The sequence below is a fragment of the Hordeum vulgare genome, chromosome 7H, assembly GCF_904849725.1.
Source record: "Hordeum vulgare subsp. vulgare chromosome 7H, MorexV3_pseudomolecules_assembly, whole genome shotgun sequence".
Taxonomy (NCBI): Eukaryota; Viridiplantae; Streptophyta; class Magnoliopsida; order Poales; family Poaceae; genus Hordeum; species Hordeum vulgare.
The window spans coordinates 192,152,238-192,224,326 of NC_058524.1; the positions used below are offsets into that span (position 1 = coordinate 192,152,238).

The window sequence follows — 72,089 nt, forward strand, 5'->3', positions numbered from 1 at the left end:
GGACAAATTCAAAGTGGTGAAAATATTCGCCAAGGTGGAGTTTGTTATAGTTGTGTCGAATATTGATGTACGAGTTAGGTTACATATGGACTTGGTGTTGTAGTGTGGGTAGGATACATGTAGTGTCGTAGTCGGACACGTCGTACCCTTGGCCTCTTATATATGAGGAGGCACCCCACGTTGTAACCCAAGACGACTAGATAGCGACAGGCTCGCAAGGGGGAGCCGGCGGCTTGTGCCGGCGCCCGGGTGGCCCATGTTGCGGTATCTCAGGGAGGAGCGTCCGTAGTCATTGCCCCGGGGAGTAGGCGAGTTCGCCGAACCTCGTTAACAAATCTCGGTGTCGTCATCGTGCTGTGATTGCTTGTTCCTTGATGGATCGACCGCGTACCTCGGATTTATTGTAACAGTTTGCCATGCCTGTCCATCACCATGGCCTTGAATATGGCCCTGACACTAGTTACGGGTTCTCTGCAATACAGGTGGATAGAGACATACTTGCCATTGTTGGCTTCCACCCACCCACGCGGGTAGCAATATATCTTCCAGTCGTGTCCGCCGGCGGAGATGTAGTCGGAGCAGATGGCCTTGCCGACGGCCAAGTGCTTGTTTTGCTCGTAGTCTACTATGAACTCAAGCGATGCAGAATCCACCACGGTGGTTCGCGCCTCCAGACCAGTTGCGCGACCTCGCTTGCTCACTGAATAATACCTCCGTCCCAAAATAAGTGTCTTAAGCTTAGTACAATTTTGTACTAGCTCTAGTACAAAGTTAAAACAGTTATTTTGGGACGGAGGGAGTAGTTAGAAATCAAGTCAGATTTCCTAGAAGTATAATTCAGGTAAGCTCGGCATCAATTTGGGACAAACAACGAAAGGAAAGACGTAAGACTGATGAACACAAGAGCGAACTCACTTGGGCTTGCCCCTGCCTACTAGTGACGTCCGTAGCTCGAGGCGAGGCGATTCCGGCCGGTGTCCTCCCAGCGACAACCCTCGGTCCTCCCTTGGCGGGCGCCCTCCACAACCCTCCTTTGGCCTCGCCTTACGGCACCAGATCGCCTCGCTACGTGCGATGCACGCGCCGCCGCTGAGATCGTTCTCTACTTTCTCTACTCTTTTTTTTTCTCGAATACACTTTCTCTAGGGTTCGCCGCGCTGTCGCACGCAAAGTCGAGGCGGCCAGCGTCCGAGCGCCTCTTGGATGATTGGATCTAGAATGGGAAAACACGACCTCGCTTTTGCCGTTTGATTGAACGGTTTGGTCCGTGATTTAGGTGGGCTAGCCCACGTAGCGTGGGTGGCTCCAAAGTTCCTTTTTCTCAAAAAAGCCTTCAAAGTTAGTGGACTGTCCTCCGTCCCTATGTGCGTCATACACGACGAGGAAAACTTCATATTTTTATCTTAAAAAAAAGCAAAGTTCATATTTTGCCTAAAAAAGAGAGGCAAAGTTCATATATTTCTTATCATAGAGTCAAAAAAAAATCTCATCAACCCATCACGAAAATGCTCAACATCGCAACAAAAAAACGTCTCTAACCCATATGCATGGCCTAAGACAACTATTTTTGCACTGTATACACACATTAGTCCACGTCATCTATTTATCAAAAAAGTTTTTTGCCCTATTTTTAATATATATAAAGAAATACGGCCGAATTGATCCAAGGCGACGAGAAGACCCTCTAACAAAGCATCTTAAAATAAAGCAATAGTACATATATAATCATACCCTAACACAAGGCGACCTAGACTACAAACAAGAAACTGGGCCACACATCTTTGTAAGAGCATGGTTAATAGTATAGCCAAGTGCTGGCTATAAGCAGTCTTTGTCACGTTCAAGATACGACCCTATCATCAATTTGGCACGAAGGCCTCGTCAGGAATAGAAGCGCATCTCGTCGTGTCGCAAGAATGGATATCGTTACAAGTACATGTACTGAAAAGAAGAGATATATATAGAATTGGCTTACACTCGCCACAAACTACATCAGAGTCACATCAGTACATTACATAATCATCAAGAGTAAGAGCAGGGTCCGACTACGGACGAAAACAAACGACAAAAGAAGAATGACATCCATCCTTGCTATCCCAGGCTGCCGGCCTGGAACCCATCCTAGATCGATGATGAAGAAGAAGAAGCAACTCCAAATGAACAATCAACGCGCTCGCGTCAAGTAATCTTTACCTGTACCTGCAGCTGGTGTTGTAGTAATCTGTGAGCCACAGGGGACTCAGCAATCTCATTTCCAAAGGTATCAAGACTAGCAAAGCTTAATGGGTGAGGTATGGTTACGTGGTGAGGTTGCAGCAACGACTAAGCATGTATATGGTGGCTAAACTTACGAGTACAAGAATAAGAGGGGGAAGATCTACGCATAACGGACGTGAACTACTGATGATCAAATGAATGACCCTGAACACCTACCTACGTCAGACATAACTCCACCGTGTCCTCGATCGGAGAAGGAACTCACGAAAGAGACAGTCACGGTCAGGCACACAGTTGGCAAGTTTTAATTAAGTTAACTTCAAGTTATCTAGAACCAGTGTAAAACAAAGTTTCCACGTTGCCACATAACCGCGGGCACGACTTTTCGAAAAGATTTAACCCTGCACGGGTGCTCCAACTAGTCCATCACAAATTACCACAAGCCGCATAGAAATCCTCAATCACGAAGCTCGCGATCTCGTCGGATTCCCTAGTGGAAAACCTCAACTCTGAGATTACCCAAAGCATCATTGGAATCCCGATGCACAAGATATCTCGTCAAAGGTAAAACTAATCCAGCAAGGCCGCCCAGCGTGTCGACGATCCCGATAGGAGCCGCGTATCTCGTTCTCAGGACACGACGGATAAGATACGCGTACGAGTGCCAAACCTCGAGTTTCCTCGCGGTGGCCCCGCACAGTGCTCTGTTTTGGACCAACACTCATGAGGAGCACTGGCCCGGGGGTTGATTAAATTATCCTCGGGGTCCGGAGAGTCCCTATGCAAGTTTATTAGGTGATTAGGCAAATGTAGTACCAATGTTGGGCCTTGCCAGACCAGCTTTAATCTAAAACGAATTATCAAGGGGGTCCCCATAACAACCCCGATCGTGTTAGGAGCGCTCAATTATGGAACATAACGCCGGTAGCCGGTAACTAAGGGGGCAAAGGTGGAACAGAACACCAGGCTAGAAAGGCCGAGCCTTCCACCTTTTACCAAGTATATAGTGTTGGGGAATGTCGCATGGGAAACAAAAAATTTCCTACGCGCACGAAGACCTATCATAGTGATGTCCATCTACGAGAGGGGATTTCCGATCTACGTACCCTTGTAGATCGCACAACAGAAGCGTTAGTGAACGCGGTTGATGTAGTGGTACGTCCTCACGTCCCTCGATCCGCCCCGCGAACCGTCCCATGAACCGTCCCGCGATCCGTCCCACGATCTAGTGCCGAACGGACAACACCTCCACTTCAGCACACGTACAGCTCGACGATGATCTCGGCCTTCTTGATCCAGCAAGAGAGATGGAGAGGTAGATGAGTTCTCCGGCAGCGTGACGGCGCTCCGGAGGTTGGTGGTGATCTAATCTCAGCAGGGCTCCGCCCGAGCTCCGCAGAAACGCGATCTAGAGGTAAAACCGTGGAGGTATGTGGTCGGGCTGCCTTGAAAAAGTTGTCTCAAATCAGCCCTAAAACTCCACTATATATAGGAGGGAGGGAGGGGAGGAGGCAGCCTCAAAACCTAAAGGTTTGGCCAAAATTGGAGGTGGAGGAGTCCTACTCCAATCCTACTTGGAGTAGGATTCCACCTTCCCACTTGGAAACTCTTTCCACCTTGTGTTTTTTCCTTCTCAAACCTTATGGGCCTTAGTGGGAACTTATTCCAGCCCACTAGGGGCTAGTTTATCTCTTCCCATAGCCCATGAGACCCCTTGGGGCGTGATACCCCTCCTGATGGTCCCCCAGCACCCCTCCCGGCACTCCTAGTACACTACCGGTGAGCCCGAAACTTTTCCGGTAATGCACGAAAACCTTCCGGTAACCAAATGAGGTCATCCTATATATCAATCTTCGTTTCCGGACCATTCTGGAAACCCTCATGACGTCCGTGATCTCATCCGGGACTCTGAACAACATTTGGTAACCAACAATATAACTCAAATACGCATAAAACAACGTCGAACCTTAAGTGTGCAGACCCTGCGGGTTCGAGAACTATGTAGACATGACCCGAGAGACTCCTCGGTCAATATCCAATAGCGGGACCTGGATGCCCATATTGGATCCTACATATTCTACGAAGATATTATCGTTTGAACCTCAGTGCCAAGGATTCATATAATCCCGTATGTCATTCCCTTTGTCCTTCGGTATGTTACTTGCCTGAGATTCGATCGTCAGTATCCGCATACCTATTTCAATCTCATTTACCGGCAAGTCTCTTTACTCGTTTCGTAATACAAGATCCCATAACTTACACTAAGTCACATTGCTTGCAAGGCTTGTGTGTGATGTTGTATTACCGAGTGGGCCGCGACATACCTCTCCGTCATACGGAGTGACAAATCCCAGTCTTGATCCATACTAACTCAACGAACACCTTCGGAGATACCTGTAGAGCATCTTTATAGTCACCCAGTTACGTTGCGACGTTTGATACACACAAAGCATTCCTCCGGTGTCAGTGAGTTATATGATCTCATGGTCATAGGAACAAATACTTGACACGCAGAAAACAGTAGCAACAAAATGACACGATCAACATGCTACGTCTATTAATTTGGGTCTAGTCCATCACATGATTCTCCTAATGATGTGATCCCGTTATCAAGTAACAACACTTTCCTATGGCCAGGAAACCTTGACCATCTTTGATCAATGAGCTAGTCAACTAGAGGCTTACTGGGGATAGTGTTTTGTCTATGTATCCACACACATATTGTGTTTCCAATCAATACAATTATAGCATGGATAATAAACGATTATCATGAACAAAGAAATATAATAATAACTAATTATTATTGCCTCTAGGGCATATTTCCAACAGTCTGCCACTTGCACTAGAGTCAATAATCTAGTTCACATCACCATGTGATTTCAACGAATCCAACACCCATATAGTTCTGGGGTCTGATCACGTCTTGCTCGTGAGAGAGGTTTTAGTTGACGGTTCTGAAACTTTCAGATCCGTGCGTTCTTTACAAATCTTTATGTCATCTTATAGATGCTGCTACTACGTGCTATTCGGAAATGCTCCAAATATCTACTCTACTATACGAATCTGTTTCACTACTCATAGTTATTCGGTTTAGTGTCAAAGCTTGCATCGACGTAACCCTTTACGACGAACTCTTTAACCACCTCCATAATCGAGAAAAATTCCTTAGTCTATTTAGTTACTAAGGATAACTTTGACCGCTGATCAGTGATTCAATCCTGGATCACTCTGTGTACCTCTTAACAGACTTGCTGCAAGGCACACATCAGGTGCGGTACTCAGCATGGCATACTTTAGAGTCTACGGCTAAGGCATAGAAGACGACCTTCGTCTATTCTCTTTATTCTGCCGTGGTCGGGTTTTGAGTCTTACTCAAATTCACACCCTACAACGCAACCAAGAACTCCTTCTTTGCTGATCTATTTTGAACTCCTTCAAAAACTCGTCAAGGCATGCATCTTGTTGAAACTTCCATTAAGCGCTTTTGATCTATCTCCATAGATCTTTGATGCTCAACGTTCAAGTAGCGCAATCCAGGTATTCCTTTGAAAACTCCTTTCAAACAACCTTGTATGCTTTACAGAAATTCTACATTACTTCTGATCCACAATATGTCAACCACATATACTTATCAGAAATTATATAGTGCTCCCACTCACTTCTTTGGAAATACAAGTTTCTCATAAACCTTGTACAAACCCAAAATCTTTGATCATCTCATCAAAGTGTATATTCCAACTCCGAGATGCTTGCACCAGTCCATTGAAGGATCGCTGGAGCTTGCATACTTGCTAGTATCCTTAGGATCGACAAAACCTCCTGGTTGTATCACATACAATGTTTGCTCAAGGAAACCGTCGAGGAAACAATGTTTTGACATCCTATGTGCAATATTTCATAAATAATTCAACAACTACTAACATAATTCTAACAGACTTTTAGCATCGCTACGAGTGAGAAATTCTCATCATAGTCAACTGTTTGATCTTGTCGGAAACATCTTTGCGACAAGTCAAGATTTTCTTAATGGTGACTTATCACCATCGTCGTCTGTCTTCCTTTTAAAGATCCATCTTTACTCAATAGTCCTATGACCATCAAGTAGTTCTTCCAAAGTCTACACTTTGTTTTCATACATGGATCCTCTCTCGGATTTCATGGCTTCCAGCCATTTGTCGGAATCTGGACCCACCATTGCTTTCTCCATAACTCGTAGGTTCACTGTTGCTCAACAACATGACCTCCAAGACAGGGTTACCGTACCACTCTGCAGTAGTACGCGACCTTGTCAACCTACGAGGCTTGTAGTAACTTGATCCGATGCTCGATGATCACCATCATCAGCTTTCACTTCAATTGGTGTAGGCGCCACAGGAACAACTTCCTGTGCCCTGCTACACACTGGTCGAAGTGATGGTTCAATAACCTCATCAAGTTCTACCACCCTCCCACTCAATTCTTTCGAGAGAAACCTTTCCTCGAGAAAGGATCCGTTTCTAGAAACAAATACTTTGTTTTTGGATCTGAGATAGGAGATGTACCCAACTGTTTTGGATATCCTATGAAGATGCATTTATCCGCTTTGGGCTCGAGCTTATCAGACTGAAACTTTTTCACATAAGTGTCGAAGCCCCAAACTTTCAAGAAACGACAGTTTAGATTTCTCTAAATCTCAGTCTATACTGTGTCATCTCAACGGAAATACGCGGTGCCCTATTTAAAGTGAATGCGGTTGTCTCTAATGCATAACCCATAAACGATAGTGGTAATTTGATAAGAGACATCATAGCATGCACCATACCAAATAGTGCGTGGCTATGACGTTCAGACACATCATCACACTATGATGTTCCAGGTGGCATGAACTGCGAAACAATTTCCACATTGTCTTAACTGCATACCAAAACTCGTAACTCAGATATTCATTTCTATGATCATATCGTAGACAGTTTATCCTCTTGTTACGACGAACTTCACTCCGAAACAGAATTGAACTTTTCAATATTTCAGACTTGTGATTCATTAAGTAAATACTCTTGTATCAGCTCAAATCGTCATTGAAATAAGAACATAATGATATCCACTGCGTGCCTCAGCACCCATTGGACTGCATACATCAAAATGTATCACTTCCAATAAGTTACTATCTTGTTTCATCTCAATGAAAACAAGGCCTTGCTCATGTGGTATGATTTGCATGTCACTAGTGATTCAAAATCAAGTGAGTATAAAGATCCATCAGCATGGAGCCTCTTCATGCAATTTATACCAACATGACTCAAGCGGCAGTGCCACAAGTAAGTGGTACTATCATCATTACCTCGTATCTTTTGGCACCAATATCATGAACATGTGTAACACTACGATCGAGATTCAATAAACCATTGAAGGTGATTATTCAAGCAAATAGAGTAACCATTATTCTCTTTAAATGAATAATCGTATTGCAATAAACACGATCCAATCATGTTCATGCTTAACGCAAGCACCAAATAACAATTATTTAGGTTTAACACCAATCCCGATGGTAGAGGGAGCGTGCGACGTTTTGATCATATCAATCTTGGAAACACTTCCAACACGTATCGTCACCTCGCCTTTAGCTAGTCTCCGTTTATGCCGTAGCTATCATTTCGTGTTACTAATCACTTAGCAACCGAACCGGTATCCAATACCCTCATGCTACTAGGAGTACTAGTAAAGTACACATCATGTATATCAAATATACTTCTTTCGACTTTAGCCAGCCTTCTTATCTACCAAGTATCTAGAGTTGCTCCGCCTCAGTGACTGTTCCCCTCATTACAGAAGCACTTAGTCTCAGGTTTGGGTTTAATCTTGGGTCTCTTCATTAGTGCAACAACTGTTTTGCCGTTTCACGAAGTATCCCTTCTAGCCCTTGCCTTTATTGAAAATTAGTGGTTTCACAAACCATCAACTATTGATGCTCCTTCTTGATTTCTACTTTCGCAGTGTCAAACATCGCGAATCGCTCAAGGATCATTGTATCTATCCTTGATATGTTATAGTTCATCACGAAGCTCTCACAGCTTGGTGGCAGTGACTTTGGAGAACCATCACTATCTCATCTGGAAGATTAACTCCCACTTGATTCAAGCGATTGTCATACTCAGACAATCTGAGCACACGCTCAACGATTGAGCTTTTCTCCTTTACTTTGTGGACAAAGAATCTTGTCGGAGGTCTCGTACCTCTTTAACAAGGGCACAAGCATGAAATCACAATTTCATCTCTTTAGAACATCACTTATGTTCCGTGACGTTTCAAAACGTCTTCGGCGCCTTGCTTCTAAGCCATTAAGTATTTTGCACTAAACTATCGTGTAGTCATCAGAAACGTGTATGTCGGATGTTCACAGCATCCATAGACGACGCTCGAGGTGCAGCACACCGAGTGGTGCATTAAGGACATAAGCCTTTTGCGCAGCAACGAGGACAATCCTCTACAAAGTTTGCTACTATCAACTTTCAACTAAATTTTCTCTAGGGACATATAAAAACAGTAGAGCTGTAGAGCAAGCTACATCGTAATTCGCAAAGACCATTAGACTATGTTCATGACAATTAGTTCAATTAATCATATTACTTAAGAACTCCCACTCAAAAAGTACATCTCTCTAGTCATTTGAGTGGTACATGATCCAAATCCACTATCTCAAGTCCGATCATCACGTGAGTCGAGAATAGTTTCAGTGGTAAGCATCTCTATGCTAATCATATCAACTATATGATTCATGCTCGACCTTTCGGTCTCATGTGTTCCGAGGCCATGTCTTCACATGCTAGGCTCGTCAAGCTTAACCCGAGTGTTCCGCGTGTGCAACTGTTTTGCACCCGTTGTATGTGAACGTTGAGTCTATCACACCCGATCATCACGTGGTGTCTCGAAACGAAGAACTGTCGCAACGGTGCACAGTCGGGGAGAACATAATTTCGTCTTGAAATTTTAGTGAGAGATCACCTCATAATGTTACCGTCGTTCTTAAGCAAAATAAGGTGCATAAAAGGATTAACATCAGATGCAATTCATAAGTGACATGATATGGCCATCATCACGTGCTCCTTGATCTCCATCACCAAAGCACCGACACGATCTTCTTGTCACCGGCGCCACACCATGATCTCCATCAATGTGTCGCCATTGGGGTTGTCGTGCTACTCATGCTATTACTACTAAAGCTACATCCTAGCAAAATAGTAAACGCATATGCAAGCACAAACGTTAGTTTAAAGACAACCCTATGGCTCCTGCCGGTTGCCGTACCATCGACGTGCAAGTCGATATTATCTATTACAACATGATCATCTCATACATCCAATATATCACATCACATCGTTGGCCATATCACATCACAAGCATACCCTGCAAAAACAAGTTAGACGTCCTCTAATTTTGTTGTTGCATGTTTTACGTGGTGACCATGGGTATCTAGTAGGATCGCATCTTACTTACGCAAACACCACAACGGAGATATATGAATTGCTATTTAACCTTATACAAGGACCTCCTCGGTCAAATCCGATTCAACTAAAGTTGGAGAAACCGACACTTGCCAGTCCTCTTTGAGCAACGGGGTTACTCGTAGCGATTAAACCAGTCTCTCGTAAGCGTACGAGTAATGTCGGTCCAAGCCGCTTCAATCCAACAATACCGCGGAATCAAGAAAAGACTAAGAAGGGAAGCAAAACGCACATCACCGCCCACAAAAACTTTTGTGTTCTACTCGAGAAGACATCTACGCATGAACCTAGCTCATGATGCCACTGTTGGGGAACGTCGCATGGGAAACAAAAATTTTCCTACGCGCACGAAGACCTATCATGGTGATGTCCATCTACGAGAGGGGATTTCCGATCTACGTACCCTTGTAGATCGCACAGCAGAAGCGTTAGTGGGCGCGGTTGATGTAGTGTAACATCCTCACGTCCCTCGATCCGCCCCGCGAACCGTCCCACGAACCGTCCCGCGATCCGTCCCACGATCTAGTGCCGAACGGACGGCACCTCCGCGTTCAACACACGTACAGCTCGACGATGATCTCGGCCTTCTTGATCCAGCAAGAGAGACGGAGAGGTAGATGAGTTCTCTGGCAGCGTGACGGCGCTCCGGAGGTTGGTGGTGATCTAATCTCAGCAGGGCTCCGCCCGAGCTCCGCAGAAACGCGATCTAGAGGTAAAACCGTGGAGGTATGTGGTCGGGCTGCCTTGAAAAAGTTGTCTCAAATCAGCCCTAAAACTCAACTATATATATAAGGGAGGGAGGGGAGGAGCTAGCCTCAAAACCTAAAGGTTTGGCCGAAATTGGAGGTGGAGGAGTCCTACTCCAATCCTACTTGGAGTAGGATTCCACCTTCCCACTTGGAAACTCTTTCCACCTTGTGTTTTTTCCTTCTCAAACCTTATGGGCCTTAGTGGGAACTTATTCCAGCCCACTAGGGGCTAGTTTATCTCTTCCCATAGCCCATGAGACCCCTTGGGGCGTGATACCCCTCCTGATGGTCCCCCGGCACCCCTCCCGACACTCCTAGTACACTACCGATGAGCCCGAAACTTTTCTGGTAACCAAATGAGGTCATCCTATATATCAATCTTCGTTTCCGGACCATTCCGGAAACCCTCATGACGTTCGTGATCTCATCCGGGACTCCGAACAACATTCGGTAACCAACCATATAACTCAAATACACATAAAACAACGTCGAACCTTAAGTGTGCAGACCCTGCGGGTTCGAGAACTATGTAGACATGACCCGAGAGACTCCCCGGTCAATATCCAATAACGGGACCTGGATGCCCATATTGGATCCTACATATTCTACAAAGATCTTATCGTTTGAACCTCAGTGCCAAGGATTCATATAATCCCGTATGTCATTCCCTTTGTCCTTCGGTATGTTACTTGCCTGAGATTCGATCGTCAGTATCCGCATACCTATTTCAATCTCGTTTACCGGCAAGTCTCTTTACTCGTTCCGTAATACAAGATCCCGCAACTTACACTAAGTCATATTGCTTGCAAGGCTTGCGTGTGATGTTGTATTACCAAGTGGGCCCCGAGATACCTCTCCGTCATACGGAGTGACAAATCCCAGTCTTGATCCATACTAACTCAACGAACACCTTCGGAGATACCTATAGAGCATCTTTATAGTCACCCAGTTACGTTGCGACGTTTGATACACACAAAGCATTCCTCCGGTGTCAGTGAGTTATATGATCTCATGGTCATAGGAACAAATACTTGACACGCAGAAAATAGTAGCAACAAAATGACACGATCAACATGCTATGTCTATTAGTTTGGGTCTAGTCCATCACATGATTCTCCTAATGATGTGATCCTGTTATCAAGTAACAACACTTGCCTATGGCCAGGAAACCTTGACCATCTTTGATCAACGAGCTAGTCAACTAGAGGCTTACTAGGGATAGTGTTTTGTCTATGTATCCACACAAGTATTGTGTTTCCAATCAATACAATTATAGCATGGATAATAAACGATTATCATGAACAAAGAAATATAATAATAACTAATTATTATTGCTTCTAGGGCATATTTCCAACATATAGGTGCATTAAATTAAATAGCATTTAAATATGGTGATATAACAAGGAACCCATGCTTTCACATGGAAGCAACTGCACCTGCAACTAGCAACGCTAACACAGGGTTAAGCAAGCAGTAACATAGCCAATCAGTGGCTTGCTAGGTTGAACAGGTTGAAGGTTTCATGGCATTGTTGAGAGGCTGATATTTAACATGTGGTAGGCAACGAGACATAAACGATAGAAGCGATAAACTAGCATGGCAATGATAGTAATGGTATATGGGGAAATGGTCATCTTGCCTGAGATCCCGCTTGGAAGAAGAATGCCTCCGAGAAGTCGGCAAACCCACGTAGTCGAACGGGTCCTCACATTCCGACACGCTTGCGGAACTCTATCGAGACGGAGCAAACCGGAAACAAGCATCAACACAGATATTCACCACACGATGCAGAACATGATGCACAACCTACTATGATGCATGATCAGGCCAACATGCAAGGGATGGCATGGCAATTCACCTCACGCAAACACTACACATTAAATGAAGCTCGATATGCAACGGGTTACATATCGACGAAACTCCACGATTAATTATTTAATTCACTCCCGATGATTTACACGACAATATTAAATGTTTTTAACATGGCAAGGGTGTAGCGATGATCCTACATGTCCTGGTCGGTTATCACGCGGAGCATAGAATGGAGCTACGGCACGAGAGACATGCAACACAAGATCATATGCCATGAATGTGTCATGCATGCGAGTTTCAACACGGGCAAGAAGGGAAAGAAACAGGTGTCGCCACGGCGAGCGAAAGGGGAACTATGTCGACAAGACGGAGACGAAGCCACGGCAATGTACCTATCCCGATAACTCGTCGAGATATCGTGCCAACGTACTGGGAACGCGTGCGGGAATTAAGTAAATATGGGGTGAACCCGTATCTCGGGTTCCCATGTGTCGGGCACAACATAGAGGGACAGCGTGCAACGGGCAACATATACATGCGCAAACATACGGTGCAACATACATACAACTCATACATCACATTCGTTACACGACACGTCTCATCGGTATACCTTCGACGCGTGCGAATCGGAGCGGTTCGGTTCGGTGAAGGGGAACAACGGTCGTCGTGGAAGTAGTCGTACACGGTCTCGTCGATGGTAGTCGTACACAGTTCTTCTCATCGGCACACGGTCTTCGGCGTCGGTAGTCGAACACGTTCCGGGGGTCGTCGAGGACATCGTGGTACTCGCCGATCTTGTCAGTTCCACGGCGGCGGGGATGGTGCACGCGGCGACGCAGGCGGCAGCACGAGCAAAAGCGAGCGGAGGCCACGGCTACAAGCGGCAGCAACTAATAGCAAGCTACGACATCTAGCGCTAGCAGCATGTGACAGCCCGATGCCGATGTTCCAGAAGATTCCCTTTCCTTTCCGTTTTTGTCGTGTGTCTGTTTTATTTTGTCGCATCATCATCGCATCATGCGCATCATCAGCATTGCATCGGCATCCTGTTGCCGCCAGTTTTCAAAACTTGCATCCGTTGTTAGTTGCCGGTTCGCGTCCTCGTCCATTCTGAGCCCGACCGCACTCGCACGCGGCACTGTCGAAACCCCGTTTTAAAAGCGTGTATAAAACTTCCTCTGATCGGGTTGAGATTTGACGTGCGGTTTTATTTATATATAGATAGGCCGCCTGTCGAATTTCGTCGCGATCGGAGTTCGTCTAGTACCCGAAGGGTCGACCGTAGCGGCACCGTCCTCGATTATTCGTCGGACGTCTGTCGGTGTTTTAAAAATTCGTGCCGCGCCGCCCGTTCTTCCTCTCGTCTCCGGTGAACCACCCTACACGGCCGCGTACCCATACCCGCGTTCGGAATCGTCCGAATCCGACCACGCGGTTGGATCCGGAGCGCGATTCCGGTTAACCGAGCCCCCCATTTGTCTATAAATAGACCCTCCTATTATTTTGGGACAGCCTACCACCATCTACCTCGGGATCCGCACCAAACCCTATCCCCCACTCTCTCTCCCCTGTCTCCCATCTCCAGCCACCGGGCCCGCCCGAGCCCGCGCGCGGCCCGCCCGACCCCATCTCGGCCCAAGTCTGCCGCGCCTCCTCTGCTCCCAGCGTGCTCGCCCCGTGCGCCGCCGTCCTCTGTCGCTAGCAGCCGGCCGGAGGTTCCCCGAGCCGCCGGAGCCCCGCGAGGACCTCGCCCGCCGCCGCCATCGCCCTACGTCGCCTCCCGCCGCCGCCTGTGACCTGCAGCCGCCGGCCTGTGTCAGATCCGCGCCGGCCGCCGTCGGCTGCCCAGGTTCCGCCACGCCTCAAGGCCATACCGGCCGGATCCGGCCAGATCCGGTTCGGGACACCTCTTCCCTCGCCCCGGCGTCCTCTTGCACGCCGCCCCGCTTGAAGCCGCCGCCGGCCAGCCGCCAAGACCTTGTGCTCGTGCTCGAGCACGGGAGGAAGGAGGCGCTCGCTCCCAGCTCCTGTCGCCCGTCCTGGGCCGGCCTCCCGACCGCGGCCTGCTCCAGCGCGCCCCAGGCCCACCCTCGCTTGGCTCCTGGGCCTCGCCAGCCGAGCTGGCCCAGGCCAACGCCTCCAGCGGTCAGCACCGTGCCAGGCCGGGCTCCCACGTGGGCCGCCTCCTCCTCGCCTCCCTCTCCAGCGCCATGGCCCAGCAGCAACCGCCTCCACCCCGAGGCCCATCCCCCTCTCCAGGCCGGCCTGCTAGGCCGAGGTAAATCCTCCCCCACTGCCCTCCTATTCCACGCCTAGGCGGCATGCAGCTAAGTTGCGCCCCAGCTCGGCCCGTTAGATATTTAGGTTTTTTTCTTTTTTCGGATTAGTTAATTTCAGGATTTAGCTAATTATTTAAACCCCCGTAACTTTTTAACCGTAATTCGGATCGAGTCGTGTAATATATGGTTTTGTGGTAGTTTCGTGCATAGAATACGTATTTGAAACATGCATATTTGTTTGACATAGTTTAACGTGCCAAACGCCTAGTTTTGCGTGTTGTTTCAATAGGATAGATGCCGTATTTATTTTTCGCGCTAGACCATATTGCCCATGTGCCTTAGATAAAATGCCTATGTTTTAGGGACTATTTATCCGTGTATTTTAGAGCGGTCAATCGTATTTTTCCGTGTAGGGTTTTGCCGGTAGTTTATTTTCCCGTATCTAGGTGTTTATCTCGCATTAATGTGTGGCATTATTTTGTGTTGCGAACCCCACATATTTTATATGTTTCCGGGGTAGAAAAATCCCATGGATTTTTCTGTGCAATTAGTTTTAGTTTTTGAGTAAGTTAGTTCGCGAAAGATTTTGCCGTGATGCTCTTTTGTTTAATTCGTAGGATTTATTCCGTGCTCCGTTTGATTAAGTTGTCAACTAGGGAGTTGATCTTGGATGTTTTGTTTAGCCCCTGGTATTTTTGGTTGCAATAGAAATGCATGTTTAGGTGTTGTTTTCTTGATCTCAAGTTGCTAGAAATAGTGCTGTTTTAGAGGAGCTGAAATATTTCTAAGTCTGGAATCTGTTATTATTTTGTTGCTGTCTTGTCTTGCTTGCATCTTGTGATCTGTAGCTCTTTTGAGGTTAGTCCAATGGAGTTAGTTGTACCCCTTATGTTTCTCTAGCATGCTGAGAAGTTTCGTGCCATTTGGAGTCCTGTAGCTATATGTTTTGCTGCTGTCAATATTGCTTCAGGCTGAAAACTGCACTTTCATGAGGTGTTATTTTCACTAAGTCTGAAATAGTGCGTGAGATGCCATTTTGTGTCTTCTTTTCCTAGTGCTCCTTGCTGCCATGATAGTTGTTGTTAGTTGTTTGTAGTAGTGCGTCTTGCCCTCTTTCATGCCATGCCTTGCTTGAGTTTATCGGAGTTGTGTAGCCGAAGTTGTGAGGCGTAGAAAATGCTATGTGGCTGATTTTGACAGATTGTAGTGATTTCTTGTTTTGCTCGTAGTTTTCGAACCGTAGCTCCGTTTTGATCGTGTCCTACATGAAACTTGCTTAGAATCTTGTGTAGTTTCATTTTCTCTTGCTGGTTGTTTGTTTTGAAGTGCTCGTAGCCGTCGTTGCACACATATTGCATTCATGTCATCATATCTTGCGGTGCTTGTATCTTTTGAACCGTAGCTCCGTTGGAGATGTTCTTTATGTGTAGATTGCTTGCCTTTACACGTAGAATCACGTGAAACTATTTGTTTTGCTGTTTAACAACTAATTAAAGGTTTTAATTCAGATCTGGATAGAGTTGTAAATTAACATGTGAGGTCGTTTCGGAGGTGCTATATGTCATTTCCGACCTCACTTAAAATGCCTAGATAGGTAGTTTAATTTCCGCTCCACCTCTTGCATGTTTAGCCACATTAATATTGCCGTGTAAATAACTGGGAGTGAACTAAATAATTCATATGTGGAGTTTCATCAATATGCAACTCGTGCATATTGAACTTCACTTAATGTGTAGTGTTTGATTGTGTGATTTGCCATGCCGTGACTTGCATGTATTCAGTAGCTCATGCATCATATGTGTTGTGCATCGTGTGGTGAATTCCGTGTGATGATTTGTGTTTCCGGTTTGCTTCGCCTCGATAGAGCTCCGCACGCGTGCCGGATTGTGAGGACCCGTTCGACTACGTCGGTTCGTCTGCTTCACGGAGGCATTCTTCTTCCAAGCAGGATCTCAGGCAAGATGATCATTTCCCTAGATACCATTACTATCATTGCCATGCTAGTTTTATCGCTTCTATCGATTATGTCTCGTTGCCTACCACATGTTAAATATCAGCCTCTCAACAATGCCATGAAACCTTCAACCTGTTCAACCTAGCAAACCACTGATTGGCTATGTTACTGCTTGCGTAACCCTGTTGATAGCGTTGCTAGTTGCAGGTGCAGTTGCTTCCATGTGATAACATGGGTTCCTTGTTATATCACCATATTAATGCTATTTAATTTAATGCACCTATATACTTGGTAGAAGGTGGAAGGCTCGGCCTTTCTAGCCTGGTGTTTTGTTCCACCTTTGCCCCCTTTAGTTACCGGCTACCGGTGTTATGTTCCATAAATGAGCGCTCCTAACACGATCGGGGTTGTTATGGGGACCCCCTTGATAATTCGTTTTAGATTAAAGCTGGTCTGGCATGGCCCAACATTGGTACTACATTTGCCTAATCACCTAATAAAATTGCATAGGGACCCGCCGGCACCCGCGGACTATTTTAATCAACCCCCGGGCCAGTGCTCCTCATGAGTGTTGGTCCAAAACAGAGCAGCTTATTAACGCTACCCGGGGCAACTCGGCGTTTGGCGTGGTAACCATCACTCATCCGTCGTGTCCTGAGAACGAGGTACGCGACTCCTATCGGGATCGTCGACACGTCGGGCGGCCTTGCTGGATTAGTTTTACCTTTGACGAGATATCTTGTGCATCGGGATTCCGGTGATGCTTTGGGTAATCTCAGAGTTGAGGTTTTCCACTAGGGAATCCGACGAGATCGCGAGCTTCGTGATTGAGGATTTCTATGCTGCTTGTGGTAATTTGTGATGGACTAGTTGGAGCACCCCTGCAGGGTTAAATCTTTCGGAAAGCCGTGCCCGCGGTTATGTGGCAACGTGGAAACTTTGTTTAACACTGGTTCTAGATAACTTGAAGTTAACTTAATTAAAACTTGCCAACTGTGTGCGTAACCGTGACTGTCTCTTTCGTGAGTTCCTTCTCCGATCGAGGACACGGTGAGGTTATGTCTGACGTAGGTAGGTGTTTAGGATCATTCATTTGATCATCAGTAGGTACGTCCGTTATGCGTAGATCATCCCCCTCTTTATTCTTGTACTCGTAAGTTTAGCCACCAAATATATGCTTAGCCGCTGCTGCAACCTCACCACTTAACCATACCTCACCCATTAAGCTTTGCTAGTCTTGATACCTTTGGAAATGAGATTGCTGAGTAACGTGTGGCTCACAGATTACTACAACACCAGTTGCAGGTACAGGTAAAGGTTACGTGACGCGAGCGCGTTGATTGTTCATTTGGAGTTGCTTCTTCTTCTTCTTCTTCTTCATCTATCTAGGATGGGTTCCAGGCCGGCAGCCTGGGATAGCAGGGATGGACGTCGTTCTTCTTTTTTCGTTTGTTTTCCTCCATAGTCGGACCCTGCTCTTACTCTTGATTCATATGTAATGTACTGATGTGACTCTGATGTAGCTTGTGGCGAGCGTAAGCTAACTCTATTTATATGTCTCTCCTTTTCAGTACATGTACTTGTAACGATATCCATTCTTGCGACACGACGAGATGCGCTTCTATCCCTGACGAGGCCCTCATGCCAAATTGAGGATAGGGTCGCATCTTGGACGTGACAAGTTGGTATCAGAGCAGTACCTGTTGGAATTATGCCCTAGAGGCAATAATAAATGTATAGTTATTATTATAATTCCTGTATCAAGATAATAGTTTATTATCCATGCTATAATTGTATTGAATGAAGACTCATTTACATGTGTGGATACATAGACAAAACACCGTCCCTAGCATGCCTCTAGTTGGCTAGCCAGTTGATCGATGATAGTCAGTGTCTTCTGATTATGAACAAGGTGTTGTTGCTTGATAACTGGATCACGTCATTGGGAGAATCACGTGATGGACTAGACCCAAACTAATAGACGTAGCATGTTGATCGTGTCATTTTGTTGCTACTGTTTTCTGCGTGTCAAGTATTTATTCCTATGACCATGAGATCATATAACTCACTGACACCGGAGGAATGCTTTGTGTGTATCAAACGTCGCAACGTAACTGGGTGACTATAAAGATGCTCTACAGGTATCTCCGAAGGTGTTAGTTGACCTAGTATGGATCAAGACTGGGATTTGTCACTCCGTGTGACGGAGAGGTATCTCGGGGCCCACTCGGTAATACAACATCACACACAAGCCTTGCAAGCAATGTAACTTAGTGTAAGTTGCGGGATCTTGTATTACGGAACGAGTAAAGAGACTTGCCGGTAAACGAGGTTGAAATAGGTATACGGATACTGACGATCGAATCTCGGGCAAGTAACATACCGAAGGACAAAGGGAATGACATACGGGATTATACGAATCCTTGGCACTGAGGTTCAAACGATAAGATCTTCGTAGAATATGTAGGATCCAATATGGGCATCCAGGTCCCGCTGTTGGATATTGACCGAGGAGTCTCTCGGGTCATGTCTACATAGTTCTCGAACCCGCAGGGTCTGCACACTTAAGGTTCGACGTTGTTTTATGCGTATTTGAGTTATATGGTTGGTTACCGAATGTTGTTCGGAGTCCCGGATGAGATCACGGACGTCACGAGGGTTTCCGGAATGGTCCGGAAACGAAGATTGATATATAGGATGACCTCATTTGATTACCGGAAGGTTTTTCGGAGTTACCGGGAATGTACCGGGAATGACGAATGGGTTCCGGGAGTTCACCGGAGGGGGGCAACCCACTCCGGGGAAGCCCATAGGCATTTGGGGGGGTCACACCAGCCCTTAGTGGGCTGGTGGGACAGCCCACCAATCCCCTATGCGCCAAGATAGAAAAATCAAAGGAAAGGAAAAAAAAAGGAAGAAGTGGGAAAGGGGAAGGACTCCCTCCCACCAAACCAACTAGGACTCGGTTTGGGGGGGGGGAGAGTCCTCCCCCCTGGCTCGGCCGACCCCTTGGGGATCCCTTGGACCCCAAGGCAAGGTCCCCCTCCCTCCTCCTATATATATGGGGCTTTTAGGGCAGATTTGAGACGACTTTCTCACGGCTGCCCGACCACATACCTCCATAGTTTTTCCTCTAGATCGTGTTTCTGCGGAGCTCGGGCGGAGCCCTGCTGAGACAAGATCATCACCAACCTCCGGAGCGCCGTCACGCTGCCGGAGAACTCTTCTACCTCTCCGTCTCTCTTGCTGGATCAAGAAGGCCGAGATCATCGTCGAGCTGTACGTGTGCTGAACGCGGAGGTGCCGTCCGTTCGGTACTAGATCGTGGGACTGATCGCGGGATTGTTCGCGGGGCGGATCGAGGGATGTGAGGACGTTCCACTACATCAAACCGCGTTCTCTAACGCTTCTGTTGTACGATCTACAAGGGTACGTAGATCACTCATCCCCTCTCGTAGATGGACATCACCATGATAGGTCTTCGTGCGCGTAGGAAAATTTTTGTTTCCCATGCGACGTTCCCCAACAGTGGCATCATGAGCTAGGTTCATGCGTAGATGTCTTCTCGAGTAGAACACAAAAGTTTTTGTGGGCGGTGATGAGCGTTTTGCTGCCCTCAGTCTTTTCTTGATTCCGCGGTATTGTTGGATTGAAGCGGCTTGGACCAACATTACTCGTACGCTTACGAGAGACTGGTTTCATCGTTACGAGTAACCCCCTTTGCTCAAAGATGACTGGCAAGTGACGGTTTCTCCAACTTTAGTTGAATCGGATTTGACCGAGGAGGTCCTTGGATGAGGTTAAATAGCAACTCATATATCTCCGTTGTGGTGTTTGCGTAAGTAAGATGCGATCCTACTAGATACCCTTGGTCACCACGTAAAACATGCAACAACAAAATTAGAGGACGTCTAACTTGTTTTTGCAGGGTATGATTGTGATGTGATATGGCCAATGATGTGATGTGATATATTGGATGTATGAGATGATCATGTTGTAATAGAAATATCGACTTGCACGTCGATGGTACGGCAACCGGCAGGAGCCATAGGGTTGTCTTTATACTAACATATTTGTGCTTGCAGATGCGTTTACTATTTTACTAGGATGTAGCTTTAGTAGTAATAGCATAAGTAGCACGACAACCCCGATGGCAACACGTTGATGGATGATCATGGTGTGGCGCCGGTGACAAGAAGATCGTGCCGGTGCTTTGGTGATGGAGATCAAGAAGCACGTGATGATGGCCATATCATGTCACTTATGAATTGCATGTGATGTTAATACTTTTATGCACCTTATTTTGCTTAGAACGACGGTAGCATTATGAGGTGATCTCTCACTAAAATTTCAAAACGAAATTGTGTTCTCCCCGGCTGTGCACCGTTGCTACAGTTCGTCGTTTCGAGACACCACGTGATGATCGGGTGTGATAGACTCAACGTTCACATACAACGGGTGCAAAACAGTTGCGCACGCGGAACACTCGGGTTAAGCTTGACGAGCCTAGCATGTGCAGACATGGCCTCGGAACACATGAGACCGAAAGGTCAATCATGAATCATATAGTTGATATGATTAGCATAGGGATGCTTACCACTGAAACTACTCTCGACTCACGTGATGATCGGACTTGGGATAGTGTAAGTGGATCATGAACCACTCAAATGACTAGAGATATGTACTTTTTGAGTGGGAGTTTAGCATATAATTTGATTAAGTTGAACTCTAATTATCTTGAACATAGTCTAAGTCCACTTGGAATATATTTGTGTTGTAGATCATGGCTCACGCAAGTGTCATCCTGAATTTTAATACGTTCCTAGAGAAAGCTAAGTTGAAAGATGATGGAAGCAACTTTGTAGACTGGGCTCGTAATCTTAAGCTAATCTTACAAGCTGGGAAGAAGGATTATGTCCTTAATGCTGCGCTAGGAGATGAACCACCCGCTACGGCTGATCAGGATGTTAAGAACGCTTGGTTAGCGCGTAAGGAGGACTACTCAATAGTTCAATGTGCGGTCTTGTATGGCTTAGAACCGGGACTTCAACGTCGCTTTGAGCATCATGGAGCATTTGAGATGTTCCAGGAGTTGAAGTTTATCTTTCAGAAGAACGCCCGGATCGAGAGGTATGAGACCTCTGATAAATTCTATGCTTGCAAGATGGAGGAAAACTCGTCTGTCAGTGAACATGTGCTCAAAATGTCTGGGTACTCAAACCGTCTAGCTGAACTGGGGATTGAACTCCCGCAAGAAGCTATCACTGACAGAATCCTTCAATCACTGCCACCAAGCTATAAAGGCTTTGTGTTGAACTACAACATGCAAGGGATGAACAAGTCTCCCGGCGAGTTGTTTGCGATGCTGAAAGTCGCAGAGTCTGAACTCCGTAAAGAACATCAAGTGTTGATGGTGAGCAAGACCACTAGTTTCAAGAGAAACGGCAAAGGCAAGAAGGGCAATTCGAAGAAGAGCGGCAAGCCTGTTGCCAATCCGCCGAAGAAACCCAAGGCTGGACCTAAGCCTGAAACGGAGTGCTTCTATTGCAAGGGTATGGGTCACTGGAAGCGCAATTGCCCCAAGTATCTGGCAGATAAGAAGGCGGGCAAAGAAAAATCAGGTATATTTGATATACATGTTATTGATGTGTACTTAACCGGCTCTCGTAGTAGTGCCTGGGTATTTGATACCGGTTCTGTTGCTCACATTTGCAACTCGAAGCAGGAACTGCGGAATAGACGAAGGCTGGCGAAAGACGAAGTGACGATGCGCGTAGGAAACGGTTCCAAGGTTGATGCAATCGCCATCGGCACAGTGTCACTTCAGCTACCATCGGGATTAGTGATGAACTTAAATCATTGTTATTTAGTGCCTGCGTTGAGCATGAACATTATATCTGGATCTTGTTTATTGCGAGACGGTTACTCTTTTAAGTCTGAGAATAATGGTTGTTCTATTTCTATGAGTAACATCTTTTATGGTCATGCACCGAATGTGAGAGGATTGTTCATATTGAATCTTGATAGCGATACGCATATACATAACATTGAGACCAAAAGAGTTAGAGTAAACAATGATAGCACCATATTTTTATGGCACTGCCGTTTGGGTCATATTGGTGTAAAGCGCATGAAGAAACTCCATGCTGATGGACTTTTGGAGTCACTTGACTTTGATTCACTTGACACGTGCGAACCATGCCTCATGGGCAAGATGACTAAGACTCCGTTCTCCGGAACAATGGAGCGTGCAAGTGACTTGTTGGAAATCATACATACCGATGTGTGTGGTCCAATGAGCGTGGAGGCACGCGGCGGATATCGTTATTTCCTCACCTTCACTGACGATTTAAGTAGATATGGTTATGTCTACTTAATGAAGCACAAGTCTGAAACGTTTGAAAAGTTCAAGCAATTTCAGAGTGAAGTAGAAAATCATCGTAACAAGAAGATCAAGTTCCTACGGTCTGATCGTGGGGGTGAATATCTGAGTTTTGAGTTTGGTACTCACTTAAGACAATGTGGAATTGTTTCGCAGTTGACACCGCCTGGAACACCACTGCGTAATGGTGTGTCCGAACGTCGTAATCGTACTTTCTTAGAGATGGTGCGATCTATGATGTCTCTTACTGATTTGCCGTTATCATTTTGGGGTTATGCATTAGAAACAGCTGCATTCACTTTAAATAGGGCACCATCAAAATCCGTTGAGACGACACCATACGAACTGTGGTATGGCAAAAGAGCAAAGTTGTCGTTTCTTACAGTTTGGGGATGTGATGCTTATGTCAAAAAGCTTCAGCCTGAAAAGCTGGAACCCAAAGCGGAAAAGTGCGTCTTCATAGGTTACCCAAAGGAGACAGTTGGGTACACCTTCTATCTCAAATCCGAGGGCAAAGTGTTTGTTGCTAAAAACGAAACTTTTCTCGAGAAGGAGTTTCTCTCGAGAGAATTGAGTGGGAGGAAGATAGAACTTGACGAGGTTGTCGAACCTCTCATCCCTCTGGATGGTGGCGCAGGGCAAGGGGAAACCTCTGTCGTTGCTACACCGGTTGAGGAGGAAGTTAATGATGATGATCATGAAACTCCAGTTCAAGTTTCTGTTGAACCACGCAGGTCGACGAGATCACGCGCTGCTCCAGAGTGGTACGGTAATCCCGTCTTGTCAATCATGTTGTTAGACAACAATGAACCTGCGAATTATGAAGAAGCGATGGTGGGCCCAGATTCCAACAAATGGCTAGAAGCCATGAAATCCGAGATAGGATCCATGTATGAGAACAAAGTGTGGACTTTGGAGATACTACCTGAAGGCCGCAAGGCTATTCAGAACAAATGGATCTTTAAGAAGAAGACGGACGCTGACGGTAATGTGACCGTTTATAAAGCTCGACTTGTGGCAAAGGGTTTTTCACAAGTTCCAGGTGTTGACTACGATGAGACCTTCTCACCCGTAGCGATGCTTAAGTCCGTCAGAATCATGTTAGCAATAGCTGCATTTTTCGATTATGAAATCTGGCAGATGGATGTCAAAACGGCGTTCCTTAACGGTTTCCTTAAGGAAGAGTTGTATATGATGCAACCCGAAGGTTTTGTCGATCCTAAAAATGCTGACAAGGTATGCAAGCTCCAGCGATCCATTTATGGACTGGTGCAAGCATCTCGGAGTTGGAACAAGCGCTTTGATGAGGTGATCAAAGCATTTGGGTTTATACAAGTGGTTGGAGAATCTTGTATTTACAAGAAAGTGAGTGGGAGCTGTGTGGCGTTTCTAATATTATATGTGGATGACATATTACTGATTGGAAACAACGTAGAGCTTTTGGAGAGCATAAAAGGTTACTTGAATAAAAGTTTCTCTATGAAGGACCTAGGAGAAGCTGCTTACATTCTAGGCATTAAAATCTATAGGGATAGATCAAAACGCGTGATAGGACTTTCACAAAGCACATACCTTGATAAAGTTTTGAAAAGGTTCAAAATGGAACAGTCCAAGAAAGGGTTCTTGCCAATGTTACAAGGTACGAGATTGAGTAAGACTCAGTGCCCAGCAACTGATGAAGATAGAGAGCATATGCGCTCCGTCCCCTATGCTTCAGCCATAGGCTCTATCATGTATGCAATGCTGTGCACTAGACCGGATGTTAGCCTGGCCATAAGTATGGCAGGTAGGTTCCAGAGTAATCCAGGAGTGGATCACTGGACGGCGGTCAAGAATATCCTGAAGTACCTGAAAAGGACTAAGGAGATGTTTCTCGTGTATGGAGGTGACGAAGAGCTCGCCGTAAAAGGTTACGTCGATGCAAGCTTTGACACAGATCCGGACGACTCTAAGTCGCAAACCGGATACGTATTTATTCTTAATGGGGGTGCAGTAAGCTGGTGCAGTTCCAAGCAAAGCGTCGTAGCAGATTCTACATGTGAAGCGGAGTACATGGCTGCCTCGGAGGCGGCTAAGGAGGGTGTCTGGATGAAGCAGTTCATGACGGATCTTGGAGTGGTGCCAAGTGCACTGGATCCAATAACCTTGTTCTGTGACAACACTGGTGCCATTGCCTTAGCAAAGGAACCAAGGTTTCACAAGAAGACCAGACACATCAAACGACGCTTCAACCTCATCCGCGACTACGTCGAGGAGGAGGACGTAAATATATGCAAAGTGCACACGGATCTGAATGTAGCAGACCCGCTGACTAAACCTCTTCCACGGCCAAAACATGATCGAGACCAGAACTGTATGGGTGTTAGATTTATTACAATGTAATTCACATGGTGATGTGAGGGCTAGATTATTGACTCTAGTGCAAGTGGGAGACTGTTGGAATTATGCCCTAGAGGCAATAATAAATGTATAGTTATTATTATAATTCCTGTATCAAGATAATAGTTTATTATCCATGCTATAATTGTATTGAATGAAGACTCATTTACATGTGTGGATACATAGACAAAACACCGTCCCTAGCATGCCTCTAGTTGGCTAGCCAGTTGATCGATGATAGTCAGTGTCTTCTGATTATGAACAAGGTGTTGTTGCTTGATAACTGGATCACGTCATTGGGAGAATCACGTGATGGACTAGACCCAAACTAATAGACGTAGCATGTTGATCGTGTCATTTTGTTGCTACTGTTTTCTGCGTGTCAAGTATTTATTCCTATGACCATGAGATCATATAACTCACTGACACCGGAGGAATGCTTTGTGTGTATCAAACGTCGCAACGTAACTGGGTGACTATAAAGATGCTCTACAGGTATCTCCGAAGGTGTTAGTTGACTTAGTATGGATCAAGACTGGGATTTGTCACTCCGTGTGACGGAGAGGTATCTCGGGGCCCACTCGGTAATACAACATCACACACAAGCCTTGCAAGCAATGTAACTTAGTGTAAGTTGCGGGATCTTGTATTACGGAACGAGTAAAGAGACTTGCCGGTAAACGAGGTTGAAATAGGTATACGGATACTGACGATCGAATCTCGGGCAAGTAACATACCGAAGGACAAAGGGAATGACATACGGGATTATACGAATCCTTGGCACTGAGGTTCAAACGATAAGATCTTCGTAGAATATGTAGGATCCAATATGGGCATCCAGGTCCCGCTGTTGGATATTGACCGAGGAGTCTCTCGGGTCATGTCTACATAGTTCTCGAACCCGCAGGGTCTGCACACTTAAGGTTCGACGTTGTTTTATGCGTATTTGAGTTATATGGTTGGTTACCGAATGTTGTTCGGAGTCCCGGATGAGATCACGGACGTCACGAGGGTTTCCGGAATGGTCCGGAAACGAAGATTGATATATAGGATGACCTCATTTGATTACCGGAAGGTTTTTCGGAGTTACCGGGAATGTACCGGGAATGACGAATGGGTTCCGGGAGTTCACCGGAGGGGGGCAACCCACTCCGGGGAAGCCCATAGGCATTTGGGGGGGTCACACCAGCCCTTAGTGGGCTGGTGGGACAGCCCACCAATCCCCTATGCGCCAAGATAGAAAAATCAAAGGAAAGGAAAAAAAAAAGGAAGAAGTGGGAAAGGGGAAGGACTCCCTCCCACCAAACCAAGTAGGACTCGGTTTGGGGGGGGGGAGAGTCCTCCCCCCTGGCTCGGCCGACCCCTTGGGGATCCCTTGGACCCCAAGGCAAGGTCCCCCTCCCTCCTCCTATATATATAGGGCTTTTAGGGAAGATTTGAGACGACTTTCTCACGGCTGCCCGACCACATACCTCCATAGTTTTTCCTCTAGATCGTGTTTCTGCGGAGCTCGGGCGGAGCCCTGCTGAGACAAGATCATCACCAACCTCCGGAGCGCCGTCACGCTGCCGGAGAACTCTTCTACCTCTCCGTCTCTCTTGCTGGATCAAGAAGGCCGAGATCATCGTCGAGCTGTACGTGTGCTGAACGCGGAGGTGCCGTCCGTTCGGTACTAGATCGTGGGACTGATCGCGGGATTGTTCGCGGGGCGGATCGAGGGACGTGAGGACGTTCCACTACGTCAAACCGCGTTCTCTAACGCTTCTGCTGTACGATCTACAAGGGTACGTAGATCACTCATCCCCTCTCGTAGATGGACATCACCATGATAGGTCTTCGTGCGCGTAGGAAATTTTTTGTTTCCCATGCGACGTTCCCCAACAGTACCGACCTAGGAGCCCCCTTGATTGATCGAATTTGGCCGAGTCGAGTCTAGTAAAAATACTTTGAGTCTAGTTATATATCGGAGAGTAGGATTCTTTTTTCTCCTCTTCTATGCTCTGGTGAGGAATCTTGACGTAATAATTTACTCTACTCCTCTTCCCACTAATTTTTTTTTAGGATCACGCGGATATTTTTGGAATCTATATGATGCCGATGTGACGGAGTTCTGTCTTGGTGCCTCCTGTCTGACTTGATTTTCTTCCGGGGAGTTGAGCTCCAGGGGATTCTTGAGCACATCGTTATCATTCAGATTTCATAGTATCTCAGAACGAAGGATGTTCGTAATTGCTTCAATACTAGTAGTGGCGAGATAACCCCGATGTCCCCAGTACTGGTGCAGATTGTTCGGGAGTAGTGCCATACTTTGTATCGTTGTGATCACGAGGGTCTGTTGTAGATGAAGGTCTGAGATTCTGGTTGTGTGTTGACGGATGTGATACAGGTGACGGGTTAGTATAGGATTTGTGTGATTATTACTCCTTGTATCCGTGTACCAGATTGCATGACCAGATATTTCGGGAATTCATAGGTGGGAATTCAAGTAGTTACTTATAGGACATTCTTCCAACAAATGCATGATGTTAGGTTGGGGTTCAACATCTAGTGGATTCGTTTGTTCACGGTCGACTTACAGCGGTACACGTTGTGTCTTAAAGAGTCCTTGTAGCTTGCTACGACTCGGGGACGCTTCGTATGTCACGTGCACTGCCTTGCACTTGATGGCTTCTGTAAATCGTGCCCGTGCGATCCTGTCCATGAAAATATCGAACGGAAATCTTTCTCATGAGTTTGTTCTGGCTTGTTTCATAAGCCACACCCTTTGTTTTGTTGAATATGGTAATTCAAGTTGCTTCGATGTCAAGTGGTGATTTCAGATCTTTTCCAAGAGGTGTTCTCATATTTTTATGTGAATGCCGATTCTTTTGCTTAATCAGTTGTCTTGTCAATTCTTGTTAACCGGAGTCGTCATGTTAATTCCTTTTTAACCGGTGTGTTTCTCTCCAAGTGTAGTCTATCCTCTCTAATTTTGCAAGATCGTTCTCTCATTTCATCCGGAGTTCATCTCATCTATCCCAAGTTGTCTTTGTTTTTCCCCGCCCTCCCGCCCTTTTTCTCAGTGATTCAATTTTCATCCAAGAATTCTCATTTCATTGTTGCTTCCGCTATCTTTTCTTCCGTGTCCTATCCGATGTTTCATTGTGAAGATTCTCAAGAGCTCGTGTCATATCTGTTCATTCTTGTCATCCTTACCGGTGAATTTAATTCAGTTATCCGTGTCATCTTATACATTCATCCTTGTAATTCTTTCCGACGTTGGAAATTCTTTCAGCCTATCTTGTTTATTCAGTTATCGCTATTCCATCCGGAGCGTTGAAGATACCTCAGAGTTTCTTGTTTCAGGTCTTTCATTATTTCAAGGTTCTCAACCTCATCTAGTTTTCTTACTCCGGTGCAATATCTCTCGTTCTAGCTATTTTTTCAACGGTGATTTCTTTGAGTGGGACCATAACCCACAGGTTCTTTCCCAGGATCTTTCCTGGCTCTTTTAATCTTTTCCCGGAGATCATTAAATCTTTCAACTATGATGTAAGCATGATTTTCATTAGTCATATTCCTTCTCCAAGATCTATTTGAATTAATTCTCATATGGCTCAACCTTTCATTCTTTCTTATTCCGGAGTGTCTCATTAATTCTTGGTGTTGTTCTCGTCATCATTCTCAGCTTGCAAATTCGAAGGAGTGTTTCTCTCAATCTTGGTTCATTCTCTTGGAGATTAATCATTTCAGCTTGGTGCCATCATCTTAATTGTTCCAATCATGAGTAATCCCTTTCTTGCGATCCGATGCATTTCTCAGTTATTTTTATTTCTCGATCCTCCGAAGGCCATCATCCAGAAGATTCTTCGTTCTCAGCTTTCAGCTTTCATCCTCAATTCTTCTCAATTGTTGTCTCTTCGTTCGTCTCTCGATTATCCGGTGCCTTGTTCAAGTTTTTTTTCTCTTGTGGCTTATGATCCATTCATTCTCTTGTTTCTCCATTAATTCGTGGTGTTCCCTTTCAATTATGAATTCTTACCGGTGCTTCCTTCAATTATGCTTCAAATGGTGCTTATCTCTCTGTCTCTTCAAGATCATTTCAAGAAGAATAAGTTGTATGCTAAATCCGTTGATTGTCGTCAATTTAACTTGATGAAGGATTAGCTTAACATAATTCTTATTCTTGTTCTTCCTTCTTCCAAGAGATTTAAATTCTTCTTCCGGAGTGGCATGATATCAATTCCTTTTCTCAAGTGTTCTTATCTTTTCTTTTCCGGAGTTCCAAGTTTTATCAACTATCTCTTTGTGAAGCTTCATCTAAACCCTGGCAAGGTCATAATCTTATCCTTTCTACATTGATATCTTTGCATCATTCATTCTTATACGGAGGTCCTTCTTGGTGGTTCATCAAGGTTTCAATCCATTCTCAAGTGTTCTTCAAGATTCTTGTTGGAGAACCTCAAGTATCCTTTCTCTTGCATTTATATGTGCAATTGTTCTTCCTTTATCCTTTGAGGTGGTATTATAGCATTCTTGTTAGTTTAGGAGCCTCGAAGAGTTTTCCTTTCAAAAATGAGATAATTAAACCCACCAATTCTATGATCATGAGATATTTTCAACCCACGATTTCTTCATTGAGCTATCTTGGTTTGGACTTCACCTAAAACTTTTCCTATGGATTGTGCTATCATGGTGCTTGTCATTAATCCAAGTTCTCATTGTATCCTCTTGGTGTAAGAAATTGTTCATATCTTGTTTCTCCCAATCAACCCTTGTTTCTTTTAGTGGTTGGTTGTCACCTCATAAATGTTGTGATGATTTCCATAAGCCCACTACTGTCTTGTTCTTTTCGTTGTTTTTTTTCCAACAACTTCGTCCAATTCTTATTGCAAGGATGCTCGCCAAGTTCATTGGAGTTAGTGGTTGTCATTCTCCCTTCATTCTCTTCTTCCGTATGAGCTAGTTCCTATTCTATTGTCCCGGAGGCATTGTGATGTTGCTCTTTTGGGTCTATTTTGTTGTTCTATCAAGATCATGGTGTTCCCTTGCTCTATTTAGTTGTTTGTTATGAATATTGTCTAATTCTTCCTTATCGATTTTTTTGTCCCATTTTCCTACCGAAGTGCTGCCGAAATTTTCTGTGAATTCTTGCTTCTTTCTCATACTCCTCATCTCTTTGCAACCTTCAAGGATTGTTGGTGTCACTCGTTTTTCAAAGAAGCAACTAAGTTTTACCTTTTGCTTTTCTCATCCTCTCCCCCTTTCATTCTTGGATCTCGGGGCGAGATCCTCTTGTAGTGTAGGAGAGTTGTGACAGCCCGATGCCGACGTTCCAGAAGATTTCCTTTCCGTTTTTGTCGTGTGTCTGTTTTATTTTGTCGCATCATCATCGCATCATGCGCATCATCAGCATTGCATCGGCATCCCGTTGCCGCCAGTTTTCAAAACTTGCATCCGTTGTTAGTTGCCGGTTCGCGTCGTCGTCCGTTCTGAGCCCGACCGCACTCGCACGCGCCCGCGGCACCGTCGAAACCCTGTTTTAAAAGCGTGTATAAAACTTCCTCTGATCGGGTTGAGATTTGACGTGCAGTCTTATTTATATATAGATAGGCCGCCTGTCAAATTTCATCGCAATCGGAGTTCGTCTGGTACCCGAACGGTCGACCGTAGCGGCACCGTCCTCGGTTATTCGTCGGACGTCTGTCGGTGTTTTAAAAATTCATGCCGCGCCGCCCGTTCTCCCTCTCGTCTCCGGTGAACCACCCTACACGGCCGCGTACCCATACCCGCGTTCGGAATCGTCCGAATCCAACCCCGTGGTTGGATCCGGAGCGCGATTCCGGTTAACCGAGCCCCCCCATTTGTCTATAAATAGACCCTCCTATTATTTTGGGACAACCTACCACCATCTACCTCGGGATCCGCACCAAACCCTATCCCCCCACTCTCTCTCCCCTGTCTCCCATCTCTAGCCGCCGGGCCCGCCCGAGCCCATCTCGGCCCGAGTCTGCTGCGCCTCCTCTGCTCCTAGCGTGCTCGCCCCGTGCGCCGCTGTCCTTTGTCGCCAGCAGCCGGCCGGAGGTTCCCCGAGCCGCCGGAGCCCCGCGAGGACCTCGCCCGCCGCCGTCATCGCCCTACGTTGCCTCCCGCCGCCGCCTGTGACCTGCAGCCGCCGGCCTGTGTCAGATCCGCGCCGGCCGCCGTCGGCTGCCCGGGTTCCGCCACGCCTCAAGGCCATACCGGCCGGATCCGGCCAGATCCGGTTCGGGACACCTCTTCCCTCGCCCCGGCGTCCTCTTGCACGCCGCCCCGCTTGAAGCCGCCGCCGGCCAGCCGCCAAGACCTCGTGCTCGTGCTCGAGCACGGGAGGAAGGAGGCGCTCGCTCCCAGCTCCTGTCGCCCGTCCTGGGCCGGCCTCCCGACCGCGGCCTGCTCCAGCGCGCCCCAGGCCCACCCTCGCTTGGCTCCTGGGCCTCGCCAGCCGAGCCGGCCCAGGCCAACGCCTCCAGCGGTCAGCACCGCGTCAGGCCGGGCTCCCACGTGGGCCGCCTCCTCCTCGCCTCCCTCTCCAGCGCCATGGCCCAGCAGCAACCGCCTCCACCCCGAGGCCCATCCCCCTCTCCAGGCCGGCCTGCTAGGCCGAGGTAAATCCTCCCCCACTGCCCTCCTATTCCTCGCCTAGGCGGCATGCAGCTAAGTTGCGCCCCAGCTCGGCCCGTTAGATATTTAGGTTTTTTTCTTTTTTCGGATTAGTTAATTTCAGGATTTAGCTAATTATTTAAACCTCCGTAACTTTTTAACCGTAATTCAGATCGAGTCGTGTAATATATGGTTTTGTGGTAGTTTCACGCATAGAATACGTATTTGAAACATGCATATTTGTTTGACGTAGTTTAACGTGCCAAACGCCTAGTTTTGCGTGCTGTTTCAATAGGACAGACGCCGTATTTATTTTTCGCGCTAGACCGTATTGCCCGTGTGCCTTAGATAAAATGCCTATGTTTTAGGGACTATTTTCCGTGTATTTTAGAGTGGTCAATCATATTTTCCCGTGTAGGGTTTTGCCGGTAGTTTATTTTCCCGTATCTAGGTGTTTATCTCGCATTAATGTGTGGCATTATTTTGTGTTGCAAACCCCACATATTTTATATGTTTCCGGGGTAGAAAAATCCCATGGATTTTTCTGTGCAATTAGTTTTAGTTTTTGAGTAAGTTAGTTCGCGAGAGATTTTGGCGTGATGCTCTTTTGTTTAATTCGTAGGATTTATTCCGTGCTCCGTTTGATTAAGTTGTCAACTAGGGAGTTGATCTTGGATGTTTTGTTTAGCCCCTGGTATTTTTGGTTGCAATAGAAATGCATGTTTAGGTGTTTTTTGCTTGCTCTCAAGTTGCTAGAAATAGTGCTGTTTTAGAGGAGCTGAAATATTTCTAAGTCTGGAATCTGTTATTATTTTGTTGCTGTCTTGTCTTGCTTGCATCTTGTGATCTGTAGCTCTTTTGAGGTTAGTCCAATGGAGTTAGTTGTACCCCTTATGTTTTTCTAGCATGCTGTGAAGTTTCGTGCCATTTGGAGTCCTGTAGCTATAGGTTTTGCTGCTGTCAATATTGCTTCAGGCTGAAAACTGCACTTTCATGAGGTGTTATTTTCACTAAGTCTGAAATAGTGCGTGAGATGCCATTTTGTGTCTTCTTTTCCTAGTGCTCCTTGCTGCCATGATAGTTGTTGTTAGTTGTTTGTAGTAGTGCGTCTTGCCCTCTTTCATGCCATGCCTTGCTTGAGTTTATTGGAGTTGTGTAGCCGAAGTTGTGAGGCGTAGAAAATGCTATGTGGCTGATTTTGACAGATTGTAGTGATTTCTTGTTTTGCTCGTAGTTTTCGAACCGTAGCTCCGTTTTGATCGTGTCCTACATGAAACTTGCTTAGAATCTTGTGTAGTTTCATTTTATCTTGTTGGTTGTTTGTTTTGAAGTGCTCGTAGCCGTCGTTGCACACATATTGCATTCATGTCATCATATCTTGCGGTGCTTGTATCTTTTGAACCGTAGCTCCGTTGGAGATGATCTTTATGTGTAGATTGCTTGCCTTTACACGTAGAATCACGTGAACCTATTTGTTTTGCTGTTTAACAACTAATTAAAGGTTTTAATTCAGATCTGGACAGAGTTGTAAATTAACATGTGAGGTCGTTTCGGAGGTGCTATATGTCATTTCCGACCTCACTTAAAATGCCTAGATAGGTAGTTTAATTTCCGCTCCACCTCTTGCATGTTTAGCCACATTAATATTGCCGTGTAAATAACTGGGAGTGAACTAAATAATTCATATGTGGAGTTTCATCAATATGCAACTCGTGCATATTGAACTTCACTTAATGTGTAGTGTTTGATTGTGTGATTTGCCATGCCGTGACTTGCATGTATTCAGTAGCTCATGCATCATATGTGTTGTGAATCGTGTGGTGAATTCCGTGTGATGATTTGTGTTTCCGGTTTGCTTCGCCTCGATAGAGCTCCGCACGCGTGCCGGATTGTGAGGACCCGTTCGACTACGTCGGTTCGTCTGCTTCACGGAGGCATTCTTCTTCCAAGCAGGATCTCAGGCAAGATGATCATTTCCCTAGATACCATTACTATCATTGCCATGCTAGTTTTATCGCTTCTATCGATTATGTCTCGTTGCCTACCACATGTTAAATATCAGCCTCTCAACAATGCCATGAAACCTTCAACCTGTTCAACCTAGCAAACCACTGATTGGCTATGTTACTGCTTGCGTAACCCTGTTGATAGCGTTGCTAGTTGCAGGTGCAGTTGCTTCCATGTGATAACATGGGTTCCTTGTTATATCACCATATTAATGCTATTTAATTTAATGCACCTATATACTTGGTAGAAGGTGGAAGGCTCGGCCTTTCTAGCCTGGTGTTTTGTTCCACCTTTGCCCCCTTTAGTTACCGGCTACCGGTGTTATGTTCCATAAATGAGCGCTCCTAACACGATCGGGGTTGTTATGGGGACCCCCTTGATAATTCGTTTTAGATTAAAGCTGGTCTGGCATGGCCCAACATTGGTACTACATTTGCCTAATCACCTAATAAAATTGCATAGGGACCCGCCGGCACCCGCGGACTATTTTAATCAACCCCCGGGCCAGTGCTCCTCATGAGTGTTGGTCCAAAACAGAGCAGCTTATTAACGCTACCCGGGGCAACTCGGCGTTTGGCGTGGTAACCATCACTCATCCGTCGTGTCCTGAGAACGAGGTACGCGACTCCTATCGGGATCGTCGACACGTCGGGCGGCCTTGCTGGATTAGTTTTACCTTTGACGAGATATCTTGTGCATCGGGATTCCGGTGATGCTTTGGGTAATCTCAGAGTTGAGGTTTTCCACTAGGGAATCCGACGAGATCGCGAGCTTCGTGATTGAGGATTTCTATGCTGCTTGTGGTACTTTGTGATGGACTAGTTGGAGCACCCCTGCAGGGTTAAATCTTTCGGAAAGCCGTGCCCGCGGTTATGTGGCAACGTGGAAACTTTGTTTAACACTGGTTCTAGATAACTTGAAGTTAACTTAATTAAAACTTGCCAACTGTGTGCGTAACCGTGACTGTCTCTTTCGTGAGTTCCTTCTCCGATCGAGGACACGATGGGGTTATGTCTGACGTAGGTAGGTGTTCAGGATCATTCATTTGATCATCAGTAGGCACGTCCGTTATGCGTAGATCATCCCCCTCTTTATTCTTGTACTCGTAAGTTTAGCCACCAAATATATGCTTAGCCGCTGCTGCAACCTCACCACTTAACCATACCTCACCCATTAAGCTTTGCTAGTCTTGATACCTTTGGAAATGAGATTGTTGAGTCCCCTGTGGCTCACAGATTACTACAACACCAGTTGCAGGTACAGGTAAAGGTTACGTGACGCGAGCGCGTTGATTGTTCATTTGGAGTTGCTTCTTCTTCTTCTTCTTCTTCTTCATCGATCTAGGATGGGTTCCAGGCCGGTAGCCTGGGATAGCAAGGATGGACGTCGTTCTTCTTTTGTCGTTTGTTTTCGTCCGTAGTCGGACCCTGCTCTTACTCTTGATGAATATGTAATGTACTGATGTGACTCTGATGTAGCTTGTGGCGAGTGTAAGCCAACTCTATTTATATATCTCTCCTTTTCAGTACATGTACTTGTAACGATATCCATTCTTGCGACACGACGAGATGCGCTTCTATTCCTGACGAGGCCCTCGTGCCAAATTGAGGATAGGGTCGCATCTTGGGCGTGACACAGCAACACTCGGCACAGCAGCTAGGCAACCTAGCTTCTAACAGCAAAAACTAACTACAACAACAGCTAACAGAAAAACGCAGCAAAGCAAAGCAAAGCAAGGCAGCTAGCTAAGCATAGGCAACAACAACTACAAATCGGCAGCAGCGGCATGCAGGCAACAGCAAGCAGCGGGACAACAATCATCTACATCACTAAGCAACAGCAAAAAGGCAACGCGCAGGCAGGCAGCAGCACTAGCAACAGCAAAGCAGCAAGCGGCGGCAGCAAGCAATATCAGCTGCTATCGGCACATCAACAACAATCGCCAACAACGGCTACAGCAAGCAGCAGCAAAACGCAGCAGCAACAACACGGCAGCACAGCTATGGCACAGATCGGCTTCATGCAAGGAAAAAGGATATGGCCAAGTCGGCAGCAGCAGCAGTTAGCTAGCAGCATGCCCATGGCGGCAGGGCGGCGCGCCGGCGGGGTTGAGGGAGGCCGCGACACGGGACGAGGGCTGCCAGGCTGAGGCGAGCACCTGAGGAGGAGGTCGGGCACCGACGGACGAGCATGGCGGCGCGCGGGAGGCGCGGGAGACGGTGCGGCGGCCTGCTGGCGCGCGGGAGCGTGCACCGACGGCGCGGCGAGGGGGGACCGGCGACGGCAGCTCGGGCACCTTCGGGGCTGGTGAGCGGCTCGAGGGGAACGGCGGCAAGGGCTTGCGCGGGGGCACGACGGGGCGCGCGGTAGGCCGCGGCACAACGGGGAGGAGAGAGACCTGCAGGCGAGGGTAGAAGGAGGCGCGGGGAGGAGGGAGAGACGGGAGGGAGATGGGGATCGACTTGGGCGCTAGGGCATCGGGACACGAGGGAATGCGGGCTGCCTGGGCCTTGCCGGCTGGGCCTGGGCAGGCTCCTCCTCTCTCCCCATTTGTGTTTCCCCTTTTTAAAACAGAAAAAACACATCAAAACAAAAGGTTTAAACAAATAAAAAAAACTCTTTGGCTCCTTTAAAAACCACACCCCAACTATAAGAAATAGTTGGGCATTTTCAAAAGAAATAAAATAAAACCTTTGAAGGTTTAAAATTTAAAACCCGTTTACAAAAGAATAAAAATCAAACCCCTTTGAAGAATTAAATAAAACCTCTTTATTTAAAGAATAAAATAAAAGCCTTTTAAAAGAGAAAATAAAATGGGACGGTTTTAAAATAAAACAAACGGAGATATAAAATAAAAACCTAAGGGTTGCCCCCACATTTAACAAAAGGGTTTTAAAAGAAGACGAATCTTTTGACGGGGTTAAAACGGAAACTTTAGCAAACCGCACAACAAATAAAAGAGGGGTGAGAAGGTTTTAGGTCCGCGGTGCAACAGGGTTTAGCAGTGGCTCTCGCGCACCCTCTCTCAACGCTCCAATAAAACAACGCCACTCACAAGGCACTAACACCCAACAACACGGTAAGAAGCAACACCGACAAAACACGGTTGACATGATGCCATGCATGATGCGATGATGCAAACTACATGACGATGCAACGAATAAATCTAATCACACGATGGAAACAGAATCGAAGGGGAAATCTTCTGGAACGTCGGCATCGGGCTGTCACAGTCTTATAGCCCATCTTATAGCTAGCTTGTACAATAGTTAGCTATAAAAGAGTACTACTTTTATCATATATGGCCCACCTTTCATTCTCACAAAGCACCTAGGAGCACGTGCTAGAGCTGGCTCTTCACGAAGAGCCCGCTTCCCTTCTCTCTCCTCTTCTCTCTCATCCAACTCAGCAAAAATATAGTATTTTAATCCTTACAGCCTGCTGACTGTACCTTATTGTACTTGCTCTAAGATTGTCAAACCTTGTTGAACCACTCACACCTAGCTGTTGTTGGAGAGCGCCCCTGGCCTATCGCTTGGTCGTGGATCCCCGATCATGCCTGCACACAGTGAGAACCATGAGTGGTGCCAACGAGGAACCGTGTAAAGAGTAGGAAGTGAGTGAGATTGTCTCAAGACAGAGCTGAAGAAGTTTCAAGATAGGTTGCCTGTCGATGCTGATTTGGCATAGTTGGAAGGAACATGGGTGCCTCGACGTCACCCAGCATCGAGGTGTCCTGAGCACCGGCCCGCCCCGACGATAGACCTATCGCCATCAAAACAAACTTCCAGAGCATGATTAGGAGCCACCACTTCTGAAGCACCACCAACACGAGGGACATCCACACCTACCTCCTTTGTCACCCAGACGACCAAAGAACGCAACCATCACCGCCACTATGGAGCCTGCCATAAAGCCAACCAGGCAAAACACCACACGGGTCCGCTGCCCTAGTGTCCGAGATCCCAAACCTCTGAAACACCATCAGTCTTCAAGATTTCGATCACTAGAGGAAGACACGAAATGACACCAACCAGTCGGAACCAGGCACACCTGTGATCATCACGCGCCCCTGATCATGTAGTGACGACGAAGGAGCCCCAGTCCCTAGAGCAGAGCCAAGAAGGCCACGACCCCCTGGTCATAACCTCCCCTCTTTGGGTTAGGCGACGCTCACCTCACCCCTGATTTGGACAGGGATATGCTTGTGGGGTGGTTGTCATGTACCTGGATGGAGCAAGGACGATGCGAGCATGCACCTTTCTAGTAGTGTTTATCTACGAGCAGCACAAAGCAGAGGATGCATTTCCGGTAGTAGCGCGTCATGGGTAGGGTTTGGATAGGAGCGATCAGAAAACGGGAGGGGGAGGAAGCGAGATGGCCTCGGCGCCTCCAACATATGTCGGGGCTTTGCCTAGTAGGGATGACTGGCAACAGTGAGGTGAGAAGGGGAGGAATAGGAGGTCAGTGGTGGCGACCGGGGTGGTTCGTTGTGTTGTCCCTTGGGGACAACATGGGGGCAAAAGCGCCTTTAGTTGTTTAGCACACCCCTCTTCTCACGTAATCTGTTTCAACACATGGAGTTACATTTGTATATCACCACTTATCCTCCTTTCCACCCTCATCGACGATGTCCACATTGTCCACCTGATCACAATGCATCCGACATGGGTGATCCCAATGTGATAAGGTCAACCGTTTCATGACACACCTTTTATTGGATTTGGCAAGTGCAAGGGGATGTTTAAAACTTAGAAATTTAAGCCAATCCAGTTGGATGTGAGGGTTGCCCTACGCGAGCTACTACTTGCACCTGATTCATACATTGTCCCCATACTCTTACTCCATTTTGACTTGTAATGTTGTGATGGAGGGAGAGCGGGTCCCGCGTGTGTCCTACATGCCTCCTTAATGTTCGGTCACCGCTCGGTGGGTGCCAATCCGTCGCACCAGCCATGCTAGTAACTCGAGGCCCAAAGGCCTAGGCTCAATGTTCTCTCATTCTTGGATTGGCTTCTTCTCTGTTTCTTCTCATCAACGCGAACAAAACTGAAGGCCAAATCAATACCCCCCCCCCCCCCCCCACACACACACACCAGGTTTGAGCTTTTTCGAGGCACAAACCCATTGGCCAAATGTATCATGAAGAGTGATGAAGGCCAATGACATGCTACATCTGGGAGAGCGTCGAGAGACAACATTTTGACATCCCATTTGATTCCAACTGACAAAAATAAGATCACGGACCTAGATTTTCCCCGCAGATTTATGAATACTCTTGATATTCCAATAATAACTAATTCATAACTGGGGAGAACTTTGGATTGCATGTCTGAGTTGTCAACAATAGAATCTTCCGAATATTAGTTCATGCAACAACAAGATAAGAGTAAAAACTGTGCATCATGGGTAAAAATTGGAGAAACTATTGTGCATAACATCTGGATGTTAATTTGAGTGTGGCCTCATGTGCTTGTGATTTATTCCCAGACCAATCCGAATTTGCCTCTGCTTTTGCCATGGACAAGTGCAAATTTTTCTCTTGATTAATGTGCTTCAGCAAGGAAGGTCGTGCTCTGCTTGCCACAGACAATCGGAATTTTCCTCTCTTCATGTATGTACACCCTAGTCCATAGTACATCTTCTACAACAACGGTAACACAAGGCGCATCTCAACCGCCCCGGCCTCTTCTACTTCATCCTGCGGTTGCAGGGCACTCCGAGTGCGGAGGCCAGAAAGTACCACGCTAGTGCCGGCCGCGCCATGTGCGCCCACGGCAGCGCAGCGCCGGTCTGTCATCAACTCCATCAGCGACAGAAAGTAATTCTTTTGCCCGTTTCTATTTTCCGCATCCAAACAAGGAAGAATTGTATGGACTTACCTTAACAAAAAAGTGTAAAAATGATTTTCCTAAAATCCTCTAACAAATGGTTCTGCAAAAGCTCACGTCCAATGCTTCGCATCCAAACAACTACAAAGCGTTGCTGAGGGGACATCTCAATATCACTGTTCAGTTATCTATCTATACCTAATAATAAAGCAGTTATTGCTTCCGTTGGAAAACCCACCACGGCATTTTTATAATATAGCCCCTGTAATTTTTGTTATTCAACCCGCGCTTCATCATTTATTGCAACGCAAAAGTAAAAAACGATTCGCTGCAAAAATTATACCCGTACGTATCGCCTCCTTCCGTCGACCCTCGGCCACCCTGGCCTGTGCCCAGGCCGTCGCCACACCACTCGTCGCCGTGGCCGACCTCAACCGCCACCGCTGCCGATCTCAACCCACCCGCCTCCGCGGTTGTACCTCTCCCCGCTCACTGCCCCCGTTGCGGCGCTCGAGCGCATCGCGTCGACCCTGGTCCACCCTGGCCTGTGCCCAGACCGCTGCCACACCACTCGCCGCCACGGCGGACCTCAACCACCACTGCTGTCGATCTCAACCCACCCGCCTCCGCGGTCGTACCTCTGCCCGCTTGCTGCCCCCGTTTCGGCGCTCGAGCACAGCTTCTGGATCAAATCAACGCGACAGCTACAATGACTTGGGATGATGCGTCTGCTCGATGCAGAATAGCGTCGGCGCGCGGATAAGGCGCGGCGGAGCGAAGTACTTGCAGGTGGAGGCGGGCCTCCATGGCTCACACGGGGAACTCCGAGGTTATGGCGCGGCAACGACGACTCCTTATGGCCACATAGAGGCGCCTAACCCCTTGCTCCCCTCATCGTATCCCCTCCTCCGGTAGGAACTCATCATCTGGTGAGAGGCCCTCCCCATGCCTCCAACCGTGTGCCAAGCACCGGCAAGAAATCTTGTTTTGTGGGAATTTGTTTTGCTTATGAATGAATGTATTGAATGTAAGATTGCATTGTTGTAGAGAGAGAGAATGGAACACCACCTTCAGTTTGTCATCTGATCCCACATTCTCTACTCCATGAGTGAAATAAGATAACAGTCCATTAATCAATTCAGTAGCCTCTTTGTTTTGCTTTGCTTGTCCCGCTCAATTTCTCATCATGGTGGAATTAACAATGGATGGGTTGATTTCTCAACAAAATAGGATAGGACTGACTACATTAGTTAGTTAGCTTATTATTTTAATAAATCAATATTATTATAAAAAGATTAAAAGGGTGTGGTACTTTTTTCTCCCGTTGCAACGCACGGACCCTTTTGCTAGTCAAATCAACGCGACAGCTACAGTGACTGGGATGATGCGTCTGCTCGATGCAGAACGGAGGCGGCGCGCGGATAAGGCGCGGCGGAGCGAAGTACTCGCAGGTGGAGGCGTTCCAGAGCCTGCCACCAAACCGATATTCACCCTGCACCAACATGGTCTTGAGGCCCCCACGCCGTCTCACCACGACACCGTAAGGAGAGACCTGCACAGCGACGAAAAGGACCTGGACTAGGAGCAGCAACACCGTCGACACGCGAGAGGGTTCAACCGCCACCGTCAACGACGGTAGCCGACCGGACACAAAAGTTGGAGCATACCAGGCCCGTGGGCCCACATGCCCGACCGGGACCTCGTCCGTAAAGCTCCCGCCATCGCGTTGCAACAGGCACGCTATTTGCACTGCCGCCCCCATCCAAGCTCCTCCTCCTCACCACCACACAGAAGACAACACAGCCGCACCGGGCGCCGGCCCGCTAGGGGTCCTCAGAGCCCAGTTCTGGTCCAGCGGCGCGCCGCCGGCCACCCTGCACCACCACGCCGCCCTGCCGCCAAGGAGTAGCACCGTCACCTCACCCGTCGCCGGCTACCACCGTCGGGTCGCCGAACGGCAGCCAGGCCGAGCTGCACCGCCGCCGCCCCTACCCCGGGTAGGGGAGTGCGCGCAAGGGAGAGGAGAGCCCGCCATCGCCGACACCACCCGGGCCAGAGCTGGGGGCGCCCCCGAGCGACGGTGGGTGGGGAGGAGAGAGGAGGGGCCGACGGAGAGAGGAGCACTAGCCGCCCCGGCCGCCTCCCCGGGAGGCGGCGCTAGGGCGGGAACTCGAGAAGGGGGGGGGAGGAAGGGGAGGGGGGGGGGGGGCGAGGGCGGCCGGCGACGACAGGGTGAGGGTCGGCGGCGGCGGGTTGGGGGGGACCCTAGGGGGCGGGGTGGAGCGCTCTCCTGCTTGAGATGAATCAAGGAATAAGAATTCACCCTGAAGTATGCAAATGGTGAATCCTAGAACTCTGTCATGCGAACATAAGAACGCACATGTCTGCACCTCCAACATGCTTGTATTGTTCAAAAAGCACCCATGGAACTAAGACTACAGATATGAAACTGACCGTTATACACCACCACAGTGGAAGTAAATATCTGTAAAATTTCAGGAGAGGACATATCAAAGATATCGAGACATAAAAAACAAATGGACTGTTAATTGGGCATGGCGTCCTTAGCGTTGCATCTAAGTTATCTATCCTGAGCTATGATAGTCACTGAGATCAAACAAATGACACAAACGATTTCTAACTAATCTTTTCTATAAGTAACAAAATACTCTTACAAAAATACATGCCCAAGATGAGTTTAAGGATCATGCTCCAAGATCATGAAATAAAGGTAAATACATGCCCAAAATTGCTTGGATAGATATGAGATCCCCAAAAAGGCTCATGCTCTGCTTTATAGATATCAGATACCAGTACCACACATCGATATTCAAAAACAAGACATTGAACTACTGAAGTCATATATTCTTGAATACCAAAGCTATATATGTTGATGAGTCTTACTATCGTATCTCCTAACCTTATTTTTAAGCTCAGCAATGATCAATGGGAATTTCAGAACTAACAATCCATAACCTTCAGTGAACGCTGCCTCCTTGAAATTTTCCTCCAGGGCCAAGAAGTCAATGCAATTGCTCTTCAGTTCTGGACAGTTGTACGTCTCAGCGCAAGCTAAGATAGTTGCAACTGTATTTATCGATACGTTATCCCATAGATTTTTAGCACAAATTATCTTGAGGCGATCAAGTGCATAGCGATCAGCTGCAATAAGTAGATTCTGAAACATGTCACTCGTGTTAGATTGTTCTCTTTCCCAATGGGCCCAACGGCCCATTGGACCTTGACTCACGTCCTGATCGGGGACGTCCAGCCCAAGTAAGGCTGGTGGGCCCCTGTCGCGCAGTGCTATATGTAGAGGAGGTGGGGACCATGGCACACGTCACGAGGTTCGCCGCCGCCACTGGTTCCCCACTCTCTAACCCTAATCCGATCTAGAGGATAGCACTGAAGCGATGGGAAGTCCATCACCGCCACTACCGGATCTCTCTCCTTCCCCACCGTCGTCACCACCTCACGACGATCACCGGAGGGAGCTCATCGAGTTCATCACAAGGTAACATACCACTACTCTCATCGAACACATCTAGCCTTGTCGATCCACGGGATCTATCAATGGTATCATGAGCCACGAGGCTTTAGATGAGTTTCGGTTGAAACATGTACAAGAAAAGTTTCCCCTCCCCGATATGAACCCTAGAAGGGCAAAGTTCAAAGCAAAAAGAAAGCTTCACCGGAGTTCTCTCCGGCAAAGAAGCGCCGCCTCGGCCGCGCCTGTTCCTCTCGATCCCCACACGCATCGGCATGCCGAGGTGCGGGGAAGAAGAACCTACCTCCTCGGAGGCAAAGAATCGGATCAGATCCGAAAAAGGCAAACAAAAAAAAGGGGAGGAGGGGAACACGCAAAGACACAGCAAAGGCAAGGCAACGAAACCACCCCAACCGGGGCAAAGTAGCACCATCGCCGATCCGTTCGACGGCGGCGCGCTCACCGCGGAAGGGGAACGCGCAGCCGGCGAAGGGGAAGGCAACGGTGCACCTCTCTGTCTCTTGTTTGTGTTGTATATGGATGGACGGAAAAGTAAAAAGACGCCGCGGCCAACCCACTCGATGGCGGCGCGCTCACAGCAAGGGAGAGCGCCACTGATGAAAGGGGAGGCAACGGCGCTGTCCACATCGGCCAGATCTGGCCACTCCCCGTCGGGGCAAGGAAGCCACCGCGCGAGGGAGCTCAAAGAGTGGCAAGGAGCCGCGCGAGAAGAATGTCGTCTGCTCGATGAGAGGAAGATCGCGTGGCGCGGCGCGTTGTCCGGCGGCCTCCTCCTCGGCTTAGATCTGGCGAGGCTATGCCCGAAAGGGAGCAGAGAGCATATGTTCGAAAGGGAAAGGGCCGCCCAAGGAGCGACGCGAGCTCCTCACCTCCGGAGCATCTCGCGGGAGGGAGGACCACAGGCACGCGCGGCGGCAGATCGACAGATCTTGCCACCGGCGGCCGGTACCTCACCTACCACGAGAGGCTCGGGAACCAAGGAGCCGGCGCCAGAGGACACTGAAACCGGCGAGGGTGAGCACCGACGTGGGGCCTTCGGCCGCCACAGCCGGCTGCCACACCAGCACGCTCCGGCGGGGCTACATGCCTCCGCTCAGGAGGAGCCGATGGCCACAGGACACAGAGGAGAGAGCTGCGGGCTGCGGCGCTAGGGGGGATGACTAGGGTTTTCCGCCCCACCCGGCCGACTGCCCTTTTTGTTCTACCGAAGGGCGCGGAGAGCCGTTGGATGAAAATGGAAGGCCACGATTTCCCTGCGCTAAGAAACCTTAGGCACGACGGGCCTTCGGACTGCAAGCCACAGGCTGGCCCACTCGAGGTTGTGGCGTGGCTAGCCAGAGCGCTAGGCCACGGGGCCGCAGGGAGGCACTGGTTGCCTGGCCCGGTAGAATGGCTGGTGGCGGGCCGAGGCCACAGGCCGGCCCAACCGGCCATTTTTTCGTATTAAATGAATTTTAAGCTTCTGTCCATTTTAGACAGATCTAAAAATTATTTTCTATGCATCTTTTCTATAAAAACATGTTTAGAAAAATAGAAAGCAAAATGTTCAAAGTTTCTGACAAGTAATAGACATTTTTCTGTAAAGAAAAATGAAAAGTTTTTGAAAAGAAATAAAAGGCACTTCTAGACATTTTTTTACGAAATTATGTCTAGATAACAGGAAATAAAAATGTTGCTATTTTTTTGTTTAAATCAACAGAAATATAATAGTATTTCTTTGAAAAGAAAAATAAAAGGTTCTGAAAATAAAAGAAATATTTTCAGAAAGAGAAAAGTTCATGAATTTTATTTTAACAGAATATTTTTCTATAAAGGTGCATGAATTTTTATATTCACGTTTTTCCGCTGCAAAGTAAAAAGATTTAGTCCTCCAATTAAATTGGAACCAACGGGAAAATTTAATTGGAAGAATTGTAATTAGCAAAGCTTTTCCCGTGTGGGTGAAATAAGATTCAAATAATTTTCCGCTATGACAAAAGAAAAATGTTTGTTTTAAAGTTAAATATGGTATTGTTATTTTCTGACCAACGTTGATGATAACAATACTATAATTGTATGAGTCATCTTATGTTTAAATCTTAAATCTCTGATAAATGTTGTATCAAAGTGATCAATTTTTGGAGCACAGATAAAGAAATGCATATGGTTAATGATGATGATTATTATTTCTTAGCAAAGTTGTTCAATAGAAATACTATCATCACATTGTTTATGAGTTATATGCATTATTTCCATTTCTGCCCAACGGTGATATGGAATTAATGCAGAAAAATGATGTTTTATTCTAATTCTGCCACAACGGTGTTTTAGAATATTCCAAAAAGTTTTAAAAGGTTTAATGTGCATGATTTTAATCAGACCAACGTAGGGTTATTTTTATGCTCATTACCGTTGTTTATTGGTTAAGTTTTCTCAGACTAAAAGTTATTCAAGCTTTCACTCATGAAAGCGAATGTTTGGGCACTAGTGACCCGAAAGATGGAAAAGAAAGGTCATAACTTGAGGGAGTAAATTCTCTCTAAAGAATGGCTTCAAAAGAAAAAAACTCTTGGATATTAATTCAAGAAAAGCAAAGACATAGATCATTGAGAGTCTTGGTTGACGAATGTCTTTCATGTACTCTCTATGATGGAGTCTCCTTTTTTCAGTCAACATGATTGAAATGAAACAAACAACATGCATGTTTAATTTGACCAACGTCGGATCAAACATGTGTGTCAAAGATAATTCAGATTTATTTCTGAATTTGATGCAGTCAAAAGAGCCAATTATGGCATTTATGATGTCCCTTAAAGGGAATTACCCGCATGGCGGGAAAAGTCTGGGAAGAATACCTGCGTAACTGGGTAAAGTTGACATTGTATTATGTCAACAATCCGTGTATGGCGGGAGAAATTTTGGCAAAGGTCTTATCGTGTATGACAGGAGAAAGTTATGATGACTCATGTGCGGTTAATGTGTCCTACTATGGGAGAAAAGTATGGAGTAGCTATTAAGCTTTCCTATTATCGACCGTACACTTTATGTGTAACGGTCATTATGCAAACACTAAATCCAGAAAGGATAAAAGTAACAGACGAACCTAAAGACAAGAATGATATGCAAGTGTGACTTGCAAAAGAGACAATGATAAAGAACTCTGTTGAGTTTCTGAAATGAAATGAGGAAAAAGTACTCCCATACTAGTTAACTTATAACTTCATTTTACATGAAGTGATAAGATGAATGAGCTAGATAATCGAAGTTTCCTCATTTCACAAGAGCTATGAATGGGTTTCGAAATTGTGGCAGAAAAGTTCTTGCCACATTTCGAGGGGGAGAAAGAGACATGAAATACATTGTAATGTATTTCATGACTCCTCTGTACTTTAGATGATGTGATGCACATCATGCATCTAAAGTGATCCATTAATGAAGAATATGATTGTCAAGGGGAGTACGACAGTCATCTGAATACCGTCATTATGATACCTCTAAAGAAAAGAAACAGTTGTATTTTCGGATCTTTTATAGTACCGAAAGCAGACTAAGGAATACAACGGTGGTGCTTAAAGTGCCATAAAGAAGGAAGTTTAAAGATACACCATTTCTTCAGTGAAGATGGAGTAATCTGGGGGAGCATGTTGTATGACCTATACATCACCTGTTGTTAGCTCTACAAGGGATCTTGTGATACAGGTCCCTGTAAAACCTATTGCCTTTTGGAAATGGGTGACTATAGAATTAATTGCCTCTTGGCAATGACAGAGCAACGACTACCCCATATGAAAGAAGTGTCAGTACCTGAGATTCTGATGGTCTCTAGGCATGTGAAAATCAGATACTTGTGACTACTATAAAGTCTATGTTAGTGGAATTCCGTCATTTGAATTTCACTAACATAGACTTTATGAAGGGTCTACAAGGCAAATGTGACTCCAAAGGAAATATGTAAAGGTGTATAACATGACTTAAATCGAAAGATTTTGTGCAAAGAAAATGAGAGGACAATTGCATTCATGCAAAGTTATAGAATGGGAAATTCGTTTCCCAATTCCTGTGCATGTGGGATGACGTCCTACTTACTAGTGGTGATGTCAATTCTAGTGCAGGAGGAGAGAAGAAGTTCTTGTCCTCAAAGTTCAAAAGAATAAAAGGGGGTATTAGGAATGTCGCATGGACATGCTAAGAAAGATCTCTAAAGTATGCATACGAGAAAACCTACGCCTGTTCTTATAGTCAAGGGTAATGGAAGTGGAAACTATGGTGTTCCAAAAGTTAATAAGAAAAGGTTGTAAACGGATATGGTACCATATGCTTCAGTTGTTGGAAGCTCAAGATATTAGCCTGACACAGTTCACGTATATATCCGGGTTGTTTTGGAAAATGTCCAGTCCATAGATAAATCAATGGAATGGAGTCAAAGATATCGGCCTCATGATGAAAGAAATAAGTGCTCTCAAAAGATTGTGAGTACAAAGGCAGGACTTGTGAAATGTATAGCGAAATCCACAATTGTCGCTAACTTTCATACTCGGAGTTTTGTGTGGAAAATCTCCAAATGAGTGAAACGATTGTCATCAATGTGATGCAATGATATGTTATAACTTTGTATGAGGCTGAGGGATAGGCGAAATGGTTAATGGCTACCTATACCCGGAGTTGATAATGGTTGACAACAAGGATAACCATTTTAAATTATTTCGCTCCTGTCACAACGAGTCAAGTGTTGATGCCAAACACACTGACAAAGAGTTACGTGTTGTGAAGGAGAAAGTCCGGAATTATGGAAAAATGCTTGAAGCATAAAAGCAACAAACAAGTGTTTGAAGATCTGCATATCAAAGGCTTACCGCCCAGTGTGTTCGGAGAACACATAGTCGACATCGGTTTTATGGTATAGTCTAATATTTCCGGACAATAAAGGGCCCAAGGTTAAAGAATCTGTCTCAAAACAGAGAGGTACATTGTGGCTGTCTGATTCCATCGGCAATTGAGCCGTGACGATGAAACATGCCCTATGTATTGATCTGTTACGAAACGGGTAAAAGTATATGATGAGATCAAGGGGGAGAATGTTAGATTGATCTCTTTCCCAATGGGCCCAACGGCCCATTGGACCTTGACTCACGCCCTGATCGGGGGCGTCCAGCCCAAGTAAGGCTGGTGGGCCCCTGTCGCGCAGTGCTATATGTAGAGGAGGTGGGGACCATGTCACACGTCACGAGGTTCGCCGCCGCCACTGGTTCCCCACTCTCTAACCCTAATCCGATCCAAAGGGTAGAACTGAAGCGATGGGAAGTCCATCACCGCCACTACCGGATCTCTCTCCTTCCCCACCGTCGTCACCACCTCACGACGGTCACCGGAGGGAGCTCATCGAGTTCATCACAAGGTAACATACCACTACTCTCACCGAACACATCTAGCCTTGTCGATCCACGGGATCTATCAACTGGGAGAGTCACCGAGCTCGCTTTCTGCAGGCAATTCATCAGTGTATAAAAACCCAAGCATGAATGTCTTAGCCGTCAAGTCGTGCGGTGTGATGGATGCCATTGTAGCCTCAGCCATGGAACCGAGGAGCTCTACCCTAAATACCGGTGAGCGGGCGGCAAGCACCACTCAGTGCGCGTGGAACGTCTCACCTTGGACGATGAATGATACGTCGGCCCCGTCCTTGCGGTCTAGCACGGAGCCGAGATGGATCCCGATATCCGAAGGTGGCACCGGAATAGAGCCTTCATATAAGACCATGATGGCGCACCAAAATGTGACGTGTCCCTCTGTTACGTAATGTTTCTCCAAACTGGCTAGGTCGACGAACTCAGTCCACCCCCAGTCGTCCCAGTCATCGTCATCGCCGTTGCAGCTCTTATGATAACCGTCGTGGTTGATTGGGAACTCATGAACATGTGACCTTCGTGTGGCTGTTTTACATGGTTCGCCATTTCTGTCCATCAGAAAGGCCTCGACGATGGCTTTGACTCTTGTGGTTTTGCTCATGTGCCTGACGAAGATAGAAAAGAACTCGCCCGCGTCGTTCTTATCGGACCCACGCGGGTAGCAATCAATCCTCCAACTGTGTCCCCCGGCGGAGAAGACGTCTGAGTGGACGGCCATCCCCGTGGGAAGCTGTTTGGTTTGCTCGTAGTCTACTTTGAGCTGGAGAGCCGCAGAACCCACCATGGAGGTCCGCATTGGAGTCCATGTCTTACATCTCTTGCTCACTGATGAGGTTATAGTCCTAGGGTAGGGTCATAAGCCTGCCTTATAGGTCCTACCCAAGGACTACCCTTCATAAGGGACAAGGCCCTTATCAGCTCCGACTGAACTAAGGAGTTCCCATCGTCCAGTCGGTAACAGACCTCCGACCATCCAGTCGAAGGCGAGCATTCGGAGCGTATCGAACGGACCGACTGGATTCCACTTTGTACATCGTAACCCCACAGGAGGGAAACGATCGTACGTTTCCTCACGCTTTTATTAGCATTTAGGTCGTACGTTACCTGTAACGTAGACATTTATTCACCATTATTCCACCCCTGTGCACCAACCGTTGTGAAGGGCAACACACTCTATATAAGCCACCCTTCCCAACTGGTGCAAGGGTTAGCAACTCATTGTATTCTATATTCCACTCGACAACAAGCTCCCAGAGCACTGAGACATAGGGCTATTACCTCCACCGCAGAGGGGCATGAACTCATACAACCTCGCAGTAGCTATGGCTCTGCCCATCCTTTTCATACCCTACACATCTACTGTCAGGCTTATACCCACGACAGTTGGCGCCCACCGTGGGGCAGGCGTCTAAGCGACTTCCGGCGAGTTTGCGACTACTTCCTCTCGTCATGTCGTCCGGTGGAGATTCGAGCATGGGTCACCAGATCTTCTTCGGCGCTCTCTCCTTCATCGTCGACGATTCGGCGTGGCTTCGGGATGCTCCTCTCGACGTCGAGGCGCTTCCCCGTCGCGGGGCTACACACTTCCGTGCCGGGGCCCGCGACATTTTTCTTCTCCAACAGTCGGCTCCGGTGTCGACCTGCTCCACCGTCACGCGTCGCGGCAAGCGGTCTCGCCGTCTGCGGCTAGAGCGTTGGGTGCAACACGCCCAGGCGCGCCAGAACGCGTCTTCGCAAGTGGCAGTTCTAGAGTCCGTTGTGGTTGCCCCACTGTCCCAGCACTCGGACTCGGTTCCGACTGAATTTCCTTCCGAGTATGCGGGTCGCGGGCCCGCAGCAGAAGTACACATGGCCAACTCCCATGAAGATCCCCGTCAAGCTGGCCGGAACGAGCACGAGGTCGACGAAACGTCCAGCGCGCGCCGTCCACGTCGCCGTTCCGCCAGTCGGCACACTCGGCGGAGCAACGTGGAGTTGTTTCGCACACCCCTCCTCAACTTGGCTGCGGCTGCCAAGATTGCCGATTCCCTCGAGCCGACTGATTCAGAGGCTGGTAGAGGTATCGAGCAGATCCGAGCCCTGTTGCACACGGCGCAGCAGCAAAATTCGGCAGTCTCCCAGTCGCACAACAGGATCCATAATAGTTCTTTTCATGCGAATACGCATCGATCGGTTCACAACCCTAGTTCCCATCAGCGGCACAGGGGAGGCAGCCGTTCCATAAATCACGAAGATCGCCGCCGTTCACGCACCGCTCCGCGGGGTGGGCCCTATGGGCCCCGACATCATGATGACCGGCGTTCAGTCGAAAACACTTACGACCCAAGGCCCGACGCAAGAGGGCGTATCGCCCAGCGAAGGGTCGACAGGGGCCGAGCCCAACGCGATGGTCACGATATGGACCGTCCGAGTGGAAGCAGGTCCATCGTGTCTGGTCCCGAGTGTTTCAGTCGAGCCATCCGTTCGGCTGACATCCCGCCCAACTTCCGATTGGCGACGGGAATCAGCAAGTTTACAGGAGAGTCCAAGCCGGAAACATGGCTAGACGACTACCGAGTGGCAGTCCAGATCGGAGGAGGAGACGACCATGTCGCCATGAAGCACCTCCCTCTGATGCTCGACGGCTCGTCGCGAGCGTGGCTGAATCAGTTGTCCCCATCAAGCATATACAATTGGGTAGATCTGGCCCGAGTGTTCATCAAGACCTTCGAAGGGATGTGCAAGCGCCCTGCGGGCCTCGTGGAGCTCCAGCATTGCGTCCAGAAGCAGAATGAGCCCCTGCGTGACTTCATTCAGCGTTGGACAACTCTCTACCACACGGTGGAGAATGTCACCGTGCATCAAGCAGTCTGCGCCTTCAAGGCAGGCGTGCGGTACACAGATCTGTACCTAAAGTTCGGCCGAACAGGTGACATCTCCATGAGCAAGATGATGGAGATAGCAGCTCGCTACGCAAATGGCGAGGAAGAGGACCGCATCCGAAGCGGCAAGCACAAGACAGTCAGCGATTGAGATGGAAGCAACACTCGGAAGCAAAAGCAAAAGGCTCCATCCACTCCGCAGGCAGAAGCTACAGTCGTGACCAATGCCAAGTTCAAGGGCAAAGGGAAGGCCCAGTTTACCCCCAAGAAGAAGCAGTTCAATAATCCCATCCTGGACCAGCCATGTCCGGTTCATACGAAGATGGACGAAGAGGGAAACCCCATATATCCAAAGCATACCACTCGACAGTGTCGCCTCCTGATCCAAGGGTTCGGCGAAGGGCAACGGAGTGACAAGGTCAATGAACAGGATGAGGAGGATAAGGAGGATCCGTTCCCCCAAGTCCATGCGACACTCATGATTTTTGCTGACGTTGAGTGCAAGAGTCGACTGAAGCTGGTGAACAGGGAGGTGAACATGGCGACCCCTACCAGCCCCAAGTTCCTCAAATGGTCTCAGACTGCGATCACCTTTGACCAGTCAGATCATCCAGCGCACGTACCCACCCCAGGAAGACAAGCTCTGGTCGTCGACCCGGTGGTAGAAGGAGTCCGACTGCGCAAAGTCCTCATGGACGGCTGCAGCGGTTTGAACATCATGTACGCCGACACTCTCAAGGGGATGGGCATTCCGATGTCCAAACTCAGCGAGAGCAGCATGCAGTTCCATGGAGTCGTCCCTGGACGGAAGGCCAAGTCACTCAGCCAGATCGCGTTGGACGTCGTTTTCGGCTCCGACAAGAACTTTCACAAGGAAAAGCTCACGTTTGAGGTGGTGGATTTCCAGAGCGCTTACCACACAATCCTGGGCCGTCCAGCGTATGTGAGTTTCATGGCCCGTCCATGTTACGTATACTTGAAGCTGAAGATGCCAGGCCCGAAAGGCGTGATCACCATCACGGGCAATCGACAGCGAGCCGAAGAGTGTCTGCAGCAGGGATCAAGAATCGCCGACCAGCAGATGGCCGTCCTCGAGCTCGACGAGTACAAGAAAACAGTCGACCCCGCCGACCTGATGCGCTCAAAGAAGCCAGCTTCAGAGTCCGCATTCCAGTCGGCGGGAGAGACGAAGAAGGTCAGCATTCACCCTACGGACGACACTGCTGCCCCGACAAACATCTCCACCACCCTCGATCCTAAATAGGAAGCCGAGCTCACCCAATTCCTCCGTGAGAACTGGGACATCTTCGCATGGAAACACTCTGACATGCCAGGTGTACCCAAGGAGTTGGCTGAGCACCGACTGCATGTGGACCCCGTCGCTCGGCCCGTCCGAGAGCGCCTGCGCCGGTCTGCTGCGCACAAGTGGAAAGCAATCGGGGAGGAGGTGGCCAAGCTGCTGGCAGCCAACTTCATTCGCGAGGTTCACCACTCCGAGTGGCTCACCAATGTCGTCATGGTGCCCAAGAAGGACAAGTCGCTCCGAATGTGCATCGACTTCAAGCATCTCAATAAGGTCTGCCCGAAGGACCATTTTCCGCTCCCCCGATAGATCAAATTGTTGATTCGACTGCGGGTTGCGAGCGTTTGTCATTTCTTCATGCCTATGTTGGAAATATGCCCTAGAGGCAATAATAAAATGGTTATTATCATATTTCCTTGTTCATGATAATCGTCTATTGTTCATGCTATAATTGTATTAACAGGAAACAGTAATACATGTGTGAATAAATAGATCACAATGTGTCCCTAGCAAGCCTCTAGTTGGCTAGCTCGTTAGTCAATAGATGATCATGGTTTCGTGATCATGGGCATTAGATGTCGTTGATAACGGGATCACATCATTGGGAGAATGATGTGATGGACAAGACCCAATCCTAAGCGTAGCACTAGATCGTATTGTTCGTGTGCTAAAGCTTTTCTAATGTCAAGTGTCTTTTCCTACGACCGTGAGATTGTGCAACTCCCGGATACCGTAGGAGTGCTTTGGGTGTATCAAACGTCACAACGTAACTGGGTGACTATAAAGGGGCACTACGGGTACCTCCGAAAGTGTCTGTTGGGTTGGTACGAATCGAGATCGGGATTTGTCACTCCGTGTGAGGGAGAGGTATCTCTAGGCCCACTCGGTAGAACATCATCATGAGCTCAATGTGACTAAGGAGTTGGTCACACGATGAGGTGCTACGGAACGAGTAAAGAGACTTACCGGTAACGAGATTGAACAAGGTATAGGTATACCGACGATCGAATCTCGGGCAAGTTCTATACCGACGGACAAAGGGAATCGTATACGGGATTGATTGAATCCTTGACATCGTGGTTCATCCGATGAGATCATCGTGGAGCAAGTGGGAGCCACCATGGGTATCCAGACCCTGCTGATGGTTATTGGCCAAAGAGGTGTCTCGGTCATGTCTGCCTGTCTCCCGAACCCGTAGGGTCTACACACTTAAGGTTCGATGACGCTAGGGTTATAGGGAATTGTTATACGAGGTTACCGAAAGTTGTTCGGAGTCCCGAATGAGATTCCGGACGTCACGAGGAGCTCCGGAATGGTCCGGAGGTAAAGATTGATATATAGGGCGGATGGTTTCGGATACCGGAAGTGTTTCGGGCATCACCGGTAACGTACCGGGACCACCGGAATCACCGGAGGTGGCCCCGGGGGACCACCGAAGGGGGGCAACGACCCCGGGAGATAAGGTGGGCCAAGTGGGGGTGGGAACCAGACCCTAGGTGGGCTGGTGCGCCTCCCCACTCAGCCCATAGCGCAAGGGAGAGAAAAGGGGGGGGGCAAACCCTAGGCCAGGTGGGCCTAAGGCCCACTAGATGGTGCGCCACCCCCTCCTCCCCCTTCTGGCCGCCGCACCTCCCATCTGGGGGGGCTGCCGCACCCCCTAGGGTGGGAACCCTAGGGGTGGCACCCCCTCTCCCCTTCCCCTATATATATCGGGCACTTTTGGCCATTGAGACACACGGTTTTTCCTCTCTCTCGGCGCAGCCCCGCTCCTCCCCCTCCTCCTCTCTGTCGGTGCTTGGCGAAGCCCTACCGGGAGACCTCGTCTCTCCATCGACACCATGCCGTCGTGTTGCTGGAGTTCTTCCCCAACCTCTCCCTCCTCCTTGCTGGATCAAGGTGCGGGAGACGTCACCGGGCTGCACGTGTGTTGAACGCGGAGGTGCCGTTGTTCGGCACTAGATCGGAATCGCTACGAGTACGACTCCATCAACCGCGTTCTAGCAACGCTTCCGCTTAGCGATCTTCAAAGGTATGAAGATGCTCTTACCCCTCTCTCATTGCTGGTCTCTGCATAGGAAGATCTGAATATGCGTAGGAAAATTTTGAATTTATGCTACGTTACCCAACAGCCTACTCGGGCTATCATCAGATCCGTCTGTATGGCCCCGATGAATTAAAGACAGGCTTTATCACCCCATTCGGGTGCTTCTACTACATCACTATGTCATTTGGTTTGAAGAATGCAGGAGCTACCTTTATGCGCATGATCCAAAAATGCCTTCTCGACCAGATCGGTCGGAATGTGGAGGCATATATGGATGATATCGTAGTCAAGTCACGCAAAGGTTCCGACCTGCTGACTGACTTGGCAGAAACATTCGTCAACCTTTGTAGGTACGATATCAAGCTCAACCCCGCCAAATGTTTATTCGTTGTTCCCAGTGGAAAGTTACTCGGTTTCTTCGTTTCCGAACGAGGGATCGATGTCAACCCCGAAAAGATCGGGACCATCGTCCGAATGGAGAGGCCGGTCAGAATACACGATGTTCAACGGTTCACAGGTTGCCTAGCGGCTTTGAGCAGGTTCATCAGTCGACTCGGCGAGAAAGCACTTCCTCTGTACCGACTCATGAAGAAATCAGATACTTTCGAGTGGATAGACGAAGCCCAAGTCGCATTCGACGACCTCAAAGTCCTACTTTCCACCCAGCCGGTTCTTACTGCTCCGCTCAGTAAAGAGCCCCTTCTTCTGTATATCGCGGCTACAAATCAAGTCGTCAGTACTGTTCTTACAGTCGAACGAGAAGAAGAAGGCAAAGCTTACAAAGTTCAGCGGCCAGTGTACTACGTCTCCGAGGTCCTGACTCCTTCCAAGCAGAGGTATCCCCACTATCAAAAACTTATCTACGGGATTTACATGACTGCGAAGAAGGTGGCCCATTATTTCCAAGACCACTCGGTGTCTCTCGTTTCTGATGCTCCGTTGTCAGAAATTCTCCATAATCGAGACGCGTCAGGCCGAGTGGCGAAGTGGGCAATGGAGATGTTGTACTGCGATATCAAGTTCGAGGCCAAGAAAGCTATTAAGTCTCAAGCTCTGGCTGACTTCATAGCAGAATGGGTAGAACAACAGCAACCGACCCACATCTACTCGGCCCATTGGACAATGTTCTTCGATGGGTCCAAGATGTTGAATGGCTCTGGCACTGGCGTTGTGATCATATCGCCAAAGGGCGACAAACTCAAGTACGTGCTACAGATACACTTCGATTCCTCCAACAACGAGGCAGAGTATGAAGCTCTCCTCTACGGATTGCGTATGGCCATCTCACTCGGCGTCCGTCGCCTGATGGTCTACGGCGATTCGGATTTGGTGGTCAATCAAGTGATGAAAGAGTGGGACGTCAGGAACCCCACCATGACCACATATTGCAATGCAGTGAGGAAGCTTGAGAAGAAGTTTGAAGGTCTAGAACTTGATCTTGTTCCGAGACTGAAGAACCAAGCAGCTGATGAGTTAGCAAAACTCGGATCCACTCGGAGACCAGTCCCGAGTGACGTCTGCCTCAAGCACCTTCACCTCCCCTCAGTCAAAGAAGATCCTTTTACAGAGGAACCAGTACAACCAAAGAGTTCAAAAGATCCGACTGAAGTCGATGTACCTGCTGTGGTTGATCTGGTCATGGAGATTCTTGCTGTCATCCCCGATTGGACTGTGCCGATCATTGCATATATCCTGAGACGGGAACTACGAGAAGACGAAGTCCAGGCCAGGCAGATAGTCCGCAGGTCGAAGTCATTCACTGTCATTGATGGCCAATTGTACAAGGAGAGCGTTTCAGGCATTCTTCAATGATGCATCTCCCCAGAGGAGGGGCAGCTGATCCTGGAGGATATTCATTCGGGAACCTGCGGTCATCACGCTTCTTCGAGAGCAATCGTCGCCAAGGCGTTCAGGGCTGGTTTCTTCTGGCTACAGGCAAACGAGATGGCTAAAGATATGGTTGACCGATGTGAGGGCTGCCAGTTCTACTCCAACAAATCCCACAAGCCGACATCTGCGTTGAAGACAATCCCTCTGGTGTGGCCGTTTGCAGTACGGGGATTAGATACAGTCGGTCCATTTAGGACAGGCCAAGGGGGATACACACATCTGTTGGTGGCAGTCGACAAGTTCACGAAATGGATCGAAGCCAAGCCCATCAAGAAGCTCGACGCCTCAACAGCCGTCAAGTTTGTCAGGGACATCATCTCGAGATTCGGTGTACCTCACAGCATAATCACGGACAACGGGACAAACTTTGACTCGGACAGATTCAAAGGTTTCTGTACAAGCCAAGGTATCCGAGTGGATTTTGCTTCCGTGGCGCATCCTCAGTCCAATGGACAAGCAGAGCGGGCGAACGGACTTATTCTGCAAGGTTTGAAGCCCCGACTCCTGCGAGAGGTGGGACATGCCGCTGGCGCATGGGTCACCGAGCTACCTTCAGTGCTTTGGGGTCTCCGCACAACCCCGAACAGATCTACAGGGCGATCACCGTTCTTCCTCGTTTATGAAGCACAAGTGGTCCTTCCGAGTGACTTGCTTCACAATGCGCCCCGAGTCGAACTCTTCTCCAAAGCTGAAGCTGAACAAGCAAGGCAAGATGGAGTGGATCTTCTAGAGGAGGAGCGCGAGATGGCACTGACTCGCTCAACCATATATCAACAAGATCTTCGGCGCTTTCATGCACGCCACGTCAGGAGTCGCACGTTCCAAGCAGGCGACCTGGTGCTCCGAGTGGATCAGCAAAGACCCCACAAGTTGGCTCCTGCCTGGGAAGGACCCTTTATCATCTCCAAAGTGCTGAACAACGGAGCATACAGACTCTACAACATCGACAGGGAGATAGACGAGCCGCGAGCATGGAACGGAGATCTCCTGAAGCGCTTCTACACGTGACCGTCGACTGAAGCAATGTAAAGAACAAGTATTGATGAAATAATATAAAGCAGAGTGAGATTTTGCAGGTTCAAAATTCGTCTGCGGTCGCAGACTCCGGTCTAAAAAAAAACTTAGATGCGATCCCGAATCGCCTAAGTTCTAAATTTCTCCGAGTGTGCACTAAACGTCGCACTCGAGGACTTAGCTGCGATCAAGAATCGCCTAAGTACTAACTTCCTTCGAGTGTGCACTAAACGTCGCACTCCGGGACTTAGCTGCGATCAAGAATCGCCTAAGTATTAACTTTCTCCGAGTGTGCAATAAACGTCGCACTCGGTGACTTAGCTGCGATCAAGAATCGCCTAAGTATTAACTTTCTTCGAGTGTGCACTTAACGTTGCACTCGGAGACTTAGCTGCGATCAAGAATCGCCTAACTACTAACTTCCTTCGAGTGTGCACTAAACGTCGCACTCGGGAACTTAGCTGCCATCCAGAATCGCCTAAGTATTAACTTTCTCCGAGTGTGCACTAAACGTCGCACTCGGGGACTTAGCTGCGATCAAGAATCGCCTAAGTATTATCTTTCTCCGAGTGTGCAATAAACGTCGCACTCGGGGACTTAGCTGCGATCAAGAATCGCCTAAGTATTAACTTTCTCCGAGTGTGCAATAAACGTCACACTCGGAGACTTAGCTGCGATCACCAATCGCCTAAGTACTAACTATCTTCGAGTGTGCACTAAACGTCGCACTCGGAGACTTCGTTGTGATCAAGAATCACCTAAGGAATAACTTTCTCCGAGTGTGCACTAAACGTCGCACTCGGTGACTTAGATGTGACCAAGAGTCACCTAAGTAATAACTTTCTCCGAGTGTGCACTAAACGTCGCACACGGGGACTTAGCTGTGATCAAGAATCGCCTAACTAGTAACTTTCTTCGAGTGTGCACTTCACGTCACACTCGGGAACTTAGATGCGATCAAAAATATCCTAAGTATTATATTGCCTTCGAGTGTACCCTACGGATCCACTCGGAGACTCCGCAAGACCCTCACAGAGGCTCATGCAGATGTCAAGACAACCGACACTTCCATGCTACGCATGTTTGCCATTGGCTTCACCAAGAAACGCCAAACAGAAAACTCGACGCAAAATTGCGACACAAGAGCAAACGATTTGATTCAGATTCAAAAGTTCAACCAAAGATAGTTCCCTCGGTGCGGATCAAGCTTACCCGCACCAATCCAAGAATGTGACAGCCAACAGCAGTGGCCAAAGTTCCTTACGGATCAACACCCGGCATACCGAGGATAAAGAATTCTTGCGCATCATCTGGATTAGCACCAGGACTGGAGGGCTCTACGAACGTGTCCAGATCGATACCGTCGGCGATGCGGGTGGCACTCTCAAGGAAAGTTTCCATGAAGTCTTCGAATCGGAGTTTCTTCGTGTTGGCGACCTTCAATGTTTTCAGCTTCTCCTCGCGCACCTCCTTGCAATGAACTCGGACCAGGGGCAGAGCAACATCTGCACCACAACGAGCTGCAGATTTCTTCCATGACTGCACTCGGTTCGGGATCTCCTCCAGTCGAGTCATCAAGTTTTCCATCTCCTGCCACGACTCATCTTCAGGCCAAAGCTCCTTGTCGATCCGGCCGATGAATTCTCTCAGTCGACCGATGAAAGGGCCAACTTTTCCCACGCGGATGTGCGCTCGGAGCAGATCTCGATTGGCGTCCTCGCCGAGTGGAACATTCTCGCGAATCGACCGCTCGACGTCAGCTGCTTCAGCTTCAGCATCAATGCAAAAATCTGCAACAAAAGGACACGCAAACACTAAGCGTCGAGTGTGACGTACAAACCACAAGCACTCGGAAAAAGCAGGACTTACCAGCCAGACGCGTCATCATCTGCCGAGCCCAGTCGATGACGTATTTCTCCTCAGCTATGCACCGTTTGTTCAGCACGTCCATCTGTCCCATCAGAGCAGTCCTCTGTTTCCCCATCTTCTCAACTTCCTGAGTTAGCACTTTGTTCGCTTCACGAGCCTGCTCCAATGACTTCTCTCGTGCCGCCAGAACATCCTTCATGCCAGCCATGGCAAGCAGCGCCGCATCAAGCTCACCAGCTATCTGATTCCTCTCCGCCCTGAGAGTCTCATAGGCTGTCCCCATTTCACAAGTTTTCTGCCAGCCAACACCAAGAGACAATCAGAAAATTCAACAATAAAAGTCTAAGTTCTTCAGACCCCTGCCGACGCAAGCAGTTGACAGCGGTCTCGGGGACTACACCCAGTGGGTTCACTAAGAGTCACCCCACTGGCATGCAAATCAAGCAGGCCCGCCCTATTGAGATACATGTTACCACCTACGCCTACGAGGCCAATACTACCCGACCTGAGTACAAATTACTCTCGGGGACTCTTACAGCAAGTGCACCCCGAGTGCCACAACTGTTCGCAGTCGGTCATATTATTTACAGATCTGACCAAAACAAAGACAATATGTATAAAGACAACTGCCGGTGCAAGCACTCGACAGAAGGCTCGGGGACTACACCCACTGGGTTCACTCAGAGTGAACCCCTTGCAAACATCATATGCTACCCGAGAACACCCAGTGGGTTACAAGAGAAAAGTAAGGACTTACTAGCCCACTTACTCGGATATCATCCCGCCGCTCCAAGCTCCGCTGGTACAAAGATGCGACGGAGTCGTATGCCTTCTTGGTTTCTCCCGCCATCAGCTCCGCCTGCACCATGGCTCCCTTGGCCGCTCCCACCTGCTCCTCCGGGAGACGCTGGATGTTGAACTCGACATTGGACGAGCCTGGCATCGTTGGAAGTTCCTGGGGTATCCCAAGGCCCGCTCCAGTCGGTTCTTCAGCCACCAGTGCCGGTTCAATCGGCGACATCGCCTTAGTCGGCAGCACGTCTGCGGCGAGAGCAGTGACAGGCGGAACAGCCTCAAGAACAGGCTCCGCAGCTTGTTCAGCTCTCCCTTGGTCACCCTCGTCCACGCAAATCGCCCCTGATAGACCGAACGGCGTGAGATCTCAGAAAAAGAAAGAGGCAAGACCTAAGATAGAATTCGCGACGCGATAATATAAAACTCTCGGAGTCACTACAACGCACCTGGCTGGGACGAGACGACGTTGTCCATGTTCATGGGGTCATCCTCCTGGCATGCCGGAGAGGTGGCGGAGGTAGCAACTCTGTCGAGTGAAATCCATTCGACCAATAAACAGGAATTCAATCGGATATCAGAAGAAATTAGAAGATTATGGCACTTACGTGGAGGTGACGGGAACAGTAACCCTCATCCGCGGCAAAGCCTTCCGAGGTTTAGACCCACTCAGCTTGGCCGCCTTGGAAGACTGACCCGCAGGCTCAGCAGCAACATCCCTGGCCCTCTTGGTGCTCCGAGCACTCGGGACCACGGGGGCAGTGGGCGGAGCACTCGAGGATGCCGGAGGGACCGAGGGAACAGCAGGCTCGTGTCGACGCTTGGTCCGATGCTCTAATTGCGGACGCGGCGAGTCCTGCTCTTCGTCTTCCTCCTCTTCCTCGCTAGTCTCTTCCTCCGATTCCCCGCTGTCGGAGACATACTCTGCGCTCTCCACGCTGCCTTCCTGGCTGCCTTCCTCCTCCTCCTCGGCCGGGTTCCCGTTCGAGACGGGAGAAAACCAGTTGGTCCACTTCTGCATAAAATTCAATCGGCGACATCAGACGTCACACAGAGATTCAAGCAAATGATAAGATTAAGACAGTTACGCGCACTCGACAAATGTTACTCACCTGATTCGGAGGAGGATTATCTGCGCAGAAAGGCTTCACTCGCCGGGATCCTTTGGGATTCTCGCAGGGGCCTGTGATCTGGAGCACCCATGAGGTCACCTTCTCCTCAGTCACTCCCACAACGATGGTCCGAGTGGAATCCTCGGGCCCCGTATAATGCCACATGGCGTGGTCGCGAGCTTGCAGGGGTTGGATGCGCCGGCCGAGGAAGACCTCCAGCAAGTCTATGCCGGTGACCCCCCCTTCTGACGACATCTACGAGTGCCTCGACTAGAGGTTGGATGTCGTTCTTCTCCGCCTTCGTGAGCGCGAGCTGCTTAGGCGGAGCGGGCCGATCTAAGCTAAAGGGAGGCAGCCCTGTCGCGGCATTCGGACAGGCAACGTCCTGGCAGTAGAACCACGTCGACTGCCAGTTCCTGACCGACTCACTTAGCTGAAGGACAGGATAACTACTCCGACTCTTTTTCTGGAAACCTAAGCCCCCGTAGAGCTGGAGAAGATGTGTCTTATCATCCGACTGGCTGAGTCGTTTGATGGTTTGGGATCTAGCACAGAATATGTGCTTGAACAGCCCCCAATGGGGAGGACAGCCAATGAAACACTCGCACAGAACTATGAAAGTAGAGAGATGAGCAATAGCGTTCGGGGGAAAGTGGTGAAGCTGTGCCCCGAAGTAATTCATAATGCCCTTGAAGAAAGGATGCGGGGGCAAGGAGAAACCTCGATAGACATGGCTGAGCAGCAGGACGCGCTCCCCCTCCCGGGGCGCCGGCTCGACCTCGCCCTCCGCCGGCAGCCTCCAAGACTTGTGCACGATCATCCCATGCTCCACCAGCTGCAGCAGATCCCCCTTCGTCACCGTGGAGGGGAGGAAGTCGCCTTGAATCCACCCCGCCGGCAGCGGTCGCTGTCGCCGCTGAGTAGGAGCCGCCGCCTTCCCCTTCTTCTTCCTCGCCTCCATCTTGCTGGTCTGACCCTTGGTCATGGTGGAAGCTGCGAATCCGCGGGAGGAAAGACGAGGAAGGAGTGTAGAGGCGTTGGAGGTGGCGAGAAGGACGGAGCAAGCGAAGGCAAGAGATTCGGCGAGCGTAACGAAAAACCCTCGCCGCCGAGATTTAAGTAAGGTTCCGACTAGGACGCTGGCAGGTGGCCCCGAAACCTTATCCCCCGACCAACCGCGGCGATATTAGTGGAGAGGTTGAAGGCGCGAGAATCGAGGCGTTAGGCGCTACACGAGCGCGATGCCGTCATCCCCGCTGAGCGCGCGGAAACCAAAATTTGAGGATCCCGGAAAATCCGCCGCTGTCAGTTGCCGGTCATGTGAGAAGATACCGCAGAAGCACTCGGTTTCCGACAGTTTGTTTCACAAGTACTTCCACTCGGATCGTCGATCAGAAAAGATAAAATGGACCGAGGCAAGCAACGCCAAAGTCACGTCCGGGCCAGTCGGATCCAAACCTCAAGCATCACTTCGTCGTTCCAACCTCAATCCATTCGGGGATTAATGATGGGGTTATAGTCCTAGGGTAGGGTCATAAGCCTACCTTATAGGTCCTACCCAAGGACTACCCTTCATAAGGGACAAGGCCCTTAGTCAGCTCCGACTGAACTAAGGAGTTCCCATCGTCCAGTCGGTAACAGACCTCCGACCATCCAGTCGAAGGCGAGCATTCGGAGCGTATCGAACGGACCGACTGGATTCCACTCTGTACATCGTAACCCCACAGGAGGGAAATGGTCGTACGTTTCCTCACGCTTTTATTAGCATTTAGGCCGTACGTTACCTGTAACGTAGACATTTATCCACCATTATTCCACCCCTGTGCACCAACCGTTGTGAAGGGTAGCGCACTCTATATAAGCCACCCTTCCCCACTGGTGCAAGGGTTAGCAACTCATTGTATTCTATATTCCACTCGACAACAAGCTCCCAGAGCACTGAGACGTAGGGCTATTACCTCCACCGCAGAGGGGCATGTACTCATACAACCTTGCCATAGCTAAGGCTCTGCCCATCCTTTTTGTACCCTACACATCTACTGTCAGGCTTATACCCACGACACTCACTGAATAATTTGTTAAGAGAATTAGAAGATGAGTTTTTATCACCAAACTGACAATACGTGGTACACTAATTCTGAAACTGACAAACGATTCACCAATTGAAATTAAGAAGAGCGCAAGACAGCACTCACTCGATGCCTTGTTGACCGCCGAGATGGCGGCCGTAGTCCTGCTGGTGGTGGCGAACACTAATCAGGCGACGCCGGCCGCTCCACCGGCTTCCACGTACCTGATCCCAATCTCCGCGAGTACCACCCTCTGTCGCGTACGCCTTCTCTTGTGGCCGCCGCCGCTAGTCGCTTCTCTCCCCAGTAGGGTTTTTGTCTCAGCTGCCGAGTCCTCGAGAAGACCATCTGGCTAAAAATTATCGACGGTTTTCTAATCTATATCTATATTATTGTTAAAAAATTAAAAATGATTTTTTTCCAAAACCACACAACAAACTGTACACAGAATAGATTGCAAAAAAACTATGCACTGGATAACCAGAACCGTTAGACAAAATCAACTTAAACACATCTCACGGTCCATATTACATCGATGATCTCGCATCCGGATCAACATCTCGGATAAAATGTTCTGCCAAGCAGACGCGTGGTCCGTCGATTGTTCTAACGCTCCGCGTCCCCGATCCCAACCGCCCTGTCCACACCCACTTGATTTTCGGGTCAATTACACCTGAATCGTGACTATCCAATCCTTATTTTCTCTCCCTCGATCAAGAAATACGGATCCGCGGCAACGTTGCACCCCCGCTCCTCCCCCATCCTTCCATGTGCTTCACCTGTGTCGACCTCCTGTGTCGGCCAGGCACGCCCAATGCCCTCCTTCGTTTTCTCTCCTCTCCTCACTAGAGGATGGGGCACGCGGCCGCTATGGCCCCTAGATCGGCGATCGATGTGGAGCTTGGCCGCCAGCAGGACGCAAGGCTAGGGACTGTGGAGGGGTACCGGCTATAGATGGCGAGGTCGGGCATGGTGGGGAAGTAGGCGGTGAGGTGTGCCGCAACGATAGCGTTCTGCTCGACGATCTCTTTCAAATGGAGAGACGTCTAGTCGCTTGAGCACCGGGAAACAGAAGATGGCGGGAGCATCAGGAAGTTAGGTGTCGTCGGGTCCCCATGCAGCGCCATTGCGCCCTACGTCGCGTGCTCTGCGGCCAACAGTGTGCCGCACGCCATCGAGGCCTGGTGCCATGACCCAGGGTCACCCAGGAAGCTCAGGATGATCCACACAAACTGAACAGTAAGGAGTGGACAACTAGGAGATGACGAGAACGGCATCACAGATTTTCCATGTTGAGTTGCACATCTTTGATAAGTTTCATGCACTAGCCAACGCAACCAAAAGTCCGAACTGATGGAAAGGGATAGTGCAATTCACATATACTGTAACACCCCTTCTCACGTGTGATGACTCAAGAGGCCTCTACGTGAACACAAAGGGGGGCTACCGGCAATTTTTAATAGATTGCGAAAGCCAAGACTTAAACTCAAGACCTTAGCTCCGATACCATGTTTAGTTGCATGCACTAGCCAACGCAACCAAAAGTCCGAACTGGTTGAAAGGGCCAGTGCAATCCACATATATTGTAACAATTTTATCTATGCATATACACCCACCTGCAGCAACTCCTCTTACTTTTCCATATTCAGTTGCACATCTCATCTATGTCCTTGCTTTTCTTGTATGTCCACTACGTATTACATACAGTTCGTGTATTGTTTTCTTCTATCATTCTTTGTTGTATAGTCTTTGTTAGTAAATGCCCCAATTTTTCTATGCAGCAGGTGTAAAATGGAGAAAAGGATACTCAGGGCATGGATGGGGAAGCTAAGCAGCAATTTTGCATCCCGTGCAGAATTACATAACATCAGAGGATCCTCACCTACGGTGCTTTTATTAGTTAATTAACTATTGACAATTGTGAATGCAGATTGTTAATTTTTGCAGGATGATTTGCACACGACCTTGTGATAAATGGCTGCTACACACTTGAAGTGAGGTGATCGATGGCTGCTATATATTGTGGTGTAGAAATCAGGCATAGCCCATTGTCTGTGTAGCAATTCTCTTTGTTTGATCCTTATATGAGTTGTTATGCTTTTGTACTGTTTAACTATCATTCCTAAAATATTTGGTAGATGGCTATTGTATTGACCATGTTAGCCAGGGTAATGTACATAATACCTTGCTGAAGTCAATATGATCCATGCCCGGACAGTGAGTTAACTTGTATCCTTGCCTTGCTTGCTGAATTTGATTATCTTTGCAATTCCGCATTTCAAGTTATGCTTGTTGGCTTTTGAACGTGCGTATGCAGCTGTATAGGCGTGCCTACGCGATTCTTGCTTCGGCCGGCTACTTGACGGAACTTGCGTGACTAGCGACACGAATAAAACTGATCGATGGATTTGATGGCTAAAGGCCCGTGTCGAGCCTTTGCTTTGTATTGCTTTTCGTTTTTCTGGTGTTACAATCAACACCCCTAGGGTGTATTTTATACACGTCCACAAGGGACTATGGAAATAGGCTAGGACTAGGAATCCTAATACTACCAGGACTCGGTTTGGCTTTCTTTCCTAATCCTAAAGAAACAACATGATTAACTTCTACATTCACCTCCTTAATCTTGTTGCTTGACTTCACTTCTTGCACTCCGACTTTCCTCCTAATCTTGATGAACTTCTGTCGACCGAGGGACTTGGTGAAAATATCGGCAAGTTGGTCTTTCGTGTTCACATGTTGAACCTCGATCAACCATTCTTGAATGCACTCCCGGATATGGTGGAACCAGGTATCTATGTGCTTTCTCCTTTCGTGATGAACCGGATTTTTGCACAACGAGATTGCAGCTTGGTTATCGATCTTTAGTGACACCTTCTGCACCTCCTGCTTTGCAAGAATGGCTAGGAGTCTTCTCAGCCACACTACTTGACAAGCCGCCGTGCTTGCCGCTATGTATTCTGCCTCGCATGAAGACAGTGCCACCACCTTTTGCTTTTGAGAATTCCAGCTAATCGGATTCGGGCCAAGGTAGAAAACCATGCCAGTTGTGCTCTTTCGGTCATCAACATCACCTGCCATGTCACTATCTGAATATCCACGAAGGATCAATCCTTCCTTTCCATTTCTGTACGTGCAACCAAGATTAATGGTGCCTTTCACATAGCGCAAGATTTGATTGACCGCGCTCATGCGCTCGGTTGTCGGATTCTCCATGAAATGACTCACGATCCCGACTGAATAAGCCAAGTCAGGTCGGGTATGCACCAAATATCTTAGGCTGCCCACAACGCTTCGATACATTGTGGTGTCCACCGACGGATTTGAGCTACGCTTGCTCAACTTGTGACGTTGGTCCATTGGAACTTGTGCCTCATAGCAATCTGACATGCCACACTTTTCCAATAACTTGACCGCATAAGCCGATTGACATAGGGAAATCTTTCTGGAGCTTTGCTTCACTTCGATGCCCAAGTAATAGCTGAGTAATCCCAGATCGCTCATGCTAAACTTGTTCTTCATTTGCGCCTTGAAACGTTCAATTTCTTGTACGCTATCTCCGGTGATAATCAGATCGTCGACATAAACTCCAACTAGCAGGTTTGAGCCTTTGGAGTTCTTTGTATAGACTGCGTGCTCGAGGGGACATCTCTTGAACCCGAGCGAGACCAAACTCCGGTCTAACTTTGAGTTCCAAGCTCTTGGCACTTGCTTCAACCCGTAAAGTGCCTTCTTGAGCTTGTAAACTTTCCTTTCTTCACCTTTCTTCTCGTAGCCGAGGGGTTGTTCCAGGTACACTTCTTCTGTGAGATCGCCATTGAGGAAAGCGGATTTAACATCCATATGATGAACCTTCCAATCCTCTTGTGCTGCCAAAGCTAGGAGCACTCTCACCGTCTCGATTCGAGCAACCGGTGCAAACACCTCATCATAGTCAACTCCTTGACGTTGTACGTAGCCCTTTGCAACGAGTCTTGCCTTGTACTTCACAATGGCACCTTGTGTGTCCTTCTTTAACTTGTAAACCCACTTCAAACCTATCGCCTTTTGGTTTGGAGGACGGGCTACCAAGGTCCACGTGCCAGTGCTCTCAATTGCCTTCATCTCCTCATCCATGGCGTGCGTCCAGCTAGGACTTTTGCTCGCCTCTACGAAGTTCGCCGGCTCCTCAACTCCGAAAAGACATAGTCCGGAGTATTCGAGCGTAACTGGCTTTGTGTACTTGTAGACTTTCTTGAGGGTCTTGTAGCGACGAGGCCCTGAGGAATCCGTTGTGGCTTGCGAAGGAGGTGACACAAATTGTGTTGATGTTGATGCACTTGAGGAAGATGGCTGAGTCTCGGGCGTGTCATCGACATCCGCGTCGTCGACGTAGTCGTCGTGATCATGATCATCATCTTGATTGTCATCGTCACTATGCGCCTCGTTGTCGATGATGTCGTCGAGATCTCCACCTGTGCCGTGCGCTTCGTTGTCGCTATCTCCTTGCGACCTATGCGCGTTGTCGTCGGTGTCGGCACCATGATGATCACTACCATTGTGGTCACCTTGGTTGGGCATCTTGCCAACCACCTGGATATCCTCCCCTGCATCATCATCAGTTGGAAATTCAACCGTGCCTTTAGCCATGAAATCCATCGATCAGTTTTATTCGTGTCGCTAGTTACGCAAGTTCCGTCAAGTAGCCGGCTGAAGCAAGAATCGCGTAGGCACGCCTGTACAGCTGCATACGCACGTTCAAAAGCCAACAATTGGTATCTAGAGCCTCGATGATCTACGATCTACGATGACGGACAGCGACGTTGAGTCGGTCAAGTCCGGCAAGGGCGGTGCCAAGGCGAACAAGAACGGCGACAAGGTGAAGAAGGGCGTCAAGTCAGCAACCAGTGGTGGAGGAACGAGCGGCGCCAACGTCCAGGCGCATCGCAACATCCCCATCCAGTACCCGATGCTCACCGACGCCAACTACGGCGTGTGGGCGGTGAAGATGAAAATTATTCTCCGAACCCTTCGAGTGTGGCAGGCAATCACAGACGACGACGAGGATGATGAGTCCGACAAAGGTGCCATGGCCGCCATAGCCCAGTCCGTGGCGGATTTCGTGCTAATGACATTGGCGGAGTTCAAGACGGCAAGAGAGGCATGGAATGCACTCAAGGAGATGAGGATCGGAGAAGATCGCGTCACCAAGGCTCGGGCACAAGTGCTGAAGCGCCAATTTCACAAATTGCAGATGAATAAAACTGATCGATGGATTTGATGACTAAAGGCCCGTGTCGAGCCTTTGCTTTGTATTGCTTTTCGTTTTTCTAGTGTTACAATCAACACCCCTAGGGTGTCTTTTATACACGTCCACAAGGGACTATGGAAATAGACTAGGACTAGGAATCCTAATACTACTAGGACTCGGTTTGGCTTTCTTTCCTAATCCTAAAGAAACAACATGATTAACTTCTACAATGCTTATTGATGCAATGTACACTTTGATGACTGTCGTGGGTATAAGTCTGACAGTAGATGTGTAGGGTACGAAAGGATGGGCACAGCCTTAGCTACGGCGAGGTTGTATGAGTTCAGGCCCCTCTACGGTGGAGGTAAAAGCCCTACGTCTCAGTGCTCTTGGGAGCTTGTTGTCGAGTGGAATATGGATTACGGTGAATTGCTAACCCCTGCACCAGTGGGAGAAGGGCGGCTTATATAGAGTGCGCTACCCTTCACAACGGTTCGGTGCGCAGGGGTGGAGTAGTGGTGAATAGCTGCATACGTTACAGGTAACGTATGTCTTAAATGCTAATAAAGGTATATGGAAACGTATGACCGTTGCCCTCCAGGGGGGTTACGATGTACATAGTGGAATCCAGTCGGTAAGCTTGATATGCTCCGAATGCTCATCTCCGACTGGGCGATAGAGGAATCGTCACCGACTGGATGATGGGAAGTCCTTAATTCAGTCGGAACTGACTAAGGGCCCTATCCTTCATGAAGGGTAGTCCTTGGGTAGGCCCTACAGGGCAGGCCTATGACCCTACCCTAGGACTATAACCCCATCATTAGTCCCCGAATGGATTGGAGTTGGAACGACGAAGCGATGATTGGAGTACGGATCCGACTTGTACAGATGCGACTTTGGCGTTGTTTGCCTCGATCCATTTTATCTTCTTGACCAGTGATCCGAGTGGATGTATTTGTGAAACGAACCGTCAGGGACCGAGTGCTTCCGTGGTATCTTTTGACGTGACCAGTCAACTGACAGCGGCGGATTTTCCAAGATCCTCAAATTTCGGTTGCCGCGCGCTCGGCGGGGGTGACGACATCGTAATCGAGTAGTATCTACTGCCTCGATTTCCGCGCCTTCATCTCTTCCACTAATATCGCAGCGACCGGTCGGGGGATAAGATTTCGGGGCCACCTGCTAGTGACCCAGTCGGAACCTTATTTAAACCTCTACAGTGAGGGTTTTTCGTTGCGCTCGCCTGATAGCTCGCACTTGCCCCGCTTCTCTCGCCACCTCCTGCGCATCTCAAGCTCTTTGCTTCTCCTTCTCCCCCGCGGGTCTACAGCCTCCACCATGACAAAGGGGCAGACGAGCAAGCTTGAGGCGCAGAAGAAGAAGGGGAAGGCGGCGGCTCCTGCTCAGCGGCGGCAGCGAGCACTGCCGACGGGTTGGATCCAGGGGGATTTCCTCCCCTCCACGGTGACGGAGGAGGACATGCTGGAGCTGGTGGAGCACGGCATGATCGAGCACAAGACGTGGAGGTTGCCGGCGGAGGGCGAGACCGAGCCGGCGCCCCAGGAGGGGGAGCACGTCTTGTTGCTCAACCACGTTCACCGAGGCTTTTCTCTGCCTCCTCATCCCTTCTTCAGAGGTATACTGAACCACTTCGGGGCGCAGCTCCACCATTTTCCCCCCAACGCAATAGCTCACCTCTGTGCCTTCGTCGTGCTGTGCGAGTGCTTTATCGGCTGTCCTCCCCATTGGGGGCTTTTTAAGCACATCTTCTCTGCTAGATCTCAAACCATAAAAAGGCTGAGCCAGTCGGATGACAAAACTCACCTCCTCCAGCTCTGCGGAGGCTTAGGCTTCCAAAAGAAAAGTAAAAGTAGCTATCCCGCTCTCCAGCTGTCTGAATCTGTTAGGAACTGGCAGTCAACTTGGTTTTACTGCCAGGACGTTGCTAGCCCGAATGCCACCACTGGACTACCACCTTTTAGCTTAGACCGACCGGCTCCGCTTGGGCAACTCGCGCTCACGAAGATGGAGAAGATCCAGATCCAGCCACTGGTCGATGAGCTTGTAGAGGTCATCCGAAAGGGAGTCACTGGCATAGACTTGCTGGAGGTTTTTCTGAGTCGGCGTATCCAGCCTCTGCAAGCTCGACACCACGGCATGTGGCACTACACGGGGCCTGAGGACTCCACTCGGACTAACCCCGAGTGCGTGACCGGGGAGCTGGTGGCGTCGTGGGTCCTCAACATCACAGGCGCCTGCGATAATCCCACAGGAGCCCGGCGAGTGAAGCCCTTCCGCGCGGATAAACCCTCCTCCGAATGAGGTGAGTATAACTTGTCGAGTGCATCCAATTGTCTTAGATTTATCGCTTTTTCTTGTATTACTGACTGACGTCTGATGTTGTCGACTGTATCTCGTGCAGGCGTGGACCAACTGGTTCTCTCCTGTCTCAAACGGGAATCCGGTCGAGGAGGAGGAAGGCCGCCAGGAGGGCAGCATGGAGAGCGTCGAGTACGTCTCCGACAATGGGGAGACGAAGGAGGAGTCCGAAGAAGAAAAGGGGGAAGATGAGGAGCAGAACTCGCCACATCCACCTCCAGAGCCTCGAACCAAACGCCGCCACGAACCTGTGGCTCCGTCGGCTCCTCGAGCGGCCTCGAGTGCTCCGCCAGCCGCTCCTGTGGTTCCGAGTGCCTCGCCAGCTGCTCCCGTGGTGCCGAGTGCTCGGAGCACAAAGAGGACCAGGGACTCTGCTGCTGAGCCCGCGGGCCAGCCCTCTAAGGCGGCCAAACCGAGTGGATCCAAGCCTCGGAAGGCTTTGCCGCGGATGAGGATCGTAGTTCCCGTCGCCTCAACGTAAGTGCATTGTTCTTCCAGCTTCTTCCAGTATTTGATTGAACTCATGCTTATCGGTTGAATGAATTTAACTTGACAGAGCTGCCACCTCCGCCACTTCTGTGCCGCGCCAGGAAGACGATCCCATGGATACAGACAATGTTGTCACGTCCCAGCAAGGTACGCCGTTGCGACTCCGAGAACTTACATTATTGTTTCACGAATTCTGTCTTTGGTCTTGTCCTTTTCCTGTGGTCTCATGTCGTTTGGTCGGGTTTCCTTCAGAGGTGATCCATGTGGAGGATGACGATCAGAAGAGGTCCGAGCAAGCCGTGGCGCCCGTCATTGAGGCTGTTCCATCTGTTACCACTCCTGCCATGGAAGCGCCGCCAACTGAGACGATGCCGTCGACTGACACGGTGCTCATCGTTGCTGAACCGACTGGAGCGGGACTTGGGATGCCCAA

At 48.5% G+C, this 72,089-nt stretch overlaps 1 pseudogene; it reads right to left on the bottom strand.

Moving 5' to 3' along the window:
* Positions 1-35,943: 35,943 nt before the first annotated feature.
* LOC123408605 lies at positions 35,944-49,388 on the bottom strand (annotated as a pseudogene).
* Positions 49,389-72,089: the final 22,701 nt, after the last annotated feature.